Source organism: Embiotoca jacksoni, unplaced genomic scaffold (assembly GCF_022577435.1).
Source record: "Embiotoca jacksoni isolate LCO1_2020_lvr unplaced genomic scaffold, fEmbJac1.0.p SCAF_3, whole genome shotgun sequence".
Classification (NCBI taxonomy): Eukaryota; Metazoa; Chordata; class Actinopteri; family Embiotocidae; genus Embiotoca; species Embiotoca jacksoni.
The window spans coordinates 1,850,772-1,910,031 of NW_027185381.1; the positions used below are offsets into that span (position 1 = coordinate 1,850,772).

At 39.2% G+C, this 59,260-nt stretch overlaps 6 protein-coding genes and 1 long non-coding RNA gene across 12 annotated transcripts; all 7 read right to left on the bottom strand.

The window, feature by feature from the left end:
- Window positions 1-5,969: 5,969 nt before the first annotated feature.
- LOC138206656 (troponin I, fast skeletal muscle-like) lies at window positions 5,970-12,086 on the bottom strand. Of its 4 annotated transcripts, none has more exons than XM_069163506.1 (7): window positions 12,040-12,086; window positions 9,724-9,755; window positions 9,464-9,500; window positions 8,597-8,725; window positions 7,563-7,652; window positions 7,308-7,481; window positions 5,970-6,356 (listed from the first exon to the last, which is right to left on the bottom strand). In XM_069163506.1, exons 2-7 carry the CDS (start codon window positions 9,729-9,731, stop codon window positions 6,279-6,281), a joined length of 516 nt encoding a protein of 171 aa, XP_069019607.1. In that variant the 5' UTR covers window positions 9,732-9,755; window positions 12,040-12,086; the 3' UTR covers window positions 5,970-6,278. The 4 variants fall into 4 exon arrangements, with proteins under 4 accessions (XP_069019607.1, XP_069019606.1, XP_069019605.1 ...); XM_069163505.1 differs by having other exon boundaries at window positions 9,724-9,758; XM_069163504.1 differs by lacking the exon at window positions 12,040-12,086 and adding an exon at window positions 11,052-11,265.
- On the bottom strand, window positions 12,041-13,403 carry LOC138205894 (troponin I, fast skeletal muscle-like). Its single transcript, XM_069162249.1, has 3 exons — window positions 13,353-13,403; window positions 12,645-12,818; window positions 12,041-12,199 (listed from the first exon to the last, which is right to left on the bottom strand). The coding sequence occupies exons 1-3, from the start codon at window positions 13,401-13,403 to the stop codon at window positions 12,122-12,124; spliced, it is 303 nt and encodes a 100-aa protein (XP_069018350.1). The 3' UTR covers window positions 12,041-12,121.
- A 2,665-nt stretch (window positions 13,404-16,068) lies between these two features.
- On the bottom strand, window positions 16,069-24,064 carry LOC138206653 (troponin I, fast skeletal muscle-like). 2 transcript variants are annotated; one of them, XM_069163499.1, is made up of 9 exons: window positions 21,497-24,064; window positions 21,326-21,379; window positions 20,083-20,177; window positions 17,845-17,877; window positions 17,663-17,702; window positions 17,285-17,413; window positions 17,097-17,186; window positions 16,358-16,531; window positions 16,069-16,270 (listed from the first exon to the last, which is right to left on the bottom strand). In XM_069163499.1, exons 4-9 carry the CDS (start codon window positions 17,850-17,852, stop codon window positions 16,193-16,195), a joined length of 519 nt encoding a protein of 172 aa, XP_069019600.1. In that variant the 5' UTR covers window positions 17,853-17,877; window positions 20,083-20,177; window positions 21,326-21,379; window positions 21,497-24,064; the 3' UTR covers window positions 16,069-16,192. The 2 variants fall into 2 exon arrangements, with proteins under 2 accessions (XP_069019600.1, XP_069019601.1); XM_069163500.1 differs by having other exon boundaries at window positions 17,285-17,500; window positions 21,326-24,064.
- A 101-nt stretch (window positions 24,065-24,165) lies between these two features.
- LOC138206654 (troponin I, fast skeletal muscle-like) lies at window positions 24,166-31,048 on the bottom strand. 2 transcript variants are annotated; one of them, XM_069163501.1, is made up of 7 exons: window positions 30,973-31,048; window positions 29,272-29,304; window positions 28,924-28,960; window positions 25,809-25,937; window positions 25,444-25,533; window positions 24,449-24,622; window positions 24,166-24,359 (listed from the first exon to the last, which is right to left on the bottom strand). In XM_069163501.1, exons 2-7 carry the CDS (start codon window positions 29,277-29,279, stop codon window positions 24,282-24,284), a joined length of 516 nt encoding a protein of 171 aa, XP_069019602.1. In that variant the 5' UTR covers window positions 29,280-29,304; window positions 30,973-31,048; the 3' UTR covers window positions 24,166-24,281. The 2 variants fall into 2 exon arrangements, with proteins under 2 accessions (XP_069019602.1, XP_069019603.1); XM_069163502.1 differs by having other exon boundaries at window positions 30,977-31,016.
- Window positions 31,049-39,055: 8,007 nt separating this feature from the next.
- Window positions 39,056-42,035, bottom strand: LOC138206706 (uncharacterized). The gene is made up of 3 exons (XR_011178955.1): window positions 41,540-42,035; window positions 41,430-41,460; window positions 39,056-39,187 (listed from the first exon to the last, which is right to left on the bottom strand). It is a non-coding gene; the product is annotated as an uncharacterized lncRNA (long non-coding RNA).
- A 465-nt stretch (window positions 42,036-42,500) lies between these two features.
- Window positions 42,501-50,132, bottom strand: LOC138206652 (troponin I, fast skeletal muscle-like). The gene is made up of 7 exons (XM_069163498.1): window positions 50,058-50,132; window positions 45,480-45,515; window positions 45,253-45,289; window positions 45,024-45,152; window positions 44,569-44,658; window positions 43,898-44,074; window positions 42,501-43,085 (listed from the first exon to the last, which is right to left on the bottom strand). The coding sequence occupies exons 2-7, from the start codon at window positions 45,488-45,490 to the stop codon at window positions 43,005-43,007; spliced, it is 525 nt and encodes a 174-aa protein (XP_069019599.1). The 5' UTR covers window positions 45,491-45,515; window positions 50,058-50,132; the 3' UTR covers window positions 42,501-43,004.
- Window positions 50,133-52,797: 2,665 nt separating this feature from the next.
- Window positions 52,798-57,798, bottom strand: LOC138206657 (troponin I, fast skeletal muscle-like). The gene is made up of 7 exons (XM_069163508.1): window positions 57,768-57,798; window positions 55,974-56,007; window positions 55,819-55,855; window positions 55,563-55,691; window positions 54,353-54,442; window positions 53,919-54,095; window positions 52,798-52,980 (listed from the first exon to the last, which is right to left on the bottom strand). The coding sequence occupies exons 2-7, from the start codon at window positions 55,979-55,981 to the stop codon at window positions 52,885-52,887; spliced, it is 537 nt and encodes a 178-aa protein (XP_069019609.1). The 5' UTR covers window positions 55,982-56,007; window positions 57,768-57,798; the 3' UTR covers window positions 52,798-52,884.
- Between the last annotated feature and the right edge of the window lie 1,462 nt (window positions 57,799-59,260).

Below are 59,260 nucleotides of genomic sequence, written 5' to 3' on the forward strand. Positions count from 1 at the left end.
CATTTGTTAAAATAAACATTTGCCTTTGTTGTTCTCCGGCTTTGTGTCACAATAATTTAGCTGAAAGTTTACAAACATAAAACATGAGCTTGATATTTGATGATTTCTCCGTTATATCCACATGCACTTACACAGAGGTTCAAACATACACTTGTTCAAGTAGTACAAATGTAGGGCATCCTGCAGCGCAGCAAAGATGGGGCTGCAGGGAAAACTAAAAGAGTCTTGTTTAGTACATTCGAGATCATCAGAGTTTAACTGGCAAGATGAACAAAAATATTGTCAATTGTTTTGTAAATTCAGCCTTCATTTATACGTATTAACAAGCAGTGCTGGTGGCAGACTGAGTGGTCAGGAACCGGTTGCAGGTGCTGGTAGGAATTCAGTCCTATTCAGTTTAATTTATAAAGCACCAAATCATAACAAAGGTCATTTCAAAGCACTTAAAAAGTACGTTAACGACATTACAACATTTTAGAGAGAAATCCAACTTCTGAACACTTCTTACATGAGTGACGATGGAGACGATACTCCCTTCAACACGAAGAAATGTCCGACAGAACCAGAGTTAAAGATGGGCGGCTACCTGCCTTCACCTGTTGGGTTGGAGGAGATCGGACAGGAGACTTCCCTCAGTACACCAACAAATACTGCAGGTACATGTCAGGACTCTTACTGTGTAGTACAGGAATTTTAAAAGTGTTGTTTCAAATCACACACTGCAGCTCTGCACTGACAGGAAATGACCTCATCATGTGACCACATCAGCCTCCAAAACATCTGCAGCTTTAATTATTTTACCCAGAAATCAACGTGTTTTTGTGTCCTCTGTTTAACACTCAATAAACACTCTGATTCTTCTGTCCAGCAGCAGCAGAGAAGAAACACGTTGTGTTCAGGAACAGCTGCAGCTTCATCACATACCTTTAATTTGAAAATCCTTTATGGCCCCGCCCCCTGCCTCTACGGAGCCAAGATGGCGACCATTTAGGGTGAAAGTGTTTCTCACTTCTTCTTTGGAGCGTTCTGAGTGATTCATCCTGGAACTGGTAGTGTTCTGATGGTTCTGTACTGACAGAGAGAACACACTGATGGACTCAGAGTAGAGAGTTAGTACACAAGAACAACATCTGGAACACAAGTAGAACATCTGGAACACAAGTACAACATCTGGAACACAAGTACAACATCTGGAACACTAGTACAACATCTGGAACACAAGAACAACATCTGGAACACAAGAACAACATCTGGAAAATAAGTACAACATCTGGAACACTAGTACAACATCTGTAACACTAGTAGAACAACTGGAACACTAGTACAACATCTGGAACACAAGTACAACATCTGGAACACTAGTACAACATCTGTAACACAAGCAGTACATCTGGAACACAAGTACAACATCTGGAACACTAGTACAACATCTGGAACACAAGTATAACATCTGGAACACAAGCAGTACATCTGGAACACAAGTACAACATCTGGAACACTAGTAGAACATCTGGAACACAAGTACAACATCTGGAACACTAGTACAACATCTGGAACACAAGAACAACATCTGGAAAACAAGTACAACATCTGTAACACTAGTACAACATCTGTAACACTAGTAGAACAACTGGAACACTAGTACAACATCTGGAACACAAGTACAACATCTGGAGCACAAGTACAACATCTGGAACACTAGTACAACATCTGGAACACAAGAACAACATCTTGAACACAAGTACAACATCTGGAACACTAGTACAACTTCTGGAACACTAGTAGAACAACTGGAACACTAGTACAACATCTGGAACACAAGTACAACATCTGGAACACAAGTACAACATCTGGAACACAAGAACAACATCTGGAACACAAGTACAACATCTGGAACACGAGTAAAACATCTGGAACACAAGAACAACATCTGGAACACTAGTACAACATCTGGAACACAAGAACAACATCTGGAACACAAGTACAACATCTGGAACACTATTAGAACATTTGGAACACGAGTACAACATCCGGAACACAAGTACAACATCTGGAACACTAGTAGAACATCTGGAACACAAGAACAACATCTGCAACACAAGTACAACATCTGGAACAAAAGTCAAACATCTGGAACACGAGTACAACATCTGGAACACAAGTACAACATCTGGAACACTAGTAGAACAACTGGAACACAAGTACAACATCTGGAACACTAGTACAACATCTGGAACACAAGTACAACATCTGGAACACTAGTACAACATCTGGAACATAAGAACAACATCTGGAACACAAGTACAACATCTGGAACACTAGTACAACATTTGGAACACAAGTACAACATCTGGAACACAAGTACGACATCTGGAACACTAGTAGAACATCTGGAACACAAGTACAACATCTGGAACACAAGAACAACATCTGGAACACAAGTACAACATCTGGAACACTAGTAAAACATCTGGAACACAAGAACAACATCTGGAACACTAGTACAACATCTGGAACACAAGTACAACATCTGGAACACTATTAGAACATCTGGAACACAAGTACAACATCTGGAACACAAGTACAACATCTGGAACACTAGTAGAACATCTGGAACACAAGAACAACATCTGCAACACAAGTACAACATCTGGAACACAAGTCGAACATCTGGAACACGAGTACAACATCTGGAACACAAGTACAACATCTGGAACACTAGTAGAACAACTGGAACACAAGTACAACATCTGGAACACAAGTACAACATCTGGAACACTAGTACAACATCTGCAACACAAGTACAACATCTGGAACACTAGTACAACATCTGGAACACAAGTACAACATCTGGAACACAAGTACAACATCTGGAACACTAGTACAACTTCTGGAACACTAGTAGAACAACTGGAACACTAGTACAACATCTGGAACACAAGTACAACATCTGGAACACTGGTAGAACATCTGGAACACAAGAACAACATCTGGAACACAAGTACAACATCTGGAACACTAGTACAACTTCTGGAACACTAGTCGAACAACTGGAACACTAGTACAACATCTGGAACACTAGTAGAACATCTGGAACACGAGTACAACATCTGCAACACAAGTACAACATCTGGAACACAAGTCGAACATCTGGAACACAAGTACAACATCTGGAACACTAGTAGAACAACTGGAACACAAGTACAACATCTGAAACACGAGTACAACACCTGGATCACAAGAACAACATCTGGAACACAAGAACAACATCTGGAACACAAGTACAACATCTGGAACACAAGAACAACATCTGGACCACAAGAATAACATCTGGAACACTAGAACAACATCTGGAACACAAGTAGAACACCTGGAACACAAGTACAACATCTGGAACACTAGTAGAACACCTGGAACACAAGTACAACATCTGGAACACAAGTACAACATCTGGAACACTAGTAGAACAACTGGAACACAAGAACAACATCTGGATCACAGCAACAGTGGGGCAGGGAACAGGTAGAAATGTGCTGGTATGAGCAGACAGGTTGATGATGCTGTCGGAGGGGCAGCGAGGGAAGTTTGATGGCACCTGGTGGACGGATGGAGAATTGCAATCAATCCAAGGCTTCATATAAATGTGGGAATATGAGTGAAGAGGGAGACAGAGATGTGGGACGGACAAAACCAGGACGCAACACACCGCTGAGACACACCGATGCATGATTTCACTTTTTTAAAAGCTGTTTTTTCTCTCCATCTCTTTCTGCCTTTTGATTCCATAACAATGTGAAGTCATTTTAAAATTATTATTTGATAACTTCAGACAGGTGTCATCAGAAAATCCTGTTGTTTTAACTAAACTTAGAGACGAGTCCAGCAGAGTGGCGACCGGGGGGGAAAGCACAGCAGGGTTTTTTTTTTTTAAAGGGAGTCCTGGTGAAGTCACATGACCCAAACATAACTCTGAGGCATCTCCTTCACACCCCCCCTCCCCCCGCAGGCTACAGGATAAAGTTAGCTGCTGTTGAAACCCTAGAGGCCCCGGAGCCTGGGGGCCCCCAGGGCTCAGAGCACCGTACAAGGAGTGTGAGGGCATCTGTGTGTGTGTGTGTGTGTGTGTGTGTGTGTGTGTGTGTGTGTGTGTGTGTGTGTGTGTGTGTGTGTGTGTGTGTGTGTGGAAGGTGGGACGTATTTAAAACCAGAAGTGAGTTAAAAACCTAAAGCTCATTGAGACTTTAGATCACTGAACACCATCTTTACACTTCTTTCTTAAAAGCTTTGAATTTAGTTCCATTACAAAGCAAATTGAGATTTACAAAAGTCCTGGGTTATTTCTAATTATTATGTAATTTTCCCATTGAATATATAAAATGTGACGGTACACTTTTTAGAAACTGATATCAACTAAAACAAAATCCCTTCATCCATTAAATGTCCCTTATCTGAGTCCAGGTCATGTTAACTGAATAATTGTTACCTACAGTCAGGAAGTACTGATGATAACGACTCGTACAGTAAATGCCCATAAATTCATGTCGTGGTGTTAAAGGACTTCCCACATGTGCCGAGCCTTTTCCTCCTCATCCCGAACCCTCTGACTCGGGTTCAGGTCAGGTGATTGACCGAGAAGGACGGTGATGGATGGCTGCTTTTGCTGACCCGACCTCCCCGAACAGCCCTGAAGGAGCCTGGAGGTTCAGTCATGGTTCCTCTGCAGCAGTTCGACCATGAAGGTCTGATTGACACCGTCTCCTCCCAACAGCTGATGTTGTTTCTGCTCCTTCAACTCTGGGAAGTATTGCTATGGGTTTAATCTGAATGGGCCATTTCTCAGGCTCGTGACTCTAATAAACTTCTCCTCTTCCTTTCCTGAGTCTAATGTCACTATTTATTTCATTCGGGGAACAGTTTGGAACTGTTTATTACTAAAGTGTTGTTAATTACAGGCATGCTGACAAAAAACAGATATAAATGAGTATAAATCCATGTACAGTATCACTGCTGGTTTTCAGTCACAAACTAAACATTTAAAAGGTAACATTTCTATTTGATATTGAAAAGGTCTTAAAAAATAATCTTCAATTTAATTTGGGGAATATGAAGAAAGTCATTCTTTGAGTTAATTTAGCTTCACGTCACAGTTTGAGCCTTCAGACGTGGGTTCAGTTTCTCCCTGAACGTTTGTTTAGCAGCACCATCAGGACAAACGTTTTAAATCTAAAGGTCTTTGATTAAAACATCCTCATGATGTGAAAAGGATTGTTTGGGTTGTATGAAGGTTTTGTAAAGAAAGTAAAAGTGACACTCCTGTATTTTTATTTAGAAGTCTTGAATATGTTGCTTCTTATGATATGAACAGAATATCCTCACTGTTTTCCAATAATAACACCTCTCTGACTGCAGGTTTAGTTCCCTGAGTTTATAAAAGTAGAATTGGAGACGGAACCTTTGACTTTCAGGCTCCTCTAATTTCATCATCACTAATGAGGGATGTAAAGACATTTTCACATCTGTGCACACCTGCACTGATTATAAATACCTGATTATCTCGGTAACTATTTCTGTAAGATTATGCACTAACTTTTTTAGAAAAATGTATTTCTCCGAACATTGACATGCATATTTCAAACTACCAAATATTCCTAAACGTCTCAGATTACAGTCGTTCTTGGTAAACAGTACTACATTTGCAGAGCAGTAGTTACCACTGATTTTTTTTTTTTTTAAATTTGATTAAGTTCAGATAAGCAAGCAGGAATGAATGAATGAAATAAAGAGTTTCTTCTTGGAAGCACGTTAAAAGCTTTGAAACAGGATTTAGTTTATCTTATTGGAAATAAAAGACAACAATGTTATCAAAAATCTGTACTTGGATTTAAGACTACAGTGTCTCCTGTAATTCTGGTTCTGTAAATATAAATCAGGTGAGATGTGGAAAAAAAAAAGACAAAATAACAGGGGGGTTTTCTTCCGCATTTGACTTTATTGCGTTTATTTAACTTGGTTCTATAGTGTGAATATTTCTCTAACGCTGTGGACTTAAGGACTTAATGTTGGTGTGTGAACCTGCAGAAACTCTCCTTACTCCCACCGCTTCACCCCGACTAAAACAAAGTGCAAAAAAACCCAACCCTCAGACCCGTTAAACGTCCAGATGAGTGACCCCTCTCCGACATGCAAACCGGCCGTGACACAAAGCGACAGCCTGCTTCAACCAACACACAAGACACGTGGAGTTCATGTAAACAGGAAGACAAACAGCAGCGACGGATTTAGGAAGTCTCGAACATCTTCTTCCTGTCAGCCTTGTCTTCAATGTTCTTACGCCAGTCGCCGGCGGCCTCCGTTGGCTGCGAGGAAAGACGAACACTCGTTAACATTGAACACTTTTCAGCCCTGATCTCTTCAAAATAAAGTTACAAAAACATCTTCTGTCGGTGGAAGAAGTTATTTCAAAATAAAACCTAAATGTATGCAATTTGGATTTTCTGTAACTTGCAAAAGTTTTACAGTTAAAAAACATGCATGGTTGGACTTTATTAGCAGATACCTGTAATTTTGATTAAGTATAGTTAAATTGATTGATGATCAAAATAAATGGATAAAGTTGTCACCCAGAATGTTACTTCTGCCAGTGTGAAGTTTGGTTTGATGTTTATGTTAGTTGAGAAAAGTTAAAAAAAATCACCCCAAAAGAAAAACAAATTAAAACTGAATATATTTCATGATATTAACATGGATTTGTTCCAATATTGACGGTATCTTCATTTAAATGTATCCAATTAAACTAATTCATGTAAATGTTTATTTCAATTAACTCTGTCCCAGCGTCATAAATTACATGACAAAAGAATTCACACATCTGTAACATCATGACCAGTTTTGATGGCTTTAAAGTCCAGTTTACGTCAAATTCTTCATTCTTATGGCAACGAATGTGTAAAATTTTGAAGTTGTAGCATTAAAGCTGAAATGGTTTCTCATTGATCGTGGATTCTTCACAATATTTAAGACCTAATAAGACACTTTATGGGCTCAAATATTCAAAATCAAATGTAAGGATTTGTAAGATATTTTCAAAATGGACAGACACTCTGGAAAAACATTTGATAACTTTTCTCATGGTCAGAAGTTTATGAATTTTCTGAAAGAAGATGATGAGAGTTGCATCCGTCATCAGGATGTCTGACATTTATGGCTTTCAGCATCTTTCAACGACCGTGCTGAAACGATGGAAGTCAATCAGCCCCAACTGTCTGCTGAAATCTTGACAACATGAAGATATAAAACAGTGAGCTCACCTCCTCTTTGGCCTCCTTCTTGACCTGCTTCAGGTTGGACCTCAGGTCCATGGTCACCTTGTGTTTGGAGCCCAGCAGAGCGGCCAGCATGGAGTCAGCGGACATACGCACTTTCTTCAGGGCGGGTTTCTTCACTCCTCTCAGGTCCACCACTTTGATATTCAGGTCTTCAATCTGTCAGGAGGGAAAGTGTTTGAGTTCACACTCCTCTGATTCTGCCGTTGTGATTCTTCCTGAACTCGGAGGAAAGTTTACCTCTTTGTCGGCCTTCTGCACTTTGGCCTCGGCGTCGTACCGCTCCTCATCCAGCTTGTCGATGGTGGCGTGGAGCTTCTTGCAGAGTTCCTGTTGACACACAAACACCAGAACTTAGTGACGTTTTCTATCAGCCTCCAGTTCACGAGTTGCGACGTGTTTACTGACGTTTTTACTCTCATGGAAGTTCATTTTTCATTGGATGTTAAGATCATATAGTGTAATTTCAGAGTTAAATGTAGAGTTTCATAACTTCATAACTCTAAGATACTCGTCCACACGGGGAGAATTTCTTTTCAATCCAAAAAAAACAAATGTTGAGAAAATACATTGTAGAATTGAAACTAACTACGGAAACACAAGCTTGTCAAAATATCTCAGGAAATCTGTGTAAAGTTTTATATTTAGGGCTAAAGTTTGAATTCAATGTATGACTGTTGACAATAAATCCTAAAAGCCTCTGAAAACACGATGTCTTGTGTTTAGATTCTATTCTCATGTCACGTCAAACAGCTTTGGAGAAATCTTTTTACTCCTAATGGAGCTCAGCGGTTTCCACTTGCTACCGGTTGTGCTAAGCTAAAGGCTAAACACAACCTGGATCTCCTTTGTACAGGACGCACAATGATGTGAAAATGTTATTTTTATGTGTTATGATGATAGTATGTTGAATTTTAATGAGTGGTGGATAAAAATAGACATTTGATAACATCTTTTTGGGCTTTAGGGGATTGTGATTTAGTGAATTTTTTAACCTTATTTTGATTTAGACGCACCGAATAATAAATCAGTTAATCAACAAAGTAATTGGCACATTATTCAAGTTTGAAAATGATCATGAATTGTTGCCTCAGCATTAACTAAAGCCAACTAATCAGTGTTTTGTTTTGTAGCACATTGGTTTATATCCATTATTAAATGGTTTTCCAAAATGTCGTCTGTAAAAACAAGCCCTCAGTCTTATTCTTTCAGGAATGTTTCCTGAACTTCTTAGAAATCATGTATATTTGTCTCAGTCTTGCCGCCCGTCTCACCATCAGGGCAGCCTGGTCTCCACCCAAGCTTGGAGCAGGACAGTTCTCAGCCATGTAGGCCGCCTTGGCTGCGACCAACTCCTTTTTCTCATCCTCGATCCAGGTCATGGCGATCTGCAGGATCAAACTCTGCAGCACAAACATGGAAAAAAAAACTCTCGTTAGCAAACCCACCTTTTATTGAACAGCTCAGGTTTGATGCTCTGAACTCAGACGTCCTATAAACAGCTTCACTATATAACTATCAATCCGAAGTCTTTGTTTGACCAGGACAACAATATATCTGATTTACATCCTCATTATCAAGCAAAGAGCTGTTTTGAAAGCTGCAGACAGAAAAGGGAAGTCACACTAAAACACACTTTTAGAGAGGTTGTGTGCAGGATTTTTTTTTTTTGGACAAAAATTTCAACTTTATAGATCTTTTTCTTGGCAGAGATTTTGACTTTTCATCGCTGGAGAAGCACCAGTGTAATGATGATGGCTGCATTCAAGTTAGGGGAGGTCCTGCTTTGGCTTCTTGGCTCATTGGGACACTTCATGAAACCAAACCATCATTAATGAATGAATGAATCTGATTATTTTTCTTGCACAAATTTGAAAACAAGATTTTAAAAAGATTATAGAAAACAAAGTTTACGTTCAGAAATAATATTGCTACATAAATATAATTGAAAGACATTAAAATAAAAAGGTAAAAAAAAAATATGCATGTGCTTTCCTCAAGTCAAAATGTCTGATGTGAAAAAAAGTATATTTTCTTTTAGCTTTTAAAGTCTGAGAATTTTCATCCAGGACTTTGTGTATTAATGCCTTAAATAGTATGTATTAAAAGAGAAATCAGTTGTTTTGATGTTGTTTGTCTACCTTGAGGTGATGCCTGCGGCTGGAAGTCATCTTCTTCCTGTTTTCGGGGGGAGGGGGTTGTAAACAACAAATTAATGTCATATTTACCCTAAAAATGATGCAAATATTTATCTAATTGATCATCTTTCCAATGCAGCTCTGCTTGTTTAATTATTATGAAAAATGATCTTGAATAAGGCAGATTTATATGCTTGTAAACACATGTATGTATATTCATAGTGAAGTGTGCATCGATCAGCCAGGATGGTGTTCAGACTTACTCAGACATCTTGGCGTTTTTGCGGTTCACAACCTGCTTCAAGACACAAATTAAAAACACATTGAAGAGAGTCTGTTGGACACCTGATCAGGTTGTCTGTGAGCTTCTCTGAGGTCAGCAATGTCCACCTTTGATGGAGATGGACGGAGGGGAATATTTGAGCTGTAAGGCGATCTAAGGCCACAGCTGACGAGCAGCGACGTTGACTGAACTAAAACGGGACGGTCGGGATCAGGTGTCTCGTCTCCGCGGTTTACGAGCAGTTCGAGGGACGGGTTAATTTAAAAAAATCGACACTGAAATATCATCAACTGAAATTCATCGCTGATGACTTCCAGTTACTTTACATGGTAAACTAGTAGGTCCAAATACGCTGGCATGAAGTCTTAATATCAATGAAGTTTTATTTTATTATTAACATATGAAGAAACACAAAAATATTATTGTTTTTTGTCCAGTTAATTTTTGTTTTAGAAAGATTTTCTTTCTTTTTTTTTTCTTTTTTTTTACCGCGACTTGACGATCAAATGTAGCAGCGTATAGCTTTTAGTTTTTGAATTACAAATTTCAATTTTATTTTTATTTATTTTTTTATTTTTTTTTGTCTTAATCAAAAGAAGTAACAGCCAAGAAAATACTTCAACCAGCCGTTTATCAAATCTCTCGATCCTGCAGACATTGAGACAAATAAATGTTATGAAAATCCTTGAGAAATATCATCATCTAAAGTCCAGATTAATGAAACATTTACATAAACACTCATCATTAAGTCTGCCAATTATCGAGATGATGGAGTGTAAAATTCTTTAATTAAAGAAGCTTTACATGTTAACATTCTCACATCCACTTTAACTATGAGGTACAAAAGCAGATTTGTAATTTCTGTCCCTCCAGACCTTCAAACCGTCTCATATTGTCGCTTCACAGAGAACATTTTGAAGAAAACCACCAACGGGCATGTCAGCACAACAGATTCAAGACTTTTCCTCCAGTTCTGGGTTTCAATCACTTTCTAACAGTGAGCCACAAACAGGTTTTAAAACACAATACAGTGCAGCTGAACAGATCTCATACATATTAAGTCTGTCAGGAAAAGGTCAAATGTCACCAACAAACATGTAGAAAGTGTGGTCGGGATGTCGTGATGGGCCAAAGGTGGAGACGCAGGCGATATAATCCCCTTTTTAAAATGTGCATTTTAGAAACAGAGTCTGGTTGAGATGTGGCTGCACTCACTTTCTTTTTTCTTTGTCTGGTAAAATAGATAAATGCTGCTCAGAGAGGCTGCAGACAGAAAAACTGAAAAGTCAAATGAGGAAGATTTCTCACCTATTGAGAAGAAGAAGAGGAGGACAAGACACACTCGGTGGAAGAAAAGGACACTGCCAAAGCCACAGACAGTGAAAAATGAAATAGGTATATATGGTGGATTACGATGCCTCAGCAAAATACCCAGATCCTCTTTATGGAAATGGCTTGCCGGTCAGACCAATGGGCCTGCGAGCTCCTGAAATACACCCGGCCCAGCCCTGCTCTGCAAACTGCCCTCCTTGTGAGACCAGCTGAGCGCTTCACTGTGTGTCTAATAAACTGGACGTTAAAGATTAGAAACTGGACGCTTCTCTGTCTTCTGGCTTCTCTGAAGAAAAAAAAAAGAAGTGCTTTGAAATCTGATCTTCAATCTCAGGTAGCTCTGATTGTTTTCTTTTCTTGCAATGTCGTAAATTTCACCACAAAATCAACCATCACGTCAAATTAAAATCTTCAAACAAAATCAGTTGAGTTTAAATAAAGTTCTTCTTATCATGAGTTTTCCCTGCATTGATTAACAGTGTAATAAGATAAGAATCCGATTTTATTTTTTACTCCTGGTATTTTAATTCTTTGTCTTGACTTAGAAAATGAAAAATCTTCTGAAGCAAATCCTTCTGATGTTATTTTCAGTTGTTTTATCTTACGCTGATCTCTGCAGCATTTAGTTGAAGAATGAAATAAAAAGTTTTACAAAGTAGCGAACTCATTCTTATTTGAAAACATGTATTGCTACCGATTGCATGAAAACTGTACATTTTGTACATTTTGAAGTGACGTTTCCCCGCCAGACGTTTAAACTGTAGACAAGATAATATTACTTTGTTTTAGTTCAGTCTCTTGGTGGGCGGGGGGAGGAGGGGGGGAGGAGGGGTGAGGGGTGAGGGGTGAGGAGGGGGGGGCTTCGGTATCATGAATACAACTAAAAAAAGCCAAATGAGAAGCGCCTGAACTCTCGTCCCTGCGTGTCCACGTGGGACACGGAGACACATTCAGTCACTCAGACCTCGGACGGAGACGTCTCCCCCCGCGGTCGTCCTCGGTCGTCCTCGTTCGTCCTTGGTCGTCCTCGTTCGTCCCAGAAGGTTTTAGTTAGTCTCGAACATCTTCTTCCTGTCAGCTTTGTCCTCGATGTTCTTACGCCAGTCGCCGACGGCCTCCGTTGGCTGGAAGGAAGGACGAACACTCAGTAACACTGAACACTTCTCAACCCTGATCCCTTCAAAATAAAGTTACACGGATGTGTTTTCACCCATTTTCTTCCCTCAACGTTGGAATTCATTCATTTCAATTAAAAATATTTTGTATTTGTAATTTATGGAAAAGTAGTTTTTTATTGCCAATCAGATCATAAGAGTCAGATTTTGTTTTTAAACCATCAGATAAATTTGTGAGGTGAGGTGACGATAACGGCAGGCTGGAAAAGGTGGATCGAAAGAGATGTGATCTCAGGAGTCCAACGAATGTTCGCAGGTTTAGTCACCGTCCTGTTTTTACCTTTAAATCTCCACCTCAGCTCACAATGTCAAAAACTGTCCGACAGTAACACCTGAACGCAGCAACGGTTTGACCGTCTTCTGTTTCCATTGAAGTGCGACGCTCGCTGCTCACCTCCTCTTTGGCCTCCTTCTTGACCTGCTTCAGGTTGGACCTCAGGTCCATGGTCACCTTGTGTTTGGAGCCCAGCAGAGCGGCCAGCATGGAGTCAGCGGACATACGCACCTTCTTCAGGGCGGGTTTCTTCACTCCGGCCAGCTCCACCACCTTCAGCTTCAGCTCCGCGATCTGGAGGAAGACACACGGAGGTTGTGAATCTGGCCGGTCAGAGGTTGAAGAACTCGGTACTTTTAAAGATGAATTAAATACTGATGGAGTTTAAATCTGGAATTTATAGACCAGTAAAATAAAAAGTCTGAAATATCTCCTGTCTTGTTAGAAAGTCTGGTTCTTATTTGCATCTCCAAGAAGAAGAGGAAGAGGAAGTTGTGTACTTACTCAGACATCTTGGCTTTTTGTGATCTTCACACCCTGTTCAGAGATAAAACCACTGGTAAGTTAAAGCGGAGCAGACGGTTTAAATAAAGCCTGCTGACTCTATCTGCGTCTCGTTGGTTGCCCTGTTATCGATCAGCCACCCTTCAGCCTCCAGCGGGAAACACAATACGCTTTTATATCGTGTGAAAACCGGCTGCCGGCAAACACAAACCAGCTAAATTTGGCCGGGCGGGGTCGGATGCCGGAGGCCTAACAGTTGCCCCCTCTGAAGACGTTCTCCTGGAATTTGACTTGTTGCAGATGAAATGCCACCGTTGGACGAACCAAATGTGGCGCCAAGCACGCGGTGAGACCAGTTAACACCATTTCCAACATCCTGCAGGCATGCGGGGCGCCAGCTGACAACCAGCTGGGACCAGAAATGGTTTCAGGTCAGAATTTATAGAATCAGACACAATAAAAAAAAAATCAAGGCTTGTGTGCACATGAACTTCTAACGAACAGTGATCCAGTTTCAGCCATAAAGTAACGACAATATAATCCACATTCCCAAAACTCAAACTCAGACACCAAATGAAGTCCTTTGGAACAAAACTTTGGGAGCTGAGAGTCATAAACGTCCCATAATACTTTATTTTAAGTAATAGAAGAACGTCATTTGTGAATGATTTCCAGGTAAGTCATTTAATATAAGAAAAATATAAATATTCTCATGAAAAATTTCAAGGTTCTTGCAAATTTTTTTAGTCAGTGGCCAAAAGGTCAGTCGAAAAACATTCAGCAGGAAACCAAAAGAAGGTTTTCTTTTCATTTAATTAGTTCCAAATAACATGTTTTCTTCTTTTTCTTTAATGATGAAACGATCGTGGGAATTACAGGAATGTAATATCACAACTATTTCCAAAAATGATTCTATAATAAAATAAGTCTGTCTACAGATGTGAGCCACTTCAAAAACACCATACAGGCTGACAACCAAATCTTTGAAGGCCGTAACTTCATTATAAACTGATTTTCAACATGAAAGCTCTGCAGTGGCAAAATACAACAACAAAATGAGCAGTTTCCCTCGAGGTCCGATCTTTAACTCGTCTGAATGTCCGGTAGTTTTCACCACGTAGCTGAGTGTCCTTCAGAGTGATGAGCTGTTAGTCGCAGACACAGAGACTCATTTAAACTAAAGCTCAGGAGTTTTACAAATTGAACTTGACAAAAGAAAATGTTTGACAAAATGATTATTTCTGTATAAAAGTCCATTTTAATGATGCAACCAAGAAAAATATTTGTTTAAACGACCTAAAACTGTTAAATATGTCTGAATTAATAAGTCAGTTCAATGTCTTAAGAGTTTAAAGAGTCTGAAGCAGCAGGACTGACGTAAACCTGAGCTTAAATATCAAACATACATCAAATTAAAACTGGTTTATTATTTCAGTCTTTGGCAACAAGTCGGTTCAATTTTCAAATCCAGAATTTTTTTTTATGAAAACACTTATTTTAATGTCAGATTAGAGTTGATAAACAGTGAATGAAGCAACAGCTCTGACATTTATTGGAGTCATTTTACTTTAAAACGAAGTCTCAAAATTTGCTGCCACAGAAATAATCAAGTTTACAGCCGGTTACTGAGGAAAATAGGAAATAAATGGACATTTAGTCTTTTTTACAGATACATTACAGACAAAAAAAAAATTCCTAAAAATACCTTCAATACATACCAAAATTATTTGTGGTTAGCTCAGTTTTAATGGTCACTAAGGTCAAATTTGGGTCGACGTCCATATTAAAAAAAGTATATTATAAAATGTAATATCTTTTGTCTTTATATCAGTGTTAAAACAAGTAAACAAATACCATTACTCATTTCAAGTTCATTGTTAGCACTTTAAAGTACATGGAAGAATACTTAGTATACTTGGATTAAGTGAAATTGTCAGTCAGTGAAGTTGCTGCATATTTATCTCTTAATTTAAACTATCAACAATTATTTACTGCTATTTCACTGCTATTTTATTGTTCTATTATTATCTTATTGCTTCTGTATGCTGCTGTAGCGAAAAAATTTCCCCTCGGGGATTAATAAAGTAAATACCTAACCTAACCTAACTCAGTGAAACCAGACCTGACTGAATTGCCATTTGATTTGCTTTCATTCATTATGCTGCAATCAATAAACAAATCAGACATGATTTAAATGAAATAAACAAATAACATCACAGCATCCTTAAGAAGAGTTCAAACCAGACGCTCAATAAAACAGCAAACTTTCCATTTCCTCTGGCAGCAAATAAAAACTTGAGCAAAAACCTTTTTTTTCCTTTAAAGTTTCAATCACTCATTACATGTTTTTGCTTATTTGAGGAGATCTAAACGTTTCCAGTTAATGTGCCGAAAACATTTTCAATATCAAATAGTTTCAATGAAGTTCTCAGAAATTCAATACTCATGTTTATGAGGTACTGATCACACAAGGTGGATTACTCAACATAAAAATGAGTAAGCCTTTTAAGTGATGAGGTGAAACCGTAAATAAAGAGGGATGCGAAACATGAGAAGAAGAAAAATTGTCACTCACCGTTTGAAGAACTTTGTGCGGCCGCAGTTGTGTTTGAGATTTATCACCACGTGTCGTTTGATGGAAATAACTGTCAGGAAGCGCGTTTAATGAAGGAGGAAAACCGCCAGCAGAGAAAGTTTGGAAGAAAAAGGCTCTCTGCTGACACCTGGTGGTGCAACATGAGCACAACAGTTTATCAGCCAAGTATTGAAGAGGAAATTTCCAATTTGGTTCTGTGCAAAAAAGAAACATTTACGAACAGTTTAAATATTAAGTTTTTCTATATTTAATACTATCTATAATTTTAGTGTATATATGTAGAATATATATCAACATAAATTAATTTGAGGTGATTTCCTGACAAAAAAAAACGTAACAGTAATGAACAGTGACCAAACCGCTCAAATCCCAAATAAAAATCTATCGTTTTTCCTCCAGACTTCCAAACATTGCCTGGAACAAACTGCAGCATCACAGCATTGCCTTATTCCAAAAATAAGATTTAATTGTATGAATTGTTCCAATTCCATGAAAAAAAGGCAAAAGTAACAGTCGGGAAGAGTCGCAGCAACCCGGAGTGAAAACGGAGAGTCGGATCAGAAAGTCTTCAGTTAGTCTCGAACATCTTCTTCCTGTCGGCTTTGTCCTCGACGTTCTTGCGCCAGTCGCCGACCGCCTCGGTACCCTGAGAGACGGAGAGGTCCATCACGGGGATAATTCAGCTCCTGCCTTTAAACATCACATTAAAGTCTAAAGCAGCGAAGCGTCTCACCTCCTCTTTGGCCTCCTTCTTGACCTGCTTCAGGTTGGACCTCAGGTCCATGGTCACCTTGTGTTTGGAGCCCAGCAGAGCGGCCAGCATGGAGTCAGCGGACATACGCACCTTCTTCAGGGCGGGTTTCTTCACTCCGGCCAGCTCCACCACCTTCAGCTTCAGCTCCGCAATCTGAAAGCAAAAAGCAGAAGCTCAAAGACATTTGATTCTCTATCATTTTAATGACATCTAAGCAATCAACCCAGTATCATAGCAGAGCGTGAAATAGACACGCTCGTCCACTACAGCAAAACGTGAGATAGCCACGCTTTGGGCTGTCCAGGCGTAACAGTTTCACGTTTTGAGAGTTTGGAGATACATGGAGGTTTCCAATGGATGTAATGCTTTGATAAAACTTTAACACTTACATTCTAGAATTGTAAAAGAAAATACAGTTTACTTCTCCTGTTAAATGTGGCAAAAGATTTGTGTGACTAGATTGTAATGTCATTTGTTGAATGTATTTACCATTTTTAGGTTTTTTTTCTGACCTAACTATTTGTAAATATCATTTTTAATGTATGTGCATTGTAATAAAATGTCCAGCATGCAGCATTACAGAAGATTTATGAAGGCGTAGTTCTCATAATTATCTCTTGCATTTCAAGATCATCATCTGATTACATCCGACCAGAATGAAATCTGTTTTGAATGATAAATAGAGAGAAAACATCCAATGACAGAGAAGTGTCTCCACCTCTTTGTCTGTCTTTGCCACTTTGACCTCGGTGTCGTATCTGTCCTCATCGATCGCGTCGATAGCCTGGAACAGCTTTTTGGCGATTTCCTGTTTGTATAAAAAAATAACAACAGAGAAACGTTTTTCTCCGAGAACCACCCGGTCACATTGGAGCAGGTGTTACCCGTGTGGTTCTGTGTTTTTACCACCAGGGACGCCTGGTCTCCGCTCAGGTTGGGGGCGGCGCAGGTCTCTGCCAGGTGAGCTTCTTTGGTGGCTGTGATTTCTTTAGCTTCCTGCTCCAGCCAGCCAGCAGCGATCTGCAGCATCAAACTCTACACCACCATGACACCGATGTTATTACTTTTAGCTGTTTGGGGGTTTTTTCTATTTAAAACTACAATAATATACTGTTTGGTCCACTTGGGTGCAGAGGAGACACAAAGCACAGATTTAGTCCATTAAAGAGCTGTTAAGAGAACATGTTAGCAATGCATAGCACGTTTCTACAAACTGCAGACACACAACGACGTCTCATTCAGTTATTCGGTAATAATAAAGAAGTGATGCTGAGTCGGTGTTACCTTCAGATGATGCCTGCGGCTCCATGTCATCTTCTTTACGCTTTAATTCATACATGTGTGATATTAATAACAACACAGGGATTCTCACAGAAATTCTTAATACAATGTTGGATGTTAATGAATTAATATGACCAACTTTCCTTTTAAATCTTGTTAATGGCAGTATTCAAACATGTACTTACTCAGACATCTTGGCTTCTTTTTGGTTTCAGACTCTGGGAATAAACAGAAGAAGACCGTTAGCACAAAAAGTATAAGGAACATTTGGGGTTGTGTTTCAGAATTAAAAGTTAGCTCTGAAAGAAAAACTAAACCATGATACCATGTTTCTGTAATTTACTTTTTACTGAGAATAAAACCTTCAGTAAAAAGTGAAACTCTCTCCATCACTATTTATTGTCTTGACCTGAGAACAAACTTTATCTGAACTAAAATACAGTATTTTATGTGACAAAAACAACCATTTGAATCTGGAAATATTTGACCAAAGAAGAAGAAGATTAAAAATCTGACCAAACATTCAGACTTTCAAACTTTCAGCACCTCCGTTTTTTTTTTAATTTATTTATTATCACCAACGACAAAATTCAGCTAGTGACCAAACTAAAAACTGTTTTTCATATTTTAATTCAGAAGAGGATTGTAATTAAAACAAAGGTCATATTTGCACCTGATATTAACATGTGATGTGTTTCTGAATATGTCATCTGGATACTGACATTCATGAATCTTCGCATTAAAATTGCGTTCTTCATGCAGTGAATCTCGTAAATGAATCAGGTGATGATGATAAATGCCGTTTCCTGAGACAAAGTCAGATCACAGTACAAGTCTGAGCATCTCCACATGTGGAACAGTTGATCCAATCACATGATCCCGACGTGTCATTTCCCCTCGTCCACATATATCATCCACATAGACTGCATGTTAGTTCCACTTTTAGATGAAGTGTAAAATAAATCATTTGAACTACAAATACTATTAAAACTAACCTTAGTTTTGTTCAGAGTACAAACACATTCAGCATCTTAACGACATTACGAACACCAGAATCCGACCTTTGACCCTGCAGTTACAAGGAAGACGTCCGTGTTTTTAACTCCAATACAGCAAAAAGTCACCTCAGCACTGATCCGGTGATGAGCGACTGCATCTTTTCATGTTTTGCATTCATCATCAGATCTTCACACAAAAACAAAGCCGTTGCAATCAAGACATTTGAAACCTTTTTTGCACAAAGAATTGAGTTCAGTAATGATTCCGTGATGATGTTTAAAAAGAAAGAGGTCGATGAGCAAATGCTACATGTAAAAGTTTTATTGTCAAAATAAGGTCTGAGGGTCATGTGGAGGCCGTTCTGTAGGGGTCTTTGGTCATTTCTCTATTTAAAGTTCAAGGTTCAAGATCCATGAATTTTGAGGCAACCGGGTCACAGCTAATCCTGGCTCAGGGGTCAAAGGTCATTTGACATTTATGATGAGTTTTTTTAAGAGCGGTGAGATCAAAGAGAGCAAAATGCAAGCGGCAACCTTCAGACGTGAAAAGGTCAAAATATTCAAATCCAAACTTTGATTCAGGTGTTACCAAAAATATGAATAAAGAATTATTATATTTACCATCCTTTCTATTTCCCATATTTCTGGTGACCAACTGTGCTGTGTTGCCACCAGTCATTTAATCTGCAGAGTGGGAACATCTCCAGGTTTTCTTCTCTTTTGCCCGTCAGGTGAACGTGGATGTGTTTGAAAGATGCTGATGGCGTTTGCAGCATGTTATTACATCACTAACTTTTTTACTTTGACTTAACAGGCTCACAGCTCTCATCTGTCAGCGGTGATGTGATATTTAGGTTCAAAGTTAATCAGACCTACAAGCAGCTAAATGTTTGAGATTTTGGAGTCTACATTTTATTCTATATTAAAATAAAAACAGATTTGAAACAGATTTTAGAAATCCTCCTGTGTTTATCCATTGATATAAGCACCTGGATATTTTTCCATTTTTCATCATTGGACGCACAATGCTGAATCTAAAACATGACTTTGCACACTCGGTTCTTTCGATTGTAAGTACTTAGATATCATTCTTTAAATCCACATGCATTTTAGTAAACTGTGATAAGATTGTTCAACAGCATCTGAATTCTCCAAAAAGCAAAGAAGTTTAAAATCTTTTGACCAGCGAGCATCACAAAGTAAAAGAGTTTCTCACCTACAAAGGGATGAAGAGGAGGGCAGCCGAGACTGACTGAAGGACTGGGAGACAGCAAGGGAGCCACAAACTAAAATCCTACTAAGAGATGTGGGGGATATATATGTGCTGGGCCGGGGGTCCGGCCGCTCCTCTTTATGGCCATGAGGAGCTCTGAGACCAACCGGGCCAACGGGCTCCTAAAATACTTCCATTCTTTGACCACTCACCTCATAAATACTCCGTAGCTGACATCTGGTCGGCCTGAGGTGGTCAGCGGTCCTCCGAGGGGACGGGTCAGGCTTTCAGTCGGCCGCGAAGGGATCTGAAAAAGGAGTCAATGAAAATATAAGACATCATTTGACTTAACGAGACTCAAAGTCCTGGATAATGAAGGTGAACGCTGCCGTGATTGTACACACTCGGTCCATTTGACCACATTCAAGAATCGGAGATATCTTTGCGATAATGTAAGTTAACCAGATTGAAGACATTGTTGTCCAAAGGAGGAAAATATATTTTGGCCTGACAGACTTCACAATAAGAGCTTCCCAGTTTTGCAACATATTTCTATTAAAACATTGACTTTCTGCTCAATGTTAATATTGCACTGCACATTTTCCCTTTTATGTCCTTTTTACTTTCTGACTGTTTTTCCCGACATTAAAAGCTTTTCTTCAACTCTGAACACGACATCATCAAAACATTCTTTTATTGCAGCCGCTGAACTTTTTAAAAGTTGTTTTTGGTCTGAAATGTTTATCTCTCACCAGTTCGCTTCTTGCTTAAGTGCACAGTTTGGAGGGACGACCCGATTTTACTACATTCATTAAATTGCTTGATTATATGGTGGACTGGTCTCGTGGTCCAGAGACTGAAACAATGTTTTCTATATTTCTCCTCATATCTGCTTATAACTTAAACTTTTACATACTTTGGAGACTTCTGGTTATCATGACTGAGTCCTTTCCTTTCGTTCCATTAACTACAACCTGAATTTAATGAAATGGGTTTAATATATTGAAATCTGATTGTTTATTCAGAACCATTATAAATGTCAACAGACCACCGAGCCAACTATCAGCGATCTAACAGCGGGATTGAAGACTTTTGAAAGACCACTAAAGGTCTGATCCTAAAATCTGTTGTGTTTTAGTACCAAGTCGTATAAATCAGAGCTTTCAGTAAAAACACTGCATGTTGTCATTACAACGTTGATGTGGATGTGAACCTATTTACATGTTGGAAACTGGCCATTAGTGTGATTGTAACATGACAAAAGCACATCATCAGAGAGACCTCGACTTTCTAAATTAGGCCATTACAAAGTTAACTGCTTTAACAAAACAGTAATAACTTGTGGTTTATCATCAAGAATGCTGACAGCAGTTTAAAAAGTTGATTCTCATATAATGTAGATTTAAGCAGAAAGATGCTTTAAAACCAAACCAGACCATCAACTTAAATATTGACCTTTTTGACTCATGTCCAGCGGAGCTGTTTTGGTTCATGTTGGATTCACAGCAACTGAAAACAAACAATAAAAATAATATTTAATACACTGAAAACAAAAAGGCAAGAAATGTAATATACAGTTTATAAATGTATAGAGAATAGTAAGAGAATCAAACAGACGTGACTCACCTCCTGTGTGACTGCATAGGTCCATTTAAATATGATATTGTTATTATCAGTTAAAAAAACAAAGTTTATATACCTTCAAGTTAAATTTTGTAACAAGTATGAATCATATATATTATAATAAAATGCGAACATTTCTAATTAATGCCAAATTTCAGTGATAGAAGTGTTTAACGAGACACAGATCAGGTGATCAGAATTGCGTGTGAGGTGTTTGCGGAGGACTGCAAACTGAAAATAGTGAACGTGAGGAAATCAGTAGACGTGAGGACACGAAGTCCTCTGCTGCCACCGTGTGGTTGACGTGGATTATTTCTTCTCTTGAGTCATCTATTTTCTGCTCTCGACAAATTTAATATCTGACTAAAACATGTACTTCACAGACATTTCAGATGTCTGTAGCGGTGCTGATATATCACCTGGCTGAAAATAAGGTAACAACACTTTAAGTCCCCGTATCTAGTATTTATAACCAATATATACGAAATTATAAAATGTTTATACCACATCATAATGTTGTTCTAATCACACAAAAAACAGATTCATAAAAAAATTTAACATGTAATTAACAGTTTCTACTGACAGATTAGAGCTATGGTGAATTCAAAATTATTAGTGAGTTCAATTAAAACAATGTGTATCATAAAAACTATAGTTACATAAATAAATATAAAATATAATATAATAAATATTTTTAAAATGCATTTACTTTTTCAACTTAAAATTTTTAAATAAAGAAATGGTCCTCAAATAAATGTCATTTTTGTACACACACACACACACACACACACACACACACACACACACACACACACACACACACACACACACACACACAAACAAACACACACACCCCAAAGGTGGATTTTCATGTAAAGATGGACGACAGAAGCTTAAATACTGTTGAAATGCTGCCAACTTGCAGTGTTGAAGTCATTTGCAACCAGATGCTGCCTTCGAACGTGTTCATGTTTACTGTGTTCATGAGAATAATCCATATAAACACCCCGCTCTTGTGGTATTCACAAAATCTATGTTTTCTAAACGCTCAGAAATCAAGAGTTGTGGCATTTCAGTTGATGTTTGATGTGAAGTTAATGTATTGTAATTTCAGCCATCCAGAGTTTGGAAAATATCGACGTTCCCAACGGCTTCATCGTTTTAGTGTAAATATTCAACCCGGTATCACCGAAAAACGTGATGCAGCATTCTGCAGGTTTCCTTTTTGTCCACTAGAGGGAGACGTGTAAATGTCACGCCGAGACAGGCCAAATCGTGGCTATTTCACGTTTCGCGTGTCTGTTTCACACTTTGCTGTGATACTAGGTTTAAATATGTCTTTGCATTTAATCCTTTACATTAAACAGCTGCAAGCCGAGAGCAAACCAATCAACAGCTTCGTTAGACGCAGATAGCCAGCTGGCTGTGGCTAGTTATTTACATCTAGTCCAGCTCGTCAGCTGAGTTTCTGACGACAGTATTTTTTTTTTTAGTATTTATTAATCAGCACATTCACATCATTCGCTCAAAAATTTCTTGCTCTGTTCAGCCAGACCTCAATACGACTTCTCCAACGCCGCTCACTACTGTACAGATTGTGTTTTCAAATCAAATCACCAGAACAAGACAGCATTTCCAAAAGATTTGGCTTCAGTATTTCCAAAATCTCTGAGGTGAGAATTACAAAAGGACAGTCGACATTCACTTTTCACAGCTCCCCAAACTCATGGTCGATAACAACCCCAGACGTTACGTTTGTTTATTACTAAATGGTTTTCCCAATTGTTTTATATTTGCCATCAGAATCACAACATGTATGTATTGCACCGTACAAAGTGCATCACTAACAGCACTTTCTTTACGTCTATGTAAAGGTTGCGTCATCGGTTCAATAACCGTGTTGTTTTTTTGTAATTAAACTGCAGAATTGTGAGTCTCTGCAGATTTTAATTAGATTAAATATAACCATAGAATACACAACGTTGTGAAACTTCAGTACGAACATTAGTTCCACTTGCCATGAATAACACTTTCTTATTGTGTTAGCAGCAAATGTAACTTTACGTTCAGTTGTGGATAAATGTAATTTCTGGGGGACGGAGTTGATACGAAGGGAAGCATGAATATTGTGTCTTCTTTCTCACTGGCATGCGCAGCACTACGAAAAGCACAACACAACCTCGTTAAAGCTCGAACGCACCTTCAGACAGAACTCCTGTTTTTATTAAAGCTCAGTAATCAGCTGCATCATGATGCTTCTCTGTGTTTGACTTTTTAAAGCTCTATTTTACTCCCAGTTGCTAAAATTTTGAATCAAGTAAAAACATTAACTTTTACTGGATTCCTTTTAAAAATCTGAAAAAAGGATGAATTATGTTACAGGGGAACTGGTTCTTTAACGTTTAACAGAAACAAAGAGAAAAAGAAAGTCGACATCGTTTACTTTTCAGCTATCTTTGAGTGTGCGATGCGCTCGCTCTGCAGTGTTGCACATCACTGAGTCAAAGACAAAATATCTCATGACAGCGGATGTATGAAACAAATACATTTATTACAAACAGTCTGGGAGCAGGAAGTTGTCAAAAGTGAACATCGCCAGAGAGGCAAACGGGAGAAAGAATGAAAGTCGAATATTTAGAATCTGTAAAATGAAGTGTCTTTACCCAGCAGGCTGAAACTCACTGATTTAATGAAAACAAAAGTATTTCAAAAATGTTAGAAATTCCATAAAAACCGCCAACAGCCGAAAGCAACCACAACCAGGAGCATAGTTAAGTTCAGTTTAAGTTTAGGAAGTCTCGAACATCTTCTTCCTGTCAGCTTTGTCCTCAATGTTCTTGCGCCAGTCGCCGGCGGCCTCCGTCGGCTGCAGGACACAAAGTCCACAATCAATGACAGTCAACACTTCTGTAAAAACTCTTGGTGCCGGTCCGACCGTCCTCATACAAGACTCACCTCCTCTTTCACCTCCTTCTTGACCTGCTTCAGGTTGGCCCTCAGGTCCATGTTGACCGTGTGTTTGGAGCCCAGCAGAGCTTTCAGCATGGCGTCGGCAGACATGCGCACTCTCTTCAAAGCGGGCTTCTTCACTCCGGCCAGCTCCACCACTTTGATCTTCAGGTCGTCAATCTGAGAGCGACCGAGTCGTTTAAAGGTGGAATCGGGCCAAAAGTAGAGAAGGAGTTTGGTTTAAAGTGGTTATGTGATGCATTTCTATGAGTTATGAAACACCTTTTGAAGAATTTCCCCACAAAATATTTGAAGCTCGTTATTTGATTCTGTGTCTTTTCTCTGTAAATATCATTCAAACCTGCTGAAACACAGCGCTGTTGTTTCAGAACCGATGACAACGGTGTTTGTTGTTTGCTGTTAGGAGATTTATTGTTTATTAGATTTGAACCTTGTGGCATGCTGTACATGATGTGATTAAAAAAAAAGCTGTTTTTACAGTTTAATTATTGAAAAAAAAACCTAAAAGGTGGTCAGTGGTTTCCCCATTATATTTTCTGATCATAGAAATAGAAGAGAATAGAAATATTTTACATTCCTTTCTTACAGAAAACTACATGGAGAACGACCCTTAAACTTCAGTACCCATGAGTCTTAGCTGCCATTGCTGTGATGATGTTTCTGCTTCGTTTTGATGTACTGATGCAAAATGTTCCCCAACTAAATTCCATAATTGCATTGACTCCATTATAATGACCTGAATTCAGCAAATTCACATCCAGAAGTTATCATTAAAGTTGGGGTTTGCAGGCTATTAGCTTCTTATGTTATGGACGAACATCAACCGCTTCCTTTTTTGTCACTCCAGCATGTTTTCTTCTTACCAGATTATTAATAATGTTGAAGAGGTTAAAACAGACCAGCCAGCTCTCTTTTTTTGTTTTCCATGATTAGACTCATCAGAGAGATGGTTTGTGGCGGTACAGCAGGAGGAGGTGTACCTCTTTATCGGCCTTTCCCACTTTGGACAGCAGGTCGTACCGCTCATCATCCACTTTGTCAATGAGGGCGTGCAACTTTTTGCAGGTTTCCTAAATAAACATAAAATAATAAATCATCATGATAATAGAGACAATAGGCTGCCAATGACTTGAAATATTTGACAGATGATTAGAGAAACATCATGGGACCGTTATTTGACAGTTTGTGGGTTTAAGTTTTGGATAATTCCAGTTGAAGACCACAAGTTACCAATTAAAGAGATGCTAATAAAGAAATGAAGAGCCTCTCATGTCCATTAGGTAGGACTCGAAGCTGTGGTGTCTCATGTCCATTAGGTAGGACTCAAAGCTGTGGTGTCTCTCACCATGAGGGTGGCCTGGTCTCCGCTCAGGCTGGGGGAGGAACAGGTTTCAGCCATGTAGGCCTGCTTGGCGGCCGTGATGTCCTTCTTCTCCTGTACAAGCCAGCCTGCTGCAATTTGCAGCATCAAACTCTGCAGGACGGACAAAAAGTCAACAAAAGCCAATAGAAGGCAGAAAATACTTTCATTCAGCCACTAAGTGTTGGCAGAGGACTGTTTTTTGTGGCTTCAGTGGGCAGAGCACACATGAACAGACCTTTCCAATACAGGGCAGGTTGGGTTTGGATGTTCTACATATTTAATCCCACTCACATAAATAATTCAAACAATTTAATTTGAAATGCAACTTTTTGATTCAGTTAATCATGTAATACATTAAACTGACTCTTGTCTGTTGAACTGAATGTGAATCAGGCCGTTCTCAGCCATAAAAGATAAAAGGTACTCGCGTTAACTACAAACAAATTTCAATTAGATTAATTAAATGGATTAAATTAAACCATGAAGAGGGACGTTGTGGCAGAGTAGGCCATTTAATTAATAATTGCAAAATAAATTAGGCAAACTCAAAGCTATTTATTAACACTATAACATCAGTGACGTTTGAAGCACTTTGCTCTTCATCAGTGTCGTTAATAAATAAATTGCATCGGGAGCTTAGAGGGTGCGAAGTTTACTTCTTCTCAGTCCTCAACATCGTTCCAGCGTCTAATTTCAACGTATTGGATGAGTTTCCTTTGTTAACTTTGCCATTTAATAAATTCCAGCGTTTGGCATCTATAAGACGCAGGTTTTTGTCTTATATCATTGATTTATTTTCTCTGGATGGTGATTTTATTCTGGCATCAAAATATTTTCTAATTACATTTTTATGGTAATAAGTAGTTTTCTCAGTCACACAATAGTGTTTGGAGGTAAAGACCTTTAAATATAGATTTACCACTTGAAGATTATCGCATCCTACTACGTTGAATAATTCTGCAATGTTTTTATGGCTGCGCTGCCGCCTGCTGGAGAATTCACGTCACTACAAATATACTTTAAGATGAGATATTTTTGAGAAATGAAAAAAAGGTCTCTAACTTGTGAGCTATTTAGCTTCATTTAGTCAGCTATCATGTCCTATTTTGGGTCTTTGGGTCTATCCTAAGTTACATTGATGCTTTTTCTTCCATTATAAAAAATTTTCAAATATAATTTAATCTATTATTTTATTATTTTACTTTAATGTAACCTAGCAAAACACAATATAACACTATATACTCTTTGAACAACAGACATTTGGACTTGTCAAAGGAGTAAAAGCAGTGGAATTAATCATAATAATGGTGGCTCAATTCCATGAAGTGTCTCGGTGACGTTAAACCGGTATGGAGAGACGGCACGGCGCCTTATTGTTCAAAGCCAACATCACAATCAGAGCACTGATTTGTATCATGAAGGTTCCTGCCTACAAATCTGCAGCAACTGTGTGATCCTGTCGAGTCAACATGGATCAAAGTCTGAGGAATGTTTACAGCACCTTGTTTAATCTGTGACATGAAGAATTAAGGCGGATCTAAAGGGGAAAAGAGAGTCCAACCCGGGACTAGCGAGGTGTACCGGATGAAGTATATCGGATGTGGATCCAATATGGCCCTTGTTGACATTTCAGGAAAACCCAGATTACATTTAATGGCAGGAGGAGATATATAATCTAACTAGTTTCAAATACGGTCTTAATGACAATAAATATAATTTTTACAGACATTTTAGTTTCCAATAGTCCTGAAAGCGTAGAGCAGAGGGGGTGTTTCAAAAGTGTGACATTTGGAAAACCATTTTGGTGCCCAGATAATTCTGCACCATGACTTTCCTCGATGCAACACATACACAATGCAATCTGTATAAGATGTCAGGACTCATTATCTGTGCAAACCGTGAGCTCAATAATGATGGTCTTGATCAACACTACAAAACACCTTCTGTGTGTTGGACAAATCGAACCAGCAGGTAGCGCCTCAAAGCCTGAAAATGTCTCTTCTGTCTCATCTCAGCTGCTGCTTTAAGTTTCTGTCAGCTGTGATGAAGACCAGCTGGATTAAACAGGAGACCAACAGAAACCACATCAGCTCATATATGCTGTTACACATCAACTACACAATGATGATTTAAACATGATTAAAAAGACGGCAAACTTTTGGTCAAGAACTAACAAGGTCACTGACAGACAACAACTACTGGAGACGAATCCCTGTACCTCTGCTGCAGATTTAAAAAAAAAAAAAAGACTAACAATACATTTCTTTATGGAAATTAGATTGAGTTTTTAGATTGAAATTAGATTGAGTTTTTAGATTGAAATTAGATTGAGTTTTGCTGCTGAGTGGGTGAAATTAAATTTCTTCTATTTCTGTAACCTGTAAAATAAAGTATGACCAAAATAATATTAGTCTTAAATGTGTGTGTGCAGTGATGTTTGTGCTGGCTGTTGTATTGAAGCCACTGTATACCTGAACCTCTGTGCTATGTAGGTAATGCATCATCAACACACTATTTCACCGCAGATTAAAATAGCAGTAATGCTAGACACATCCAAAGCACCAGAGATTCAACCACAGACGCAGTCTAAGTCCAAGCAGTAACCAAATCCAGCCAAATCCATCACAGCCGGGCAGAGCAGCTGAAGCTGTGCTCCAAGCCAGCAGCTGTATGGAGATCTGCCTTTTTAAAATGTGTAATGAGCCCAAAAGGCATCACGTAATGTATTTTAAAAATGGACTGGACCGACACACCAACTGTCGTTAGAAGAAATGCAAAAGTTCTTGTGAGATAACGTTGAAGTCATCAGGAAGAAATGTCCCGATCGTCATCTGTGGAGAACTTCACACACAGCAGAAGGTTAAACTGCTTGTGTCTTCTGCATTATTCATGTTCAACTACACGATACAAGACAGATTACTGATCAGACCCCAAAAAACATATTGAATAGATGAGAAACAACTAAACACGCCATCATAATTCACTGGAATAAACTCCAAACACCTTCCTCTCCTGTTATCAATCAGCAGCTTCATTTCTGAAGTATTGGTACCGACTGCATTTCAAAACTCAGCTCAGACAACGACAGGTGTCGTACCTTCAGATGATGCCTGCGGCTCGAAGTCATCTTTTTGCTGTGAGGAGATCAAACAAAATCGTTGGTGTCTTGACAGTATTTGTTCCAACAGACAGACGGAGAAAGAAACGGACTTCACGACTTTTTCCATCCTTTCTTAAATTATTTTTCTTTTTTCTTTCTCTCCTCTAAAAGTCTTCACAGTGAATAGCCTACTTTTGGTACTTGAGTATATTTCACTGCGGACGCTTTTGAACTTAAATATGAATCAAATATTTTCAACTTAAGTTAATTCAGTTCCAACATTGAAACACACTCATTATGTAAAGGATCTGAATCAGTGATGTATGACGGAGAAGCAACACTTACTCAGACATGTTGGCGTCTTTTTCTCTTCACAACCTGTTTGAGAAAGAAAGAAAGAAAGAAAGAAAGAAAGAAAGAAAGAAAGAAAGAAAGAAAGAAAGAAAGAAAGAAAGAAAGAAAGAAAGAAAGAAAGAAAGAGAGTTTATGATCAAATAATCATATACAAGACCCTCCTGTGTATAAATGTGAGCTACTGAGATGTTTAATGAGCAGCTGAGTGGTGACAGGACTAAGTTTAGAGTTGGGGTCAAATGTCGGCGCTACCTTAAGCTCCTTTGCAGGTGTTCAAAACTAAATTTCCTCTGTGAGTTAACACTTCAATTGCTTTCGCAGAGAAGAATCTGTCCGGCAGAATGTGCTGCGGCAGCGTGTCAGCTGCCAACACCAGCCACAACACACACCATCACACACTCACAAAAACAAACCCAGCTCGGCCGGCAGCCGCTCTCCCGAATCAGATTTCAAGAGTTATTTATACTGAGAATATTATAAAGATCTAGATCTTCATCTGATTGAGTCTCAATCCTGAAACACAAACACAAACAGGCTGATTTGAGACTTTGACTGCATATAAATTATTTTTTTGCTGTTTAAAAATTTCCCACATGAACAATGAAATGTTTTCCTTTTTTCTTGAGATCAAAATCTCTTCATTCTTCTGATAAAAGCTTCAGAAAAGTTCAGTCCAAGACCAGGAATCAAACCGCAAACTGTTACAAATAGATCATGAGTATTATCGATGACCGTACATCTAAAAAAAAAAACTTTATCATAACAAGACATCCATGATATCAATGTGTTGTTTTTCTCACCAAAGCTCCACCAAATCAAAATGTGGGGATTCATTTCACAATAGTCCAATACTTTAATATAACATTACACTGTAAAACAAATCACAGCAATTGCTCTGGTTATCCAACTGTTTGTCCAAGCGAGATCTTTGATTGCTTTTTGCTGTTTCTATCAAAAATCATCTTGTTTCAGCCCCACTTTTTCAGTTGTATTATATTTGTATTTTATTTTTGCTTTATTCACACACAAACTTCTGTTAATCTCCTCAAATTAACCTGAAAACAACTGGAAGCATCTCAACCTATAGACAGTTCTTGTTCATTTTTTTTTAAGCAAAGAATTCTTAAAAGTTGAATTTGATAGCAAGAAATCCTGAAAACGATCCAAACAATCGAATGCAAAAGAACTCAAACACTCAAAGATAAATCAAAGAGCCAAATTATACTCATGGGACAATTGAAAAAGTTCAAATATGATTCCAATAGTTCAAAAAATAAGATACACAATGTAATATCACAATCATGCAATCAAAAAGCTTCAACTTACAGGAAAATGTCGAATTTCAAAACTCTCCAAAACAGCCAAATGCTCCAAATAGAAATCTTGAGAGAAGGTCTAAAGTAAATAGAGTAAGAGCATCATCCAACCTCAGCTCATTAAAATCTCGGTGCAGCACAATTCAAACACAATCCTCAGATTTCATCCATCAGTAATCAGCCCTCTCCGTCACCCTGGGTCACGTCTCCCTTCACTTATTAACAAACCGCAGGGGTCAGGACTTTCACCACTTTAGCACTTCACCAACAGCTCTTTACAAAAAGACAGTAACAGTCTCCACAGAGCAGCCACTTGGTATTCGTTTACCAGCTCTGTTAAGGCATGCAGAGTGGAGCAAATGGAAACTGGTCTCACCTACGATGAGAGAGAAAGTCCAGGAGGAGGGCAGCAGAGACTTGTGGCAGTGGGAAGAAATCATCCCGGGGGTTTTATATGAGGGCTCAGACATGGATACGGAGGTACCGGTTTAAGGAAATGCAGTATACTCAGACCAATCGGCCGGCAAGCTCCTGAAATATCATCATCCCCTGTCAACTTCACCCTGTAAATCAGGCGTCGTTAAGGAGGAGCCTGATTTCATTTAAGGACTCTGCTCGGTGCCACCAGGACGCTATAAAAGGATGGAAAAAGATCATGATGATTCCCATTCACTATAAAACCCTCAGAGACCAAACATTCAACCAGATGAACGTTGGACTGGTGAAAGTGGAGGGACAGACGGGTTTTTCTGTGCTTTGAGAGGTGTTTTTGGTTTGGTTTTCTCTTGAAGATGCTCAAGATCCCAGAGTTTCAGTGATGATTAGCATTGGATGCACAAACTGCAAGAACAGACTTTTTCCAGCTGGATTTGGCTTTTGATTTACAAGTGAAAGAGAAAAATAAATACAAAAAATACTCAAATATCTACTAGTATCCTTTTTTTTTACATTATTAAGGTCCATTTAAACCCTTTAAAGTTTGATTTGACTCTTCTTCTTCGCAACAGATAAACTCAGGTCTCAATTGAAATTTGATTTGGTTCCACTTGTAAAACTGGATTTAAGCGCAAAAACTCGTCATACTTGTAGAAATTAATCGATTTTTTTTTAAACAGTCAACAGATTGGATGCCAACTTCAGTTTTGCAAGTAATTTGTATTACATTTAATTGTCTGTAAGTTTTAAGATTATATAGTGCCGTTAAACATTAACTTCCATTTGTCTTCAGGACTCAAAATGTGTCAAACCTACATGTGCTAAGTTTGGAAACACGAATGTCTCATCACTAATTAGATGTAGATTTCTCACGAAGGGCACGTCCTTCACAGTTGGCGTGAACTCAAATCCCAGCGTCTCCCTGCAGACACTTGCAGATTTGATCTGTGGAGTCTCAACTCAAATAGTTTTCCCAAAGTATATAACCGACAGAGCCTTCTTCTCCACAGCTGCCCGACACCTCTGAGCACGAGGCTGAAGGTTGGCTCGCACGCCAATGGAGAGTCACGCTTTTATGCTGATATCAAAGTTTAAATTCTTTAATCAAAGAAAGAAAAACAGTTTGACAAAACCTCTTCACACCTGCCTGAAAGCTTCTTCTTTCTTTTTTTTTTACACTCAGTTGTAATGTGTGCGTGTGAAATAAGTTACTCCTAAAAAATGCAATAGGACCTTCAGCGGACCAAAATATAGTCCTAAATGTTGCTGATGGATACCGCTCAGAGTGACGTCCAACAGGTATCTTTAGAAACTGAAGTTTCTGACAATAACAGGAAAAAAAAACTCCTCAGACACGAAACACATAGGATTCATTTTTTAGCAAAGATTTGTGTTTACCTGAACTTAGACCACAAGACTCAAAGTTGTGATTGTTCAATAATGAAAGCAAAGTGGGGAATCAACACCTTCAAATCTCTAAAGTGGATCAAACTTCCTAATTGACTTGAAAAATTGACTTGAGAACTTGAAATGTCATGAAAAGCTCATCTTGGATTTTCTAGAAGTGTGTTGAGACTGCAGCGTCCAGACCGAAGGCTCAGAGAAAGAGAAACCACCAATGAAACATCGATATCACTTTTAACTATTGCTCCAAATAAAGTGCTTAACAAGCTGGCTCTTCTGCCATCTATAAATATCACGTAAACGCAGGCTGACCTGGTTAGTGTTTCCTCTTGAATTACTGATCCGTGGACCCTCAGAAAGCCTTCCAGACCTTCCTCTGGCTGCAGAAGGCCCTCTCAGATTAACATTTGTGCTATAAAAATATAAGGGCATGATACGGTTGCCTGCTGCTATAATTTCCCCTCTCAGACAAGTTACTCGAACAAGAATGCTTTCTGGAATATGTGAAGAAAATATTCTTTGTGACAGATTTGTCTGATGTTCTCAACAAGTCAACTTATGTATCGAAACAAGTTATGTAAGTAAACGACTATGTAAGTATCTAAGATTACAATCAAATTGTAGTCACTGGTAAACAACCGGTGCTAAAAAAGTGTTTGGCCATGCTAATGGCCTAGCTTCATTGATGACGATGTCAGCAGGTCTTTTATTTATTTAATTTCACTTTATTAATCCCCGAGGGGAAATGTCTTCACTACAGCAGGGGGGCTCTCAGGGGGGAGCTGCTGCAGCAGGCTGCCACTAGCTCGGCGCCAGGTAACCTGACCTGAGGTGCATGTTTTTGGATGATGGGAGGAAGCCGGAGAACCCGGAGAGAACCCACGCAAGCACAGGGAGAACATGCAAACTCCGCACAGAAAGGCCCAGGACCGGATTCAAACCCAGAACCTTTTTGCTGTGAGGTGACAATGCTAACCACTGCACCACCGTGCCACCCAAGTCACCACTGACAGAAATATCCGAGCATCTACTGGATGGATTAACCCTTTGAACCCCGGGCTATGTTCAGGGTAATTTCACTATCTTGATCATTGTTGGGGCTAACAACTGCATTTACAGTATATATTGTTTTTGGCATGACAGTTTAGGCTACTCAGTTCTTTCATCATTGCAGGGGCTAGCACTGCCACATCACAGCAGGACGGTTGGAGTCTCGGCTGGGACTCGGTTCGAAGCTTAATTGGAGCAAGGATCGTTCTGTGTGGGGTTTTCATGTTCTCCCTGCTGCCTGCGTGGGTTCTCTCCGGGTTCTCCTGCTGCCTCCCACCATCTAAAAACATGCATGTTAGGTTAGTTGGTGCTTCTAAATTGGCCATAAGTGTAACTCACAACTAATTAGGTTGACTGACAACAGATTATTTATATGATTGGGTATAAAAAGAGCATCCCAGTAAGGCACAGTCTCTCAACAGTGAAGATGGGGAAGGGTTTACTACTCTGTGAAAGACTGCATGTAATATAGTGCAACAATTTAAGAATAATGTAATGTAACGTGAAATTGCAAAGCTTTTGGGGATTTCATCATTTACCGTCCCTAATATCATAAAAAGATTCAGAGAATCTGGAGACAACCAATATTGCTATGGCCAAGATCTTTAACCCCTTTGGCGGCACTGCATTAAAAACACACACAATTCTGTGGTGGAAATCACTGCATGGGCTCAGGAACACTTCTGAAAACCCTTGTTTGTGAACAGAGTTCATCGCTGCATCCACAAATGCTGGTTAAAGCTCCACCGTGCAAAGAAGAAACCAGATAGAAACATGATCCAGAAACTCTGCCGCTTTCTCTGGACCCGTGCTGTTTTTAGATGGACTGAGTCCAGGTGATAAACTGACCTGCCTGTAGTCCAGACCTGTCAACCATTGAAAAGACTGGAACATCATGAAAAAGAATCACGACAAAGGAGACCCTGAACTGTTGAGCAGCTTAAATCCTGTATCAGGCAAGAATGGGACAACATTTCACTTTCAAAACTCCAGCATTGTTGTTGTTAAAAGAATAGGTAATGCAACACAGTGGTAAACATGACCCTGTCCTAACTTGTGAAACGTGTTGCTGGCATCAAATTCCAAATGAGCACATATCTTTTAAGTTTCAACATTTGATATGTTGTCATTGGTTGACTTTTGAATTGAATATCAGTTTATATAATTTACACACAGTGTCCCAACTTTTTTGGAAATGGTGTTGTTCACAGAGGCTTTTTGTTTTTCCGTGCACACCACTGCAAAACATGTCAGATGCACACACATACAGAAGTGTGCGGCGGCGCATTCATCTGAAGCGTTACTGCAAAATACTTTCTCTCTTTTTCTCTCTTGTTGTTTGTCTCTTCATATTATTTGCCGTATCCTTTTTCCCTTAATGGGAGAAAATCCAACCATGTTATCGACATTGGGGGGGGGGTCAATATTATATTCGCCCCCACTGTGACCCCGCTGTAAACGTACATAAAATAATAATGTAAATATACAAAGGAGGTGTGCAGGAGATATATATAGAGGATGTCGTCTTAAAATTCATAAAAACTTCAAACCAAACCAAATGTAGAAAAATGTCATGGTATTGTATGTTCTCCTAAATGTCATAAAAATATCATCCAATAGTGTGTTGTCTAAAATATCATGAACATGTCATACTATGGTATATTCTTTGAATGTCTTTAAAACATCATGCTCTAGTGTGTCATACCACAGTATGTAGTCTAAAATGTCACTGAAATGTAATACTATATTATGTTGTCTAAAATGTAATTAAAATGTCATACTATCGTATGTTCTCCGAAAAGTCTTCATCAACATCATACTATAATGTCGTCCAAAAAGTCATAAAGATATCATACTGTAGTATTTCATCCAAAATGTTATAAAAACCTCGTACTATATTATGTAATCAACAATGTCATAAAAATGGCATTCTATAGAATGTTGTCCAAAATGTCAACAAAATGTAGTCTGATAGTATGTTGTCCAAAACTTTATTAAAAAGTCATACTACAGTATGACCTCCAAAATGTTATAAAAACGTAATAATATGGTATACTATTGATCATGCTCATCAGGATGAACTTTTCATTCTTTATATTTTCCATTTGGGAAACCTACAAACCTCAAGGATCACTGATAAATATTGTTGGAGAATAAAAAAATAAAAAAGTGTAAAAAAGAGGAAGTTAGCTGAACCAACCAGTGGCTAAAACAGATTACATTCACCAAAGAATTGGAGGAATTGATATTCTTGTTTAACTGACCAGAGGTTCAGCTAAGACACACTGACCAGTATATAAAAGAGTCAGCCGAGAAACACATTTAGGAGGTCAGACGACGTGGAAGGTGGTGACAGGTCTGAATGAGCTGCAGAAAGTGGACATGATGGACTTTGAGTCACGCTGGGAACGTGGCGGTGGAAGGTCGGGTTCATGGTTCTGTCACAGAGACCAACAGGAGGTTTTCTATGCAGATGCCCGAACTACAACTTGAGCCTGCTGGAATGTTCTGAAGCTATGGTCCGAGTTTGGAAATGTGAGGGAAGCGTGTTGCCTTTCTGCACTACGTGAAAGCATTAATAACTAATGTTGGTTTAGATGGAGTATGATTCATACTCCTAATGCTTGTAGTAGTTGGCTGATTCATCCACCATCTGGTGGTGTTTTTATCACAGAGGGAGTGTCTGGTGTTTTTATCACAGAGGGAGTGTCTGGTGTTTTTATCACAGAGGGAGTGTCTGGTGTTTTTATCACAGAGGGAGTGTCTGTGTTTTTATCACAGAGGGAGTGTCTGGTGTTTTTATCACAGAGGGAGTGTCTGGTGTTTTTATCACAGAGGGAGTGTCTGGTGTTTTTATCACAGAGGGAGTGTCTGGTGTTTTTATCACAGAGGGAGTGTCTGGTGTTTTTATCACAGAGGGAGTGTCTGGTGTTTTTATCACGGAGGGAGTGTCTGGTGTTTTTATCACAGAGGGAGTGTCTGTGTTTTTATCACGGAGGGAGTGTCTGGTGTTTTTATCACAGAGGGAGTGTCTGTGTTTTTATCACAGAGGGAGTGTCTGTGTTTTTATCACAGAGGGAGTGTCTGGTGTTTTTATCACAGAGGGAGTGTCTGGTGTTTTTATCACGGAGGGAGTGTCTGGTGTTTTTATCACAGAGGGAGTGTCTGTGTTTTTATCACAGAGGGAGTGTCTGGTGTTTTTATCACAGAGGGAGTGTCTGGTGTTTTTATCACGGAGGGAGTGTCTGGTGTTTTTATCACAGAGGGAGTGTCTGGTGTTTTTATCACAGAGGGAGTGTCTGGTGTTTTTATCACAGAGGGAGTGTCTGTGTTTTTATCACGGAGGGAGTGTCTGTGTTTTTATCACGGAGGGAGTGTCTGGTGTTTTTATCACAGAGGGAGTGTCTGGTGTTTTTATCACAGAGGGAGTGTCTGTGTTTTTATCACGGAGGGAGTGTCTGGTGTTTTTATCACAGAGGGAGTGTCTGGTGTTTTTATCACAGAGGGAGTGTCTGTGTTTTTATCACAGAGGGAGTGTCTGGTGTTTTTATCACAGAGGGAGTGTCTGTGTTTTTATCACGGAGGGAGTGTCTGGTGTTTTTATCACAGAGGGAGTGTCTGGTGTTTTTATCACAGAGGGAGTGTCTGTGTTTTTATCACGGAGGGAGTGTCTGGTGTTTTTATCACAGAGGGAGTGTCTGGTGTTTTTATCACAGAGGGAGTGTCTGTGTTTTTATCACAGAGGGAGTGTCTGGTGTTTTTATCACAGAGGGAGTGTCTGGTGTTTTTATCACAGAGGGAGTGTCTGTGTTTTTATCACGGAGGGAGTGTCTGGTGTTTTTATCACAGAGGGAGTGTCTGGTGTTTTTATCACGGAGGGAGTGTCTGTGTTTTTATCACAGAGGGAGTGTCTGGTGTTTTTATCACAGAGGGAGTGTCTGTGTTTTTATCACAGAGGGAGTGTCTGTGTTTTTATCACGGAGGGAGTGTCTGGTGTTTTTATCACAGAGGGAGTGTCTGGTGTTTTTATCACAGAGGGAGTGTCTGGTGTTTTTATCACGGAGGGAGTGTCTGGTGTTTTTATCACGGAGGGAGTGTCTGGTGTTTTTATCACAGAGGGAGTGTCTGTGTTTTTATCACGGAGGGAGTGTCTGGTGTTTTTATCACAGAGGGAGTGTCTGTGTTTTTATCACAGAGGGAGTGTCTGGTGTTTTTATCACGGAGGGAGTGTCTGGTGTTTTTATCACGGAGGGAGTGTCTGTGTTTTTATCACAGAGGGAGTGTCTGTGTTTTTATCACAGAGGGAGTGTCTGGTGTTTTTATCACAGAGGGAGTGTCTGGTGTTTTTATCACAGAGGGAGTGTCTGGTGTTTTTATCACAGAGGGAGTGTCTGGTGTTTTTATCACAGAGGGAGTGTCTGGTGTTTTTATCACGGAGGGAGTGTCTGGTGTTTTTATCACAGAGGGAGTGTCTGGTGTTTTTATCACAGAGGGAGTGTCTGTGTTTTTATCACAGAGGGAGTGTCTGTGTTTTTATCACAGAGGGAGTGTCTGTGTTTTTATCACGGAGGGAGTGTCTGGTGTTTTTATCACGGAGGGAGTGTCTGTGTTTTTATCACAGAGGGAGTGTCTGGTGTTTTTATCACGGAGGGAGTGTCTGTGTTTTTATCACGGAGGGAGTGTCTGGTGTTTTTATCACAGAGGGAGTGTCTGTGCCGCCACTCAAAAGGATGAGGTTTAGTACAAGCTTCTCCAATGTGAAAATACCATATACTAGAGTATATATACATATATGTATACAGACCATATACCATATATATATATATATATATGGTATATGGTCTGTTGTGGTATTACAACCAGGACAAACTATTGAGGTCAATAATACAAAAAACGTTGAGAATCTATTTTGTTAGTTTTCAAATAAAGTTAGATCAAAATAATTAACCACATTTCACCAGATTGCGCTGATTTTAATGTTGTTTATTAGTATTGGTTCGGTGCATTCAGGACTGTTTTGTATTTTTTATTTGACTGTTCTGCAACAACAACTGCTGGAAATCTCTGCAGGCCTTTCTGCTCTTTTGGAAAACAAGTAGTTGGTAATATCGGATGATGTAAAACATCTCAAATGTCAGCACGGTTAAGATATTACACAAATGGCCAGTTCAGCTGGTCAATGGAAAGAAGAGGGCAGCTGAACTTTACTCAGACAGCAGGCGAGATTTACTGCATTATAACAGAGCTATAAGAATCATCAAAAATCGATTGATACCAACAACTAAATTCCTGGTTGTGACGTCCCTATCAGATATATTCTGCTAATTCAGACCTTTGTGAGAATTATTATCTGGAAATACTCTGACTAATAACTACTGAATGTTAGAACGGTCTGTTTTTTAAGATTTTGATGGTTTTGACCATTTACTCAAAACAGTAACATGTTTGAGGTGTTTATAGAAGCATCTAGTGGTCATCGGGGGAACTACAGCAGAACAGAATAACAGAATAATTCCCCCCCAGATGCCACTGTAAACACGATGCCCGGACTGCAGCAGTGAATTAACTCAGCAGGTCTCGCAGCATGCGTCCGGTGTCCGTTTCCTTCAACAGAGGAGACTCACCTCTATGTTCACCTCCTTCTTCTCTCCGCTCCGGTTGGCCTTCATAGGATCAGTGGTGCCAGCCAGCCGGATTCAGACCTGGAATAAGACAATATACCGTATGAAATATCATGTAAATAAAAAAGACCTTCAGCTCCAGAGCTTTAAGTTAAACTGAAAAGATAAAAGAAGATCATTTAAACTTAACACCTGTCATGGAAACAACTGTAATGCAGACGGTAGAGTGGGTTGCGCACTAATCGGAAGGTTGGTGGTTCAATCCCCAGCTCCTCCTGTCCACATGCCTAAGTGTCCTTGAGCAAGACACTGAACCCTAAATTGCTCCCGATGGTGAACCATCGGTGTGTTGTAAGTCACTTTGGATAAAAGCGTCAGCTAAATGAAATGAAATGTAATGAAATCACATCGTTCTTACAGTTTCAAAGACGTCTTTCTGAGAGTGTAAGAGTGGCACACACCGAGGACTATTTCTCACATTTGACTGTAATTATAATTGCCATCCACTAAGTGTTATGTAACACTTTAACACCGCGGCCTGTTGCGATGTTTTGTTTAATTTAGAGGTGCTGAAGTACGTGACATTGAGAGCAGCTGATTTCACTGATTAACAACCTTCAATCGGAGACGAAGAACTAATCAGTGAAATCAGCTCTGGACGTGCTTCATGGTCGGACTGCATTTCCACCGCAAATGTAACACAGTTAAAGTAAAGTCAATCAGATCACATATTGTACAAAACGGTGTCAATCTCAGGGATCTGGGAAAATGTTTAAAACTCAAAACTAAAAAAAGAGTAAATAGTAGAACGACACCGAAAGACTTAACCACACATGGCATCACGGCTACCTGGTGTGACATGCATTCATTAAGAGTGTTGTGAACTGCATTAGAGATTGATTAATAGAGATGAATTCAGCACATGCTCAGTGGCACTGGTGTGGTGCTTTTTGTTGAAGTACCTGTAATGTGGGTGCACAAACACACACAGGCCCGTGCACTGTGAAGTCGTTGCTGTTTCTGAGATTGTGTGACCGAGTTTACATAAAATAGTCAATAATGTAGATTTCCATCGCTTTAGTTTGCTAACAATATAATCATAATATTTTCAGAGCTGGATGAATCATCTAAACTTGTGTCCAATTTTTAGTCACAACACCTTCCTGCAAATGTTTCAAAATAAAAGCCTTGTTAAGAAATTAAGAGTTTTTATATGCTGAAATGCTTAAGGGCTTTTAATTTGAAAGAGACACAGGAAGTGCTCCAGCAGCACTGCAGCTGTGGTCAGTGAGGGCAGAAAGGTGTGGCGGAAAGTTTTGATGAGGAACTCATAAAGGTTGTCTGACAAACCAGCTATAATGTTATTTCTGCCATTTATCTGTGCTCTGACTGCAGTACCAGTAATATCCTCTAGTGTCTCCATGCCTTCGGTTCACGTTCATGAGCAAGATCTGTTTTCCACCACCGACATCGTGAATACGACAAGAAGGCGGCGTTCATACGGACTCTTCTCTGTACGCGGTGAATACGACCACATTTGAACGCAGCAGTAGTCCTGAAGACAACATCAAGCCTCTTAGCGTGACAGACAATCATTCACCTCCCTCCTGTGAGAAGAAAAACTGTATCTGAAAGTGGGTCAGAGTTGTTTTACAGTTTTACCGCGCGTTGCATTTTTCCACAAGTTAACGCAGGTCAGCGAGGTGGAAGTTATTAACAAGCAAACGCTCCTCTTTCCAGATGGCTCTCCTTCTCTGTTCTCTCTAATTCTGGCCGGTGTGAGTCGAAGTGGAGAAGCAGCTGTTATCTGAGGATACGATACAAGCGTCAGCACAGGTCAAATATAACCTGCAGTATCTCTGGGGAACGAGATGCCAAATACACAAGACATTGTCGAGGCTGATGAGTGCAAAGTGTCGGATCAGCAATATTCAACCAGCTGCTGCACCCCTAAAACAGAACCTCTTTTTGATTTGAGAGACTGATGTCAGACTCAACTGTTGACGTGATAAGAACCAGCATGAAGCTTAACGCTGGAACGCTGTATGGAAACTCAAACATCTGGACTAAATGCTTTTGTTTTGTGGGATCCGGCCATCAGTGGCATTAACATGATGTAAGTTTGTTCAGCAGAAAGATGTCATATCACTTATAAATCATATCTGGAGCTGCTCAGTGAACGAGGTTTAATGCAGAAGCCTCTAAATTGACATATTCTCCTATTTAAAATCTTATTAACGCAGAGTCTGGAGAGTTGTGAACACAAGTGAACACACGGAGGAGAAGCTTTACTTGACAGAAACAGGAAAGTGAATGAACGTACCGTTGCAGCAAATCCTGTTTAGTTTTCTGATCTGCAAGAAAAAGGAAGAAAATCCTATTAATTTGGGGTTAAAAGATTTGAAAATAGTAAGGTTTGACCAACTAACTCACCTTTTCTTCTTCACCTTTCTTCCTCTGGTGAGCGAAGTGACACACAAACTTCCTGAAGATCAAAGTCGCTTTTTAACTGGAGAGACGCTGATTTAAAGATCAATTTAAATTCTGAATGTGCAGCTTCTGAAGGTGAACTTGAGTGAACTCTGTTTACGGATTCCACAAGACTGTAAACGAGATGAAGATGAAGCGTTTGTATTCAATGTGACGGCGAAAAGACGAGAAGAATTCATCACATTTTGTTTTGGAAAATCTGAAAATAAATGAACGTGATGTTGTTTAGTCGGACCGAAGGCTGAATTATATTTCTGAGTTTCCTTCTCACTTCACACTGGTCACTGTATATCTACCTGCAACATGACATGGATGGATGCTGATTAACGCCACCGTCAGAGTGACAGTCAGAAAAGTCTTGGTGAACTGAACCTGAACTGGAAAACAGCCCCGTTACAGTTGGAGGATTTTTCCGGGCCTGTTGACGTTGGATCAGGTGGCAGCCATCTAGTGGCCACTTTTTACTGACTCAAAACTCTAAATGTTGCTTTTGCAATCTTTAGCTGCAGGTTCATGTACTTTTTTCTTTTCTTTTTTTTTTATGTAGAAGAAATACTCTGTAAGACTCTGCAGAACAAGTGTGGATGGTTTCCTCTGCGGTAAAACTCCTTTTAAAGATGAAAATCCAAAGCACTATTCTCAGGAGGTTCCAATTTTTTATCACTGAACATCTATTTCGTAAATGAAGCTGATATTATTTTACTTTTTTATGGATATTAGATTCACTCCATCAAACACGTCAGACTAATGACAGCACTTGCAGTGATTTCATTGACGGCTACAGACAGTTTTGAACAGACATTTCTGTGTCTAAAGAGACATTACAAGCTGAGTTTTCATCTCAATTTAAAGCTACCTATTACAGAATTTTGAGGTAATAAGCAAAATAAAATGCAACGTAATATTTGTTTCCAAACATTTTAATTTTGGGGGACAAACGGGACACTAACTGTAGTTTTGAGGAGCGCACATTGTCGATACACCAGAACTTTGATGCAGAAGCAAATATCATCCTTTACAGAAGACAAAGAAGGATCGAATCATCACCCATGAACTAACTGACACCGATGCACACAGTACAAATACAAATACATCACAGTACAGTTTCTATACAGGCAAAAGCAGAAGGCAGCTTAGTTTCTCATGAAAAGTTCCCTCCAAAGTGAGATATCCAAAAACTACAGAACTGGCGTGACCTGGTTCATCGATCTCCACGCCATTTATCACTTCCTCTACATCTGTCTTCAGATGTTCACCTCGAGTCTACAAAGTGACACTTTTTTTTTACAAACATCAACTCACCAGCCGTCCTGTATTATCTGTTCAATTAAAGTTTTAGTTTGGATATGCATCATTTTTTCAGTTCCTGAATTCTGTCCTGAAAGTCAGTCTGAAGTCCAACAAACATTTAACTATCAAACATCTTCTTCCTATCAGACTTGTCTTCGATGTTCTTGCGCCAGTCGCCGACATCACGCAGCTGCTTGTCCTGTGGAGACAAAGAAAATAGTTCTGTAAGTTCAGAGGCTGATCTGGAGAAATATGAAATACAGGCGGAAACCAAACGCTGCTGATGCAACTTGTTTTGATGTTTAAATTGAATTCTCTTTGTTGTCATGACGTTTGGACTAAACATGTTGCCGAAGCATAAATTCTTACATAAATAGTAGAATATAAATGATAAAGTAATTAAAAAAAAAGAAGGAAAAATCGGGAAAGATACATAAAAGCGTACAATTGTCTGAGTGAATTTTATCAAGAAGTCTTCCTTAATTTGTTTATATTTTGAGCAGCTTGTCAAAAAAATTATTTCAGTTTCAACATGTTTCACAATGATCACAGATTCTGTTATTTCTGTTCAGCCATTGTCTTTTATGGCGAACAGTTTTAATGGTAATTTTGTGATCACTGATTCTATATTCTTTCAGGGTTTGGCTCTTTATCGGAGGTTTTATTTGGGTCACATATTTTGCGAACAGAAATTCTCTGTCTCGTAAATTGTGGCACTCTTGGATTTCTGTTTTCCAGTGTTTAAAATATCTTTGTTTATTTTTCTTAATGTATTTGAATTATTTTATTTGGGAATTATTTTCATAGCAGTACTTTGACAATAATCCCCAATTTATAAATAATGTTTTTTCTACCTCCTAGTAATACAAATTTAAATATTGTAGCTTTAAAGAAGATTTAAAAGTTCCATAACAAAACAAAATAATCTCAAACACAGCTGAGTTTGAGGGAAGTGATTCTTGGAGCATCTTTGTTCCTGTTGGAGTTGAGACTTTAGATGAAACAGCTCACCTCCTCTTTCACCTCCTTCTTGACCTGCTTCAGGTTGGCCCTCAGGTCCATGTTGACCGTGTGTTTGGAGCCCAGCAGAGCTTTCAGCATGGCGTCGGCAGACATGCGCACTTTCTTCAGTCGGGGTCTCTTGAACTTTCCCCTCATATCCACAATCTTGATATTAAGGTCCCTGACCTTCAGGAGGATTCAAGACAGAAGCAACAGTTACTGACTTGAAGACGAATTATACATTTTTGTCCTAAATGCTGGTTTATGTTTGAGACTGAATTCATTGAACACTCGGCGTTAAAGACTAAACTTGAAGAAAGGCTGAAGGAAGGAACAAACTCACCAACTCATGACAGCCTATTAAAGGATATTGCCGATTTTTTTAAAAGCTTGTAAATTAGTACAAATAATGATTATTTTTTCTCCCCCCCAAAAAAATCAACTCAAGAGCACAAAACTGCTGCATGAAAACTACTCCATCAATTTAATCAAAATGTTTACTTCAGTACAAATGCAACTAAAACACACATTTTTCGCTGTGCAACAATAATGTTGAAGTAAAAACACTTCTGTTTTGGTAAAGTGACAAAATAACAACATATAAATATCTTCAATACCATCACTAGAATCACTTGCTGCAAATAAAGCTGAAATAAGATCAGGTTGAAAGAGTGTCTCACCTCATTGACCACCAAGTTCAGTTTGAACTCCATGCAGTATCTGTCCTCTTCACCGATGTCGATCTGCTCATGAAGTTTCTGACAAAGGTCCTGAAGACAAATCAATGAAGTTACAGTTTTCAACTTTAAATCCACAAAAGATACAAAACACAACTGAAAATATGTGCTGTGCAATTTACATTTTTGATCTTAAAAATCTCTGAGTTCAACAGGCAGAACAGAAAATACTGTAAATACAGAAACCAACTCAATTGTTTGTGTTTTCTGTATTTTGCAGCATTTTTTTACGAACTGCTGCGTTATGTTGTGTAAATGGTGATGATGTTTTTTTTTGTATTTGCATGTTTTCTGACGTTGCCGTGTGATGAGCTCAGAGTGCTACTGCGCATGTTTTACAAAGTATAACATATATAATAAATATTAGTTTGAAGTAATCTGGTGCCGTTTCTTCTCACCACGAGCTCGTCCTTGGAGTACGGCAGCTCCAGAGGAGGACACTTGTCTGCCAGAAACTTCTCCCTCTCCCCCACCTTCACCGTTGATTCAGCATCCAGCAGGTTATTGGCCACCACCAGCATACAGCTCTGAGGATTCACACCATCACGTAACGTCAGAGGACGGAAGAGGAAGGAGGCCGTTGCAAAACATCCAGAGCTCCAGATTGAGTGACATAAATACTCTCACCTTCAGAGTGTGCTTGCGCCTCGCGGACAGTCTTTTCCTGCAGACAAACACAAAAATAAGAATCAAACACCAGTGAAATTAAAGTCACCTGTGCCATTAATATTATTATTATTATTTTGAAAATAAATCAGTTATCTTTATAATTGCAATAACTGCACTTTTAACTCATTCTGCTCGACAAACAGAACAATAAACATAAATTCCAACATGATTAAGGTTGTACTCACTCGGAGGCCATGCTCGCTGCAGGAGCTTGATGTTGCCTGACAAAAAAGAAGACATCATTTAAATTATGTTTTTAGCATTTTGACGTGTTAAACGTGTTTCTGGAGCACTTCAGACATTTGTTTACCACCTCACACGTGTCACAACTTGTTCTTGTTTTTATTACCTACTTCTAATAGATCATCATTTATAAAAGGTTGATGAGCTGCGATGGATAACTAAATGGTTGGAGACGCCTCCAATGGATGATTCTACTACTTATTATCTGGAAACAATAAGTGGAAAAACGAACACTTATTGTCCGGTGTGTTGTTTAGACATCAGTTTTTTTCCTTCAGTGACCTCCTGAGGACAAACTTTATATTTCCTGCCGTAAGCCGCCAGCAACTGATCTATGAATAGCACAGTTATGGGGTCTCCCTCCGAGGCACCAGCAAGGCTGTTCAGTTTTATTGTTCTTCATATGAAGTGGACAAAGAATGAATCAACTCTCACTCAGATATTTTAAGTTTCTGATGTTGTCAGTACAAAGACGTCCGACATTCCTGCCAGACCGCTACACAGAAGTAGCTTCATTAGCGCTCAACATTTCCTCCTTAATCTCAAATGTTAAACTTCTTCATGTTTGAAGTCACGTCTCCTCCTTTTTAATTCTCTCCTGCAGTAGAGATTCTCATGTTTCATGTTTGGATCACCTTTATTCTATCTTAAGACATCGTGTGAAGTCCAGGAAATGTCATGGAACTTAACGTTGTAGCTGCCTTCAGGCCTTACAGGACCATACCGCTATTTATAGCAGCGTGGCTCAAGGGATGCGGGTCCAACGATGGGCAGGGAAATATCTCAACATCTATTGGAGGGATTACTGTCAAATCTGGCTCAGACATTTATGGTTCATTCCCACCGGATGACTCGTAGAGACTTTGTTAGTCCTCTTTTGGCACCACCCAAAAGTCACACTTCAGACTCGTCCAACTTTTCACTTCATAAAAGCAAACACGTAAATCTGGTCTCTGAATTCCTTTCAGTCTAAGTTTAACTCTGAGGCTAATGAGAACATTGCTAACCTGAGTATGGTATAAAAAAAGAAATTATATTAACATGTACAAATGCTAATCTGCTACTTCAACATAATGACATGCTATTGTTACCTCTTTGAAAAACATCTGTGCTTCTCTTACTAAATTGCTCATCACTGTTTCTTGACAATCACTTATTTTTATTTGACAGTAATGTCTATTTTGGGGGGGTTAATTCTTCACCATTCATTTTCAGCAATGAAACTCAGTTGGCACTTGAAACCTGAGAGATAAAAATAATCTCTGCTGCAGTCTTAGCAATGTTACTTTTCCATAACACAGAAGGAAGTGCTCCATCCACAGGCAACAACAACAACAACAACAACAACAACAACAACAACAATATTCATAAATACGGCTTGGCAAGCAACAGTTTGTGGGTTCGAGCCCTTTTGCGCTCCACATGAGCATCTAAATTTGGTGATTATCAGATAAACTCAGATTTATTGCTCACTTTGCACCAAGCTTGTTTGGAACTGGTGGCACCGGCTATGAAGCTATTTCAAAATAGTTTTATACATGTTGTTCAACATTGTTATGAAACATATCGTACGAGTTTTGATGATTTGACAAACAATTTCCAATTTATATAATCTGATATGTGTTGTGCCACACTTAATGTTTTGTTTGTAGTGCCCCCTAGTGGTAGATTTAAGTGAAACTTCCAGGTTATGTTTTATGTCCGGATATAAACACAGCATGCAAGTCTTGTGATGACAGTTGTTGAAGTTTGATGTCTCCAGCTGGTTCCAGCAAAGTATTAAAATGCCATGAAGTGATGAATAGGCCACGCCCACATGCACCAAACAGTCACTTAAGATTTTGCCCTTCAGATCATGTTGGTGAAAATTTGTCCAGCAGGTTTTTATATAATTTCTCTTGGTATTTGTGGCCCTCTTTATGCTCCTTTAGTAAACCTATTCCCAAATACTGACTGAACATATTTATCAAGATTTATTAGGATTGGACAAATCATTAATGAGTTATTGCCAATTTCCTGCCGAACCCCGCCCTTTGTTCAATATCATGAAAAATAAATAAGATTTGAGCAAATATTCTGCAACCAGTATTTCTAAAATCTATCATAGCTCAGCTTGATCTGGTTAAGGGTGTCAAATTTCAGGTCAATCAGTTGCATTTTTGGGGGCTTAATTACAGCGCCACCATCTGGCCGATTTGGCTCATGTTTCTCTTGATTGTGATACAAATTAATTTACATTTTTAGGTGCGTGAAGATTCAATCATCTCTAAAGTGTTTGTCATGCAATTTTTACATTTAAGGCGAACTGATTTATTCACGATGTCAACTCAAAGCCTCGTTTTGATCCACTACGGTTTTCCCTGTTAATGTTACTGCATTAAATGTTCAAACACACTTCAACACTTCCTGAATACATTTCAAATTAAAGCCCTCTGCTTTAGTTGACAGTTCATTACTTAGCAAGACTTTTATTGTGAAACATTTGCAGGAGGTGTTTTAACTGAAATGTGACAATCGCATTGTAGATGAGTAATCCAGAGCAGCTTTTGAAAATAGTATGATTGCCTTATCAATCTAATTAAAGTAAAACATTATAGACTATGGTATGTAACTATGTCCACAATGGGTACAACATCCTTAGAAACGAGCCACAACTGAACTATCTGCATGGGTAAATATCTGTGGGCTGGTAAACCAACCTTTAAAAGTACCAGTCTGGAGACACTTTGAGAGGTCCTGCGAGGCTGCATGGCTGGTTGCTGTCTGAGCTGCTGGTAATATTTAGGAACTGTGATAGAGCTCTGGATTAAGACTCTATTCCTGGAAACACAGCTGTTCCTAATGTCTTCATTATGGGAAGGAAAAAAATGACAGCAGCCTCGTCTTAAAAGAAAAGATGTGGCAACCACTGCGGAGGAATCTGCGACACACAGCCAGCCCGGGAACAAATGGCCCGTCATCTCTAAACCAATGACAGGAGGCGAAGGAGATCTCCAGGGCTCACCGGGTATTTTAGGGACACTTAAAACTCTGAAGACACAACAGCAGGTTGGAGGATTGTCTCTGGAGGGAGGACGGAAGAGTTCGCAGTAACCCGACACCACAGAGCCGCCCTCGGACGAACAAGACATTAGAGCATATCACAAAAATAAGTTGGCACGGTGCTGACCTGAAGCACACACGGTTCACCTGCTTCATGCTGAGAAAATAAAGATACGAAGGGACGAGAGGCTTTTTAATTCACTGCAGAAAGAGTTCAGCACTGTGAATTTATGGAAACCAAAAAAAGGCCAAAAATCGGAAACCAAATCTGAATTAAAAGATGTTGTTTTAAAAAAGACTAAATGAAGCTTCATCGTCGCTTAAACATTCACATGGATAGAATGTATTAGGTGATTGATGATTGATCTGACTTGAGTACTGATAAGGGTGCAAATTATCCACCAAAAGATTATGGACCAAAAGAGCCAAAAACTAAAACAGAATAACCACAAAAGCTTCTCTGTTCTGGGAACCTCATCCAAAATAAAGGTTTAATGTCGCTTCAAACTTTAAACAACTTGTGAAGATTTTTCTTCTCAGGAAACTTTCTACAGACACAGAAAATAAAATTATAATTATAAAAATTATATGACCTAAAGTTAAAACGTGAAAAGAAATAAGATGGCTAAATAAATAAAGTTAATAGAAAGAGCACGTTGACATTTGTAATGACTGAAAATAAATCTTCACTGTTTTTTAAACATATGAATGCTTGACAAGAAAAGAGGCTATATTTAGTGAGCGGGGATTAAACTGAAGAAGAGATGGAGGTTGGCATCTGCAGCAGATTAGACCAGGTTATGCCCCCCCCCACTCCCCCTCCACCCTCATCCGTCCACGGTGTTGACAGGAGGATAAACACCGACGGATTGATTTTCAGCTTCATGCCTTGTAGTGGTGTTTCCTTTCAGCATGCCACACCAGACTGCACATCATCGCAGCGGCAGACGGAGACAAAAAAAAACATCTACGCCCCTCAAAGTTCAGAACAATCCCTCAGGATATGATGATAAGAGCTGGAAGCATCAACAAAACACGACAGAAACCGAAAACTTTCCATGTCTGCTGCAAAATGTCACCTCATCCAACACTAAAGATACATTACAGTGATAGAAAAGCAACTACAATGTGTAACTTGTAAAAATTCTCCATCATAAACACTTCATTCCTGTTGCGACTCCAAAAACACATGAAACCTTCATGAACTTTTGGCATTTTACTGTTGCAACAAACTAATGAAGTTAACTGACACTGTTATAAAACACCAGCCAGTCACACTCTGCATGATCTCATAACCACGTGTAAAATATATAGACACCAAACAGCCTTCCACAAACTCATTGTTACCTGAACAAACACCAGACTGACAAAATACAAAGATTTACAATCACGCAAATGACCACAACTCGACATGCTGTCACACTTCTTCCTCTGAACACGTTAAAACAATATCAAACCGGCAGAGAAGGAGTTCTTACCAGCAGAGATGTTGGAGTCACAGAGACACAGACTGAGTCCCGGGAACACCAAGTGTTAAGAAGGTATATATTGCAATCTCCGATAGCCCTCTAAATCCTCCACTTTCTCTTTATGGAAGTGGGTTACTGATCAAACCAATGAGCTGGCAAGGTCATGAAATACAGTACAGTGTCATCTGCCCCTTCCACGGCTCGCCTCATTATAAATAACCCGCCCTTTGAGATTGTTATCTGTATTATCTGGTGCCTTTTGAGCTCCTGACAGACAGAATGGTGTGAAGAGAGCAGCATTTATTTCATCCGCAGTTCAAATATTACAGAGAGAAATCGTTTGGGGATTTGACATAGTGCATGAAAACACTCACCGAATCCTCTGGAAACAAAGGCAGCCTTTTCTTTCATACTGTTTGATTGTGCTGGTGATGAAGAGACGGGAGGAAGTTGAACTTACAGCAGCAGAAATGTTCTGGAAGCCTAACAAACAGGAAAAAGACAACTGAGACAAAACAGAGGGCTTCACTCGCAATCATGAATCTGTGAAGTTCAGTTCTACCAGAGCCCAAAACCTACATTATAACACTTTAAATTTAACCCCTATAAAGAATTTATGAGCAGTAAATACACATTTAATTCAGGTTCATAACACAATATATAATGTATTTGTGGGCAGATATAAAAATATTTAACTATGCACAGAATTTACCAGGAATTCTAACTAATGTTCTTTTATTAAAATTGTGTAAACCAAAAAAAATATAATAACTAATATAATAATTAATAATTAATATAACTTAAATACAAATTATTGAAAAAGTTTTAAAAAGACACTTACCTTGGACCTGCTCCACGACTCAACGGCTGAAATTCAACTCATTATGAAACACAGTTATGATCTGCGAACATCAAAACCTTTTCTTTTTTTTCATATATATAAAAACAGTTGGGTCTGTAACCACATTAAAAATCTGTCATTTATTCATGTAAACCTGGAAATAATGAGAACTTTTAATGATGGTTCAGAAACCTAAAAACACGAGTTGTGATGTATAAAATGAAGACGGAATATTTCAGATTCTGCAGTATTTGTAGGTGAAATCTTGCATAATCAAACTGAAGGAGATTAGCAGCAAAGACCAAGTTAAGTCTAAAGGCCAAGTCTAAAACACTTTGTGGACACGATCAGTTCTCTTCAAAACACAATAAAACAGACGAGAGATGAGCACATCACCTGAAGATCAATACATCAAGAATTAGTCACTGAGCGATAGATGGCTGTCCAGTCGTGGTCTCAGAGGACAAGTAGCATCCCTAAACTTCCTCTCAGGAGAGGAAACACAGACTGGATATAAAAGTGTTTTGGTTGATGATCCACAGAAGAAAACTGATAACAGTGAAATTCTGAATCAGAGCAACAGTTTCAGCCATAACTAACAATTAATACTAGTTTAGACAAAAATCACGAATTCATTATCCGACCAAATGTGAAATATGGTCTTAATATCCCATTCTGTTCCTAAAGTATAACCACAGACTGTATTTAAAGAGTTCGTAGCTTCAGGTCTGTAAAATGGTTGTGATCCAGAAGTGTCTTCAGCTGCAATACCAGCGAGTGCCACTAGAGGTCGGCTCCAAAAAGCCTCCGGCTCCATAGACTCCCATTCAACTTCTCTCATCAAATCCAAAGTGAATCAAATGTGTCCATCAGTTATCTCGGTGTTGTTAGCTAAAGTCACTCCTTCTTATTAGTTTTCTGGAGGTCCATCTGAAAATAATCCCTCATTCATTAGAAAAGAAGATTCAAGAAGACCTGTTTTTGGGGGCGTGTCTGTTTGATTGACAGGCCTGTGGTGCAGTCAGGTTACAGCTATCGGTGGGCGGGACATAGTATCGTCAGGTTTCCAATCAGATCAGTCAGATCCCCCGCTGGCTCCTCCCCCAGCTCATCCAAATATGGACATGTTGGGGTGGGTTTTTTTTTAATGGAGCCGGAGGCTTTTTGAAACCAACCTCTAGTGGCACTCGGTGGTGTTGCAGCATGAAGCACTTCTTCATCGGCCACATTCTTCAGACGCTACGAAGACTTTAATAAACATGTCGATTTGACTATCATGGACGTTCCTCCACAGTCACATGACTTCAACCCCAATGAAAATCGAACGAGCATTTTTACACCCTGCTGGGATAAAACAGGCGTTATCAGGTTTGAACAAACTTGTGGATTCGATGCAGCTCAAGTACTGCAGTCATTATTTAACAAAAGGGGGGCAACAAATATTGAAATGTTCTGAAAATCAGACATTTCTCATAGATTTAACTTTTCATTCAAATTCTTAAACTGATATTATTATTTGTAATGAAACATTTTGCAATAAATTTGAAATGAACACTAATGTTTTTTTTCAGACAACACCATATGTTTACAAAAGTCTCCTACAGGAAGAGAAACCTTCTGAAAGTGTTAATTGAATGATTTATGTGAAATGTGGGTCACATTTCTCTCTGACACTGTAAAATTACAGATTACAGATGACACCCCTTGCTGGGAGTTTTAAGTGTCAGTCAGCCAGTCTGACACCATCAGAGGCTTTGCACATTATAAAACAGCAACAAGCAGGAAACCAGGCTCACTTTACAGCTCTGATGCTCCCACAAGCTGAAAGGAAACTACATCTCAAAAAACAGAGCGTATATTCAGTGAATCAAAACATGTTGCTTCTTTATTCAGTTGAAGTTTCTCCAGTTTACAAAACAACGTATCTGTGCTTAACGGGAGTTAAACCAGTCCAAATGAGTCAGCGACAAACTGAAACTATTGTATGAATATATTTTAAGCCTCTCCCTCAAACATCTTCTTCCTCCCGTCCATGCCGGATTTGTCTTCGATGTTTTTGCGCCAGTCACCGACGTCACGAAGTTCTTTATCCTGAAACACCAAGACGTCCAAAAGTCAGAGCTGAGTCGGGTGGTTCATGAAATCGGAGGCCGTGGATTATAATCTGAGTCGGATACTCAGGGATTCTTACTTTCCTTTGACTCAGGGCCAAAACACACCAGCGTCAAACCAGCTGCTCTTACTAGTTTCTATGTAAAGCCATCGCACCGTTGGCTCGGCGTGGACCAGCGATCGAGAACGCGGCGCTCAGCGTCACTTCACGTCTTTTTACAGCGCCGCCAACTCGTCCCCCAGAACAACATCTGTCGTGTACTTTGCGTTCCCGTTGCGGTTCGTCTTCAACTCTTTACTCGGTTCCCGTTGCAGCTTCTTCACCTCCTTCTGTTGAGGTTTGTCCCTGGATATCCTGAGCTGTACGAGCCACGAGGCCGTTATTATAAGAACTTTTGGAAACTGATCCATCATTTGTCAAAAGGTCACTGTGACCTCACATCCGTCATTACTTGCTCATTCCACTCTCGTGACCGCAATATTTCAAGAATGCCTTTAGAGAATTTCTTAAACTTTGGCACAAACATTCATTTGGACTCAGGGATGAACTGATGATTTTGGAGGTCAAAGGTCAAGGTCACTGGGAGCTCACATCTGTTTCTATCAATCAGTCCTATTCTTGTGAATTCGATATCTCAGGCGTTCCTTGAGGGAATTTCTTAAAATTTGGCGTCAACAGTCTCTTGGACTCGAGGATGACCTGATTAGAATTTCGTTGTCAGGCTCAACTGCGACCTCACAGAATAAATTCATGGTCATAACCCCAATAATTCACATGCTGGTTATGACAACATTTCACACAAATATCTAATAGAATAAAATGATTGTTCTTTGTTGTTTTTTTTTTGTGCTGTAAGCAACCTCTTGATGGTAATTGTAGTTGATATGTGCATTAATGAGGCCCTCCAGTTCCTCACCTCCTCTTTCACCTCCTTCTTGACCTGCTTCAGGTTGGCCCTCAGGTCCATGTTGACCGTGTGTTTGGAGCCCAGCAGAGCTTTCAGCATGGCGTCAGCGGACATTCGCACTTTCCTCAGGACAGGCTTCTTGAATTTGCCCATCAGGTCCTGAACTTTGATCTTCAGGTCGTCGATCTGGAAAAGCGGAGTGCAGAGGACACAGTGAAGGTTCACAGTTTCAACGCACTTCTGAAGTCATCAGGAAAGTTATGCACAGTCCAGCAAAAACACCAACAGTGGACACCAAATATCACAGATGGAGCTGACGGTTATGTTGCCTTCACTGTCGTTAATGGAGCTACGAAAACCCAGGATTTAACATGACACACTAACCGTTAAAGATGTTAAAATGAAATAAAGCTGTTAGTGTGAACAATGTCAGTTGAATCTACCTCCTTGTTGGATTTGTTGACTTTCATCTCCAGGTCGTATCGCTCCTCATCGACCACATCGATCTTATGATGGATCCCCCGACAAAGCTCCTGAACACACACAAGGACATTTAAAAACAGAGACGAGTATTTGAAGTGTCACTTTGAAGGATTGAAGGAAATAATAATAGAAAGAAATTATATCCAATAGAAAAAATATATTTCTGCACAGAAAAGCTGAACTGTACAGAAACTTTTAAATTGAACTTGCAGGCAAACAACCAGCTGTTTAGTGAATGAAAACGCGACGCTTGTTTCACAAAGGCCTCCTCTGAGTTTATCTATTTATTAGTTTGACATTCATCAAATCTACAACTGGAAGAGCCCCGCACAGTTCCTTTATCCACCGCAGCGCAGAGCCCAACCCTCTCAAACTCGCTGGAATAATTAAATAATCCGAGCCTTAACGGATATGATTGAGTTACATCTGACAGTTCAGTTTGTTATTACAAAACTCCAGTGTTCACACGTTCACAAATGTTAAATACATCAGAAGTCGAATAATTGATGGCACATTTAAATTCAGCTCGACTACAAGTTTGTTTACTTGTTTATTTAATGTAATGTATTTATTTATTTGTATATAGAGTGGAGAAGGGAGATCAAATCACTCGTGGTCACTCGAGAAGCATGTGGTGACGCATTTAAATGGCAGATGTGAACAGACGTACTTAGAGCTGTCCACATGGGATCGGATCTCCAGGACGACAAGTATGAACAGGTCCATACTGAACCGTGATCTGACCTGCTACTGGACTTACAGTTCAGAAATCCTTTAATGAACTTCAGAGGATTCAGCAACTCAACCCCAAAAACAAAAAGGTCACAGTTGTAGCGAACAAAAACATCGAAAAAGAAAACACAAAAAAAAAAACTGGTCGACTTCTGGAATAAACTTCAATTGACTGATGAAAGAATAATAAACCTGTTTTGTACTGAAGGGAAGATTAAAGTGTGGAGCGATGTGGAGGAAACTGCTGAGCAAGGAATTAAAACTCATTAAACACTCAGGATTTTGTTTGACTTTGTGTTTCTGTCCAGTAAACTGATGTAAACCTGCTCATCTTGAAGCTGAGACTTCTATACAGTATTTATTATTCATAAAAAATGTATCAGCTGAAGTACAGAGCCAAACAACATGTTTATGAGCGTGTGTTGATCTGTGATGTACCTGCAGCTCCTGCATGCTGCGGGGCATCGACGGAGGAGGACAGCTCTCCGCCATGTACCTCCCCCGCTCCTCCTCTCGCTCACTGTCCTCCTCCTCCAGCAAATCTTTGGCGATGGACAGCATCAAACTCTGCCCAAAAAAAATACAGCCTGATATCATCAAATATTAATGCACAATGAAAAGTGGAACATCTTTAGGAGCAACAGTTTCTCCTGTATCAACGGAAAACTGTAAATTATTGAAATGAATCTTTTACCTTCAGATGATGCTTGCGACTTGAAGACATCTTTTTGCTGACAGGTTTGAGAAAACATTGTTATGAAAAAACTATTTTAAAAAAATATATATGATTCTTCTGATTACATGCAGTAGTTTAAAATGTTTGATAAGCTTTAATGAACAGTTACTCACTCTGACATCTTGACGTTTGTTTGGTTTCAAAGTTCTGCAGATGAACAGGTTCAAAATGATGGCAGGTGAAGGGTCAAAGACAAAGGGACATGTTAGTGGTCATTTATTAAGAAATGATCCTGGAAACACAGAAAAAGTCATCAGCCAACACAAACAGAGGAGAACTGGAAAGCAGGTGGAGATGAGATTGGGCTCAGGAACAGTCTGAGAATGCTTCTGTTTGTTCTTTTGAAAACTAATGAATGAATGAACAAATAAATGAATGAACAAATAAATGAATGAATGAATGAATGAATGAATGAATGAATGAACTAACGAACGAACGAACGAATGAATAATTAATGAATGAATAAATGAATGATTGAATGAATAAATGAATGATTGAATGAATAAATGAATGATTGAATGAATGAATGATTGAATGAATAAATGACTCCACTGAGAAGAAACACGACTCTGACTCGAGCATCAACCAACCGCCTCAAGGAAAAGTCTAAATTAGGACCAGGATTGTGGGTCCAGTTGTCTCCCCTTGTCATGAAAGGTCTGTCTTCCAGGAGATTATCAGGAACCATCTGATACCTCGTCAGTTGGAACAAACATTTCAGACTCGGTTAGAAGATAAAAAAATCTTCTCTGAAAATAGAAGCCAAGCAGAAGAATCCAGAACCACAATCACTGCATCCAAACAGATCTTCAGATCCCGTTACTACAGTTTGATCTGAGTCCTTTAACCAAAACAGCATTTGATGTGAGTCCAGATATTTCAACAGAAAATCAAACAAGAATCCAGACAGAAGTGGACTCTGCTTTGTTTTAGTTGATACCAATCAATCAAAGAATTTCATAACCAGCACAGATCCGAAGAGTTCATGGACATCCATCAAATAAATCACAATCTGGCTTCCAGAGACGGTCTCAGAAAAACAGCATTAAAATGTATAAGGATATTAATCACATCAACACTGATATCTTACAACTCAACAGCTTTACAGGACAAATTTAATACAGCAACAAAGCGTGAAGTTTATGAGTTCATATTCAGAATGAAACAAACACAAAGACGGCTCCAATTACAAACAAATCAGAGGTTTGGGATTTCTGGGACGTTTCACAGTCGACTTACTCTTCTTTAATTCTTCTAATTATATGAACTGGAGTTATAAATGGTAATAATTCTCTCAATTTTTAAAATGAATAAAAATTTTCATATGAAGAGTTTGTGGCAAAAACATAAACAGCTTTTTAAACAAAATATTATCATCAGCAGAAGGAAAGCTGTGCCATACTTAAACTTTATTTTTATTTAAAGTAGCTTTTGCAAATGTTGGATCGTAAGTCTCCTGAGTAACGACTGAACTTTCCTTTTTTTTTTTATTAAATATCAGATAGAGGTCAGGATCAGCGGCTCCAGCGGCCAAAGAAACAAACCAAGACCGCTGCTTTCATGTGAAACACTAAATGTAGCTCCAATATGTTCTTACATATGTTGAGTTGTGCTTGTAAACATGCAGATCTGTGAGCTCAGCTGTACGAAACATAAAGGTAAAGATCATTTCATGAAACCAGGACGTCCGGTTCCTCTCAGTCAGACGGACACATTCAATCTTTCACGTCCTTTCTCATCTCAAACACCTTCGTCCTGCAGGAGGAGTTTCTAATGAGCTGCTTTCTTTCAGCAAATCACACTTTTCACAGCCAAAGAAACATCAAATATTTAAGGACAGTTTGAAGAAACTGAGGAGCTGCATGACAACAGGACCACAAAGTTTAGAAAAGGAAGAGACGTCTCACCTTTAAGCTGAAGACAGAAACCGAAGACAGCGACAGTTTCTGCCGTTAAAAGTTGGTTTATATTGATTTCCCGGAAGGCGAAGGAAACCCCAACTTTCTCTTTATGGAAGTTGATTTTCTAACGGACCAATGGGCTCATCAGCACCTGAAATATCATACATGACCTCCCCTCCACCCCCTCCCCACCCCACCCCACCTCCCTATTATAAACAACTCCTTCTTTCCAGATTGTTTCTCTGACTGCATTATTCTCTCCCGACCCCGAAGAGGAAGTCGCTCCTCGGACTGAAGATAAACCGAGTAGAAGTGGAAGCACATTTTTAATAAGATATGACTCAGTAAACATAAAACCATGATGAATGAACTCGGGTCACTGGGGGGAGGCGGAGGCACTGTTCAGGAGCCCAGGGAGCAGGGTGATGAAAGTCGGGCAGACAGCCGGTGGAGAGACTTTCAAAACGATCATTCAAGACGCGCTAAGTGGAAGAAGCTGTTCGGAATCTGTTAACAGGAGGAGGCGAACTTCCTGAAGACCACTCAGGGTTCAGAGAAACGGCAAATGGCGAAAGTCCTTCGTATAACAATTAAAAAAACAAAAAAAGACTTCAGATAAAGAACCCTTGGTTGAGGAGACACAGATAACGAATCAGAAGCTGTATACATGTTGTTCATCAAAATCAATAACACAATTAAAAGTGTCAAAATTCACCCAAAATAAACTGAACATCTGCTGTAATTTAAATCTGGAAAGGCTGGTCAGCTTCTCTGAAGGATGGACCAATCAGGAACCAGTGGGCGGGGCTACGTGTGATAGAGTACAGTACAATGGTGCTTGAAGTTCAATGCTGTGTTCCAGATGTTGAACTGGTGTTCCAGATGTTGAACTTGTGTTCCAGATGTTGAACTGGTGTTCCAGATGTTGTACTTGTGTTCCAGATGAAGTATTTGTGTTCCAGATGTTGTACTAGTGTTCCAGATGTTGAACTGGTGTTCCAGATGAAGTATTTGTGTTCCAGATGTTGTTCTTGTGTTCCAGATGTTGTACTAGTGTTCCAGATGTTGCACTTGTGTTCCAGATGTTGTACTTGTGTTCCAGATGTTGTACTAGTGTTCCAGATGTTGTACTTGTGTTCCAGATGTTCTACTTGTGTTCCAGATGTTCTACTTGTGTTCCAGATGTTGTACATGTGTTCCAGATGTTGTACTTGTGTTCCAGATGTTGTACATGTGTTCCAGATGTTGTACTTGTGTTCCAGATGTTCTACTTGTGTTCCAGATGTTGTACTTGTGTACTAACTCTCTCTACTCTGAGTCCATCAGTGTGTTCTCTCTGTCAGTACAGAACCATCAGAACACTACCAGTTCCAGGATGAATCACTCAGAACGCTCCAAAGAAGAAGTGAGAAACACTTTCACCCTAAACGGTCGCCATCTTGGCTCCGTAGAGGAAGGGGCGGGGCCATAAAGGATTTTCAAATTAAAAGCGTGTGATG

What these genes read in the sequence shown, in the direction of transcription:
- LOC138206656 (XM_069163506.1), bottom strand. An exon ending in TGCAGAAGGCCGACAAAGAG is followed by an intron (nt 7,482 to 7,562) that starts GTAAACTTTCCT and finishes CCCTCCTGACAG; the next exon opens with ATTGAAGACCTGAATATCAA. An exon ending in AGAAGGAGGCCAAAGAGGAG is followed by an intron (nt 6,357 to 7,307) that starts GTGAGCTCACTG and finishes CTTTCCTCGCAG; the next exon opens with CCAACGGAGGCCGCCGGCGA.
- LOC138205894 (XM_069162249.1), bottom strand. Translation starts at nt 13,403, where the DNA reads ATGTTGGAAATGGTGTTAACTGGTCTCACCGCGTGCTTGGCGCCACAT. An exon ending in CGTGCTTGGCGCCACATTTG is followed by an intron (nt 12,819 to 13,352) that starts GTTCGTCCAACG and finishes GTCTTCCTCCAG; the next exon opens with ATCGCGGAGCTGAAGCTGAA. An exon ending in AGAAGGAGGCCAAAGAGGAG is followed by an intron (nt 12,200 to 12,644) that starts GTGAGCAGCGAG and finishes CCTTCCTTCCAG; the next exon opens with CCAACGGAGGCCGTCGGCGA.
- LOC138206653 (XM_069163499.1), bottom strand. An exon ending in TGGCAAAGACAGACAAAGAG is followed by an intron (nt 16,532 to 17,096) that starts GTGGAGACACTT and finishes TTTTGCTTTCAG; the next exon opens with ATTGCGGAGCTGAAGCTGAA. An exon ending in AGAAGGAGGCCAAAGAGGAG is followed by an intron (nt 16,271 to 16,357) that starts GTGAGACGCTTC and finishes TCCGTCTCTCAG; the next exon opens with GGTACCGAGGCGGTCGGCGA.
- LOC138206654 (XM_069163501.1), bottom strand. An exon ending in GAGACCAGGCCACCCTCATG is followed by an intron (nt 25,534 to 25,808) that starts GTGAGAGACACC and finishes ATGTTTATTTAG; the next exon opens with GAAACCTGCAAAAAGTTGCA. An exon ending in AGAAGGAGGTGAAAGAGGAG is followed by an intron (nt 24,360 to 24,448) that starts GTGAGTCTTGTA and finishes TGTGTCCTGCAG; the next exon opens with CCGACGGAGGCCGCCGGCGA.
- LOC138206652 (XM_069163498.1), bottom strand. An exon ending in GGCGCAAGCACACTCTGAAG is followed by an intron (nt 45,153 to 45,252) that starts GTGAGAGTATTT and finishes GTGAATCCTCAG; the next exon opens with AGCTGTATGCTGGTGGTGGC. An exon ending in TGAACTTGGTGGTCAATGAG is followed by an intron (nt 44,075 to 44,568) that starts GTGAGACACTCT and finishes ATCCTCCTGAAG; the next exon opens with GTCAGGGACCTTAATATCAA.
- LOC138206657 (XM_069163508.1), bottom strand. An exon ending in GCAGCATGCAGGAGCTGCAG is followed by an intron (nt 54,443 to 55,562) that starts GTACATCACAGA and finishes GTGTGTGTTCAG; the next exon opens with GAGCTTTGTCGGGGGATCCA. An exon ending in AGAAGGAGGTGAAAGAGGAG is followed by an intron (nt 52,981 to 53,918) that starts GTGAGGAACTGG and finishes TTGGTGTTTCAG; the next exon opens with GATAAAGAACTTCGTGACGT.